The sequence below is a fragment of the Mesoplodon bidens genome (genome assembly GCF_964165515.1).
Source record: "Mesoplodon bidens genome assembly, chromosome: 14".
Taxonomy (NCBI): domain Eukaryota; kingdom Metazoa; phylum Chordata; class Mammalia; order Artiodactyla; family Ziphiidae; genus Mesoplodon; species Mesoplodon bidens.
In genome coordinates this window covers 31,513,806-31,585,343 of record NC_138170.1, presented here as the reverse complement: position 1 = coordinate 31,585,343, position 71,538 = coordinate 31,513,806, and the positions used below count along the sequence as shown (strand labels likewise).

Below are 71,538 nucleotides of genomic sequence, written 5' to 3'. Positions count from 1 at the left end.
ACTTCAGAATCTCATTTTAGTGACTGCAAAACTGGGACCTGCCACTTTCATTTCAACCAGGATCACATGGATCAAAAAGTCAGAGAGAATCAGGCATTCTTATTCAGGATATACACCTGAAAATAAATTTTAAAACTAAAGCTAGGGAATATACTGATAGAAAAAAGTTCCCATGACAAAATAATTTTTTTAAAAAATATTTATTTATTTGGCTGCACCAAGTCTTAGTTGTGGCGTGTGGGATCTAGTTCCCTGATTAGGGATCGAAGCTGGGCCCCCTGAACTGGCAGGCAGATTCTTAACCACTGAACCACCAGGGAAGTCCCCTGGAGCTTTTTTAAAGAAGAAAGTCTACTAGTAGATTAGACTCTAATGTTCCAACAGAATCTTTGGCGTAGAAATAATTTACAATGCCCATACTACTAGAAGAGTAGGTGATAAATGGGAGAGAAAACAGTTTGAAAACCTTTATAAATAAAGGTCTCCTAAAATAACACACACAAAAGGAGAATTAGTTAAAATTTCATGAAATCACTTAAGGTATTTAAGGGCTCTGTTGTCTTCCTTCACTTAAGCCTGCATAAATTTCTAGATTTTTAAAAACTCAAAATACTTAATTTATTCTGTATTTATTTTATCTGTATTAAATTATTACGCAATGAAAATGTTTCCTGAAGATTCCATCAGCGACACAGTGTGTGCATGGCACACATGCCATGGTATAAATTGTTCTTAATCTATGCTATCAAAAATAAATCGAATCCACAACCTAAGAACCAATCTGGAATCTAACTTCTCTATGGTGGAATTAGGTGTGTTTTAATTCCAGGTAATTGATTAGGTCTAATTACCAAAATAGAAAACTTCTAATTTGCCAGCAGTCAGTGTTATAACTGGGGTACACCACTGGAAGGTAGCACTGGAATTAAAGCATAGACCTGAATGTTAATTCACCCACGTTCTGCCTACTAGCCCCATTCTCCTCCTGAACTACACCCCCATGTACCTTTTGCATGCAGAGCTCTCTTTGAAGCTGTAAGAGCTTCATGCATGGGAAATCAGGGGAGTCAAAGCTGCCTTATACAAAAGCATATGCTTTGGAGTCCAGGGGATGCTGAAAATTACTACATATTAGTAGTCTCCTTCTGGGGAGCTTATCTGAGTATGAGACCCTCACATTTTGCATTCCTTGCGCCTAGGATGTTTAAATTGGTGGCCTCAATCCTATAGCGCCAGGGTCTGTTTTCACACTTACTTAGTTCCCCTGGATTTTTTTTTTTTAACCTACTTTGACAAAAAAAAAAAAAAAAGGAGCAAAATAGGAAAAGAAGGCAGGGGCGGGGAAGGAATAAATCACTACACAGCTCTCAACCTCCACAGGGAAACAGCAGTACAAACCCACAGATCCAGAATTGTCAAGCAATGGGGCTGTTTGTTTACAAGTCTTAGAATCAGTTATGTAACTAGATGAGTTAAGGAAATCAAGTGAGTGTTGGAAGGGGAGGGAAGACCAGTACTTTCTGAATTAGTCAAAAGACTTGTCTCTGAAATAGATTCATAAAGACTTTCTGTTTACTTATTTTTAGTTTCTTTATGACTTTCACTTTTGAGTTAATTGTACCAAAAATACAGTGTTTCTATACAGATAATGACCCCTCATTCTTGATCATTGATTTTGGATACTTGAAAGCACTTTCCCACCACGGGATTTGTTAAAGTGATAGCAAGCATTTATAAGGGAAATTGGAATAGCTTTTTATCCACTGACCTGGAATTCCTCTGTCTGATTTAGCAGGAGGACGTATTATATGACCAATGGATTAATTCTAATTCCTCTCCAACCCTCACCCCGTAACTTCTTTTTTAAATTGGTTATTTGTTTTATTTTTTAAGTTCTGCGACCATATAATGTTTACAAAATGAAGACCTTTAAACCTATTTCTTTTTCTTTTATTTATTTATTTTTGGCTGCATTGGGTCTTCGTTGCTGCGCGCGGGCTTTCTCTAGTTGCTGTGACCGGGGGCTACTCTTTGTTGCTTTGTTGCGGTGCAAGGGCTTCTCCTTGCGGTGGTTTCTCTCTTGTTGCGGAACACGGGCTTTAGGCGCGCGGGCTTCAGTAGTTGTGGTGCGTGGGCTCAGTAGTTGTGGCTCGCAGGCTCTAGAGCACAGGCTCAGTAATTGTGGCGCGCCGGCTTAGTTGCTCCGCGGCATGGGATCTTCCCAGACCAGGGCTCGAACCCGTGTCCCCTGAGTTGGCAGGCGGATTCTTAACAACTGCACCACCAGGGAAGTCCCAAACCTATTTCTATATAAATAAATTTGGAGGGGGGGAACTGAAACAGTGTAAAAATTTCAACTCTAAAGAGAAGTTAGAAAATCAAATGATTTAAATAAGTCAATATATTGGACTATAAATTTCATAAATAAGTTACTCTCAACAAAGCTCTTAAATAAAAAAGTTTTTATGATCTTTTAAATACCTGCATTTATATTTAATACTCTTTAAAAATATGATTTTTCCCCTGAAATCTTACAGCCAGGATTTAGTGCTATGAGTATAATTAATCAACTTCTAATAGCAGGTTAAATGTGAACTACTGAGGTTTCAGTCAGTAAGTTTATAGAACATTGTTTTCTTTCTCATCTAGCTAACTTGTCCTTCAAATTGAGTTGGTTTAGTGTTATATGTTACTCCCTGGGGAAAACCCTAAGGGAATTGTTGGAGAAGAATTATGTTTTTCACCAGGCAGACAAAAGCTGAATTCAGGCCCTCCTCAGAGGATCTTCTCGGGGTGTTTTCTGCTAATGGTGCCAGAGCCCCATGACCAGAAGGGAGCTGCACAGCTGAGACGTGGTACCCAGAGGGCCGCTTAGCTGTTGTACCTGCCACAACAGACACTGAGAATAGGGATTAAGTCCAAGCCAATCTTTCAAGGTAGTATATGGGGAATGGCTACTTTGTTTTCATTTAATTTGAGACTCTTGGCATAGGGCAGGATATTTGGTGGCCTATGTCCTTCTACCTAAGTTAAAGGTAGGGTTGAGTTGATTCATTATCTAGAGAAAAGAGAAGTGCAACCAACTACAATAAAAGACCTCTGCTCATGGGTAATATTTCAATAAATATGTGTTCCCAGCCCAGGAACATCACTGAGTCTCCATAATTGGGTGTCTGATATTTACCAGCTTAGAACAGTGATGTGAGTTTGATAAAAGCTCTCCACCCATTTAATTGTGAGTGAATATTAAACAGGAATATGAGTCAAAATGAAAGGACGAAGATGAATATCTACTAAAGACTGACTTCTCTCAATTGCTATTCAAATTTTTAGGTACTTCTGGACTTTAAGGCCATATCATTCCAATAATAGGCAATGAAGATGATTTATTCCATTTATGTGGAGGTAAATTTTGTGCATATTTATACATTGTATAGGTTGTTAATCACTGTTTAAAGATAGTGATAGTGTGCCTACAACTGTTTAATTATCTTTATTTTGTCTTGCCTGCTGTCCAAAGACATAAGAAAATATATTATTATCATGTAAGTGATAATCACAATTATAATAATGCTTTACCAATAATGCCGTAATATAAATAATGAGCTTAACCTTTCAAAGCACTCTTAGGTATATGAGCTAATTTATACATTATTAGAGCTCATTATTCCTTATATACATTTTTCTGAGATGTGAAATGGCATCTTGTCTTCACAAGGTGAAGATGGGATGGATTTTAGACATTTCAAAAATTAAGTATACTTCATTTCTATATGTGTATTATACTTCAATACAAAGTTGAAAGACTTTGGTAATATAGCATGCACTTTTATTCGGTATAAGAAATTACTAAGACTGAGTGGACTAAGTCAATTCTCAAGAAAGTATATAGGTAGCTTTTTTTTTCCTTCAATAAAAATGTATAAAAGTGTCTTTTTTAAAGTGATAAACTGTGTATCCTTCAAAATAAGTTTTACCACATGATTTGGAGGTGCTCTTGGGCTCTCTGGGGATGGGATTGAAGTTCTGTTAGAATATATTAGTTTAATTTTTAAGTTCAGAGAGAAGATGGGGACTGACAAGAAACGCATGTCTGTACAGAGCAGGGGAACTTTTGGTATAATTCCTTGGAAGTGGCTGTTTCAGGTGGTGAAAAGAGCATGGACTGTCCAGTTGTGCGGGTTTCAATCTCTGCTCTGTTATTTAAGCTCACCGAGCCTCGGTTTCCTCATGTCTAATACGAGAATGTGGCTTTGCAGAGTAGGTGCTCAATACCATTACTGCAGGCAGGAGACATCAACCAAATGACCCCTTGGATGTCCTTTAAATGCTAGACTTAAATCACTGTAAAATAGATGAACCAATTCCCTTTCAATAGTAAGTAGTTGAAAACATCCCCAAAGATGGCAGAATAAGCTATTAAAATGGGTTTTATAAAAAAAAAAAAAAAACAACCTTCTTCCTTTGGCTTTTATCAACTATAAATGAAAGCTACTCTATTCAAAGTCTAAAGCTGAGGAAATAAGGTTTTGTAACATGCTAATATTTTCACCTCAGGAAAATAATTGTTCCTAGGAAAGACAAATGTTCCTACACTTAATCCTACTGTTTGAAGTATAAAGATTTATTATATTTTTTGCCTGAATCGAAAAACCAAGGATGGTTTTAAAAACTTTAAGCAGTGATCAAGTGCCATATAATTCTGAGTTATGAATTACCTGAGGACATTAATGGAGCACATTATAAATATTAATTAATTTTTACCAACACCCTGTGGTAACAGCTTTATTACCCCTCCTCCCCTTTTAACAGGCAGGGAAACGAAGATTCCATGAGGCCAAGCGACTTACCCTGGGGATATGTGGAAGAAGTTGCCCAGCCAGAAAAGGGAATCAGAGAAGGTTGGAATCAGAACCCTATGTGTTTACAACTTAAGAAGAGACTCATTCTTTATATATAAAAACATTTCTGCTTCTCTTCAGATTGATATAGTTGAGGGAAAGTGGTTTATGTGTCCTCCTGAGACTCTCAAAAATGTTAGCTATTTGTTTCCAGGACCTGCAATCACAAATCTTGTGTTGGTAGTACTAACACTTCCAACTTTGAGATCTAAATTTACTTAGTAAATTTCAAATTGTTCCTATAAATGGATTAAAATGGAATTTAATAAAAACAATAAAAATCAAAAGCAACAAAGAAAATAAAAGATTTTCTCCCTAAGCAGATAAGTGATTTACATGTTTATTGTGGTTTTACTTTTACATTTTTGTCTCAACATTGTAACTTGTAAGGTAACCCACAGATTATTTTACAATCTCCTCTTCTGAGTGTTTAAAGGGCACTCAATAAAGACTTACTGGTTGAAACACAGATACCCCTCCCAGTTATAGATCGACCAGTGACTAGTATAGAAAGTTTTAAAATTGATAACACAGTGTATACACAGCTACTTATCCAAACATTCAGTTAATAAAGCACATTTACTGGTTTAACCAAGTAAGTTGTGATTAGAAGAATGAGCCAGAATTAGCCATTATGACTTCAACTCAGTGAACTTTCATAAATAAACACCTCGTGCAATTTCTTCTTCAAAAGCTAAAACTTTGACAACAGGAGTCTGATTTATGACTTTTAAAAAACAGAAAGAGATTGAATGTGTCAAGAGTCAGAAAAACATACATTGTCCAAATTTTGTTTTCCAAAAAATCACTTATCCTAGCCAAGAGTAAATAACAGAGGGTACTTGATCATCAGTATTGGGTAGTATGAAAGATGGAAATCACCATCACTGGGTAGGTTTTTTTCCATAATAAACTGCAATATTGGTTTATGTAGCATCCATATAACTCTTTTCTGTTATACTTTTGGAGTTGCCATGTTCAAAATAACACCTGGAAATTGTTGACTATAATACAGAAAAATAGAATTGAATTTGGTCTTTTTTTTTTCTCCTCATTTATTGAATTTGGTCTTATGAGCTAGGATTCAGCATCGAGGTACCGCAGCATACTTCTGAAAATAAGCCTTGCAAATGTTTTCCACTAGAATATTTATGGATATAGTAATTTAGGCAGTCATTCCCTAGAGTAGATTATGACATGCCGGTAGCTGAAAGATGAGAATAAAACCTAAAGTGTCCAGTTGCAACTAGAGAGAGCCATAAAAAACCCACATTAAAAATATTTTTAAAAAGCACCTTTTTTTTTTTTTTAGATTGGTACTAAGTTAAAAAGATCCACACATTTGGGAAATTGTCTTTATGACTTTTTCTCACAGACCGCTTTCCTTCCTGTTTGTGGGTTAAAATAAATAACTCCTGAGATTTTAATTTTAGTTTCTCAAACAAGACAAAACCAGTTAAACTGCTTTATGTTGTCTCCTGAGCCAGGAATTGAGGTCAACCGTCATGAAAAAATAACCACAAGTTGACTTTTTGTGTTTTGTAGGTTAATACCAGCAAAGAAGGGGGTGAGTTGTTTATATCCTTAAAAATAATTTCAGAAGAAATGAAAGTCTTCAGCTCACTATTAATCGTATTATTTCCCACTTTTTTTTTCCGGTGAAGAGTTTATAAATGCCAGTAAAGGCCTTCCTTTGTAGAAGTTACTGAGTTTAAATACATGTGAAATGCCATTGCTTCGACAGATAGCTTCATAGACAACGAGCTCAAAGCTGTTAACATACATTTTAAGAGCCCTGGCCGATTGACGTTCTTATAACCGTCATATTTTAGAGACCTTTCTAAACCATGAGTTACATGAAATAGAGTAAAGAACCTAAGAAAAAATTAGGCAAGATTGTTTCATCGAGCTGTCCCTTTCCCCTCTGGGGCCTATTAACTACTACACAAACAAGGCCGCCTCTTATTTCGTCTTATTTGGCGTTGGTACACACCTCTAAGTGAGTGGAGCCCGTCCTCTAGAACTGGCTGTCTCCTCTTGAACAGTTTGTTATTCATATTTCAGTCGCTTTTTTTTTTCATGCCTGTTTTTTACTTCATGACGTCAGAGTATCTGATACTGATCAAACCAATGGAGGTAGCCTAGGGTACAAGCATTTCAGAATAGGATGTTAATGCGGTACTGGGTGTATCTCACTCACTGGCACAAGCTTTTCGATGTTGGAGCAGAAAAAAAACCGTTCAGAAATGTCTCCTTGCCTCCCTTGCAGGGTTACAGTGGTTTACCAGGCCAAGAATTAAACAGAGAAGAAAGGAATCCATTTTTAAAGGCACATCCTTTAGATGACAGATGCAGAAGCCACATGTGTTGGCATTTCATTACTTAGAATCTTTTTTGAGTATCAACGTTTATCTGAACACAAAGGAGAACGGAGCCAAAGATTCAAACTGTGTTTAATTTGGCCTCACGTAATTCATGCTTGGGAAAAACAGGGGTATGGAGTTTTCTGCCCATTCACGTGAAACACCCATTACCATTAATAGGGTTAACCATATTTGTTGAAAAGAAAACCTGTCCTTTAGAACTAACTTAGACCTTAGGGACAGAAAGATGTCCCCAGCTAATAGCTGATGGGAATTGTACAGTCTCAAATTTGCTCCCTGCTGACCTGGCATCACTGAATTTGGAAAAGCAGAGCCAGGTTCACCCGGGGGTAGCAGAGAAGAAAACTGTTTTGAAACAAAAACAACAACAAAAAAGAAAGGTGATTATACTTCAGGCTTTTAAATTAAGTCACAGAAGTCCCTGCCTAATTATATCATGAAAACAAGCTCCAGCTCCAAGTTCCTAGGAAAGAGAAGGTAGTGGTAGATTTATTCTTGTTTACTCCTTTCAACCAACCACACTTGAAAAGGTTTTCTTAAAATAATGAAATGAGACTCATCTGATTAGATGAAATATTTCAATTTAGAAACCAAATGACATTTCATTTTCAAGGATTCATGGTAAGGGAAAACAGATGGGAAAAATAATCTTGAGCCACAGAAAATCACAAACCTTGGGTTATATCCCATCACTAACCTTCTTGACCCCAGATGTGAACAAGAGGCCAGCCAGTCACTGAGGCAACACAGTATTAAAAAACTGTTGTGGGTGGAGCATATTGGGAGGTGCTGAGGGGGGACAAGAAGTAACGGAAAAGCATAGTTCTTACCTTTAAAAAGTGTATGACGGGGGGCTTGACGGGGGGCTTCCCGGGGGGCTTCCCTGGTGGCGCAGTGGTTGAGAGTCCGCCTGCCGATGCAGCGGACGCAGGTTCGTGCCCCGGTTCGGGAAGATCCCACATGCCGCGGAGCGGCTGGTCCCGTGAGCCATGGCCGCTGAGCCTGCACGTCCGGAGCCTGTGCTCCGCAACGGGAGAGGCCACAGCAGTGAGAGGCCCACGTACTGAAAAAAAAGAAAAAAAAAAAAGTACATGACGAAGTCTAAATATTAGTACAAAGCATGTGGATGTTTACGTTCACTTTCTCGCCTTGACATTTTCTCTCCCCTTGGAGAGGATAATGAACTACAGGGTCAGGAGGAGGAAGACTCGGGGTTCTCAGTAGTCTCTCAAATGGGGTGTAAACAGATCTCTGAACAATCAGAGCCCTTCATGAGCTTCAGAACAGGATAAGGATTAAGAAGACAAGCTTTGAAAATAGATAAACCTGAACCTGTCACTTGAAAGTTTCCAAGTCTCTGTTCCCATATCTGTAAAATGGAGCAATAATGCTCAACCACAGTGTGGTTGAGGAAATCAAATAAGATGAAATGTATGAAATACTTAGCACAGGGTTTGGCAAATAGCAAGAACTCGAATGAATAGTAGTCTTTACTATTATTAATGATGGATAGTGGCTAATATTCATTTAATATCTAGTGTCCTTTGCATGGAATGTTCCTGACTCTCCCCTCTGGTATTTAACTGTGGCTCAACTGGCCACACAGGGAGTGTCAAGTACAGCTCTGTAACCTTGGTGCCCTTCTTCTTGGGTTTTATCCAGAGACCAACTCAGCACAATGCCCCTGGGGGAAGGATGGGGTGGGAGTTGCGGGTAAAAAGGTGAAAAATCATGCCAGGTACAGTGGGGATTATGACCAGAAGCATGCCTTAGCCAAGCGAGAGCCACTGCAGACACCTCTTGGCATTCCACCCTTTGGGACTGAGTAGCTGCTGTGTGCCAGGCTGGCCTCATTGGTGTCCTGAAGAGAGCACGTGAGTATTTTCACTGCTTCCTGCTTGGCTATGCTATCTTGGGGACTGGGAATCTTAGGCACGTGGTTTTGGAATGAAATATTGCTTTAGAAGAAAGAACAAAACATTAGCTAGTTTAGACCAGTCAGGATAGGAGAGGAGATAAGCCCTGCTGAAGAGCCCTGTTGAAATCACACATGCTGCGTTTTCGTGGGATGGAGAAAGAAGATAAGTGTAACATTTCTGTCTCCTGCCCACATCAGTTGAGGTGATGGAAGATGTGACTGCCCAAGAGAATTAAGGGTAGGTGGATGGAAAGAAAGGGCTGGTCCTGGAATTAGGGAACCTCGGGTGATGAGGTTGCATCACAGAGAAGAGTTCGATTCTTTTTATGCATCTGAGTAAGATTTGACCTGGGAATATCATTGTAAGGTGGAGATCTTGAGATGAACTGAATGTATGTGAACCAAACTGTGTGCAACTTAGATTGATACGGAAAGAACTTTTTTTTTACTTGAAAATATTTTTATACCAATTAAATAGAAAATCCTCTTCTCACATCTAAAGAGGAATAAGAGGGAAGTCTGGGGCTTGGAGCCCTGAGCTCTAATAGTTGGTGCATTAATTTGTTTCACTCTTTGAAGTTAGGAAGTTAGACCCATATTCAGGTGTCATGGAAGAGCCCAAGAAGCTTCAAGGTCGTCCAGTCTGTCCTGCCGCCGGTACCACCTAGTGGCAGCCAAGAACATGTGTAAGTATCTTTTAAAAAATTGCTGTAAAAAGTTACAAAAAGCATACATCAATAGAACTCATTGTTAAGAACAGTTTAAAAATGTGTGATAATTCAGAGTAAATTGTCAAGGGTCCTTCTGTTCCCTCTCCCAACCCCACTGCTCTGCCTTATTATCCTTATTAATAGTAACCTGCCTTTGCTATGTATTTCCTCAAATCCCGACCTCTCTCTCTGTCTCTCTCTCTCTTTCTCCTTCTCTCTCTCCCAATCTGTCTGTCTCCCTGCACTTAGTTTTTTAAATCAGAAATGGAGGGGCTTCCCTGGTGGGGCAGTGGTTGGGAGTCCACCTGCCGATGCAGGGGACACGGGTTCGTGCCCCGGTCCGGGAAGATCCCACATGCCGCGGAGCGGCTGGGCCCGTGAGCCATGGCCGCTGAGCCTGCGCGTCCGGAGCCTGTGCTCCGCAACAGGAGAGGCCACAACAGTGAGAGGCCCACGTACCGCAAAAAAAACCAGAAATGGAATCAAACTAAATATTATGGGGTGATTTTTTTCCACTTCCCAGATATCTTTTTTAATTGAAGTATAGTTGATTTACAATGTTGTGTTAATTTCTGCTGTACAGCAAAGTGACTCAGTTATACATATATATATATATATATATGCACATTCTTCTTCATATTCTTTTCCATTATGGCTTATCTCAGGATATTGACTATAGTTCCCTGTGCTATACAGTGGGACCTTGTTGTCTGACTTACCAGATATCTTTAAACCTACCCTAGCACAGCAGAAACAATCACCAAAGGGCCCGACATGACAATATGCTCACAAGCTCCAATGTCAGGTTGGCTTTCAGATTCTGAGTTGGAGGAGTTATGTGAGCATTGAAAGTACCTTCCCTTGGATGAGCTTCTAGACTCAGAATGGCCATTATCACGTCCCCTGCTGGATGTGTACCAGCCTCGTTCCCTGTCCTGAGCTCCAGCCCCTCTACCTCTCCATCCTGTGGCCTGAGCTCTCTCTGTATTCTCACAGCACCTTAACTCCTCTGCAGAGACCTCTCTGCCCCCACGTGCAGTTGTCTGGGTTTGGCCTCCTCACCCCTCACCGTGGCAGATGCTTCTCTTCTCCTCTTCCTGCTCCAAACAGGGAGATCACTCTATACCACACGCACCATCTGGTCACTTTGTGCTTCAAATACTCCTCCAGCTTCCATTTTCTATAGGGCAAAGCCAAAGCTGCTCAGCGTCTGTGAAAAGCTCCCCGTGGTCAAGGCTCTGCCTCTTTCCTCCTCCACCATTCCCTGGGCTCCAGAATCCCTTCTTCTGGAGCTGATCATACGCCTTCACCTGCGATACCCTGTCGCACCCCCTCTATGCCCCAGATGTGCTTCCTCTCATCCTCCTGAAGAGAATCATTTGTCAAGATGCAGCTCCAATACCATCTACGAAGCCACCTTCACCTCCTGAAGGCTCCTCCTCTATCCTTTCATGTATTTTGTATCCCCTTCCGGTAGAGCGTTTACCACATTTAATTATACCTATTTGGCGATGAGCCACGGGAATATTTATTGTAGTACCCTCACCATTTCCTGTCCCACAGAGTGGATGGCACATGAATGTTTGTTGAACAAGTAAATGAACACTAAAGAGAAGGACTACAGTCAATAGACCTTAGGGCAGTGGTTTCTAAACTTTACTGCGATAAGGATCATGAAGGTGCTTGTTAAAATGCAGATGCTTTGGGCTTCCCTGGTGGCGCAGTGGTTGAGAGTCCGCCTGCCGATGCAGGGGACACGGGTTCGTGCCCCGGTTCGGGAAGATCCCACATGCTGTGGAGCGGCTGGGCCCGTGAGCCATGGCCGCTGAGCCTGGCGTCCGGAGCCTGTGCTCCACAAGGGGAGAGGCCACAACAGTGAGAGGCCCACATACAGCCAAAAAAAAAAAAAAAATGCAGATGCTTTTTCTTCTTATTGAAGTATAGTTGATTTACAATGTTGGGTTAATTTCTGCTGTACAGCAAAGTGATTCAGTTATATATATATATATATGCATTCTTTTTTAAAATATTCTTTTCCTTTATGGTTTATCATAGGATACTGAATATAGTTCTCTGTGCTAGGACCTTGCTGTTTATCCATTGCATACATAATATCTTACATCTGCTAACGCCAATCTCCTACTCCATCCCTCCCTCGACCCCTCCCCCTTGGTAACCACCCTGCAGATGCTTTGGAATTACTCTCAGAGAGTCCACCTAATTTGTCAGGTGTGAAAATGTAGAGCTCAGGAATGTACATTTTAACAAGCATCTGAGATCACTCCGATGGCCTGTGAGAGGCCCTTTGCAGATTATTAATGCAAAGCAAATAATCTGAAAAAAAGAAAAGAAAAAGCAAAGAACCTTTGTTCCTGGAGATGGCAGACACTGGAGAATGTGCTTATGCCCATAAGGGATGCCTTGATGTGGTAGTTGTTGGTGCTCCTGAGAAAAAATGAATACTAGCCTAAGCTGGAGAAGACCACGGTGCAGTGAACTCCGTGAAGACCCTCCTGAAGCACGAGGCTCTATGTATACAAGGGCTGGACTCTTCCTTTTTCAGATCAATTGTCGTCAACTCCCATCTGTTTGTTTTGTTCCAAGAGTCACTATTTAGCCAGGCCCAAGCTGTTTTCATTAATATATTGCATTTCTGACAAGCCTCTCCTTGGATGTTCTCCAAGCATTTTAGCAGCTTTCAGCCTGTCTTCTCTCATTCCCTGAGGGAGGAACAAGTACAAGTTCACGCCAACGCATTCGAGAGGCATTGCTCAGAGCAGCTCCTGGGGCACCAGATGCAGGAGGGAGGGAAAGAGTGGGATAGCTCCCAGCCCCCTCTCTTCTGTTCCATCTCCTTTCCCCACCCACCCTGCCAAATGCTCCCTGGTGTCTTCAGCAGGTGGCTCCCACCCCTGCCTTCAAGTCTGCTCAGGCAATTTTCCTCCTGAGATAAATGAGCTCCGAAAAGATTCACAGGCTCTAGACAGTGCGGGACTGCCAAGGACCACATGTATTTGGCCAAAGTGAAGGCTCGAAACCACTAACCAAAGGGCTCTTGCAGAGACAGAGGTGGACATGGCTTAGGCTCCTGTGCAGAGGTGGGACTTTCAGGCAGCCAATGTTCACCGGGGGCAGAGCTCCAGTTCTCTGGGGTCCAGGCGCTCCAGCCTCGGCCACGTGGATCTGCCTAGACTTGCCCTGACTTCTCTCATTCCTGTGACTTTCCTTCTGGTAAACGCCTCTCAGCTCTACAGACTCTGATTTCCACAGATCCACTGAGGTTAACCCAGTTGAATTAACCCAGTTTCTGATTTAGGTTCTTCTCTGACCCACATTTGCTAGGTCCTGCCTTCTCAGGCATGGCCTCCTTGGCCTGCCTGGTCTTCAGTCTCATGACTCCAGCCTCGATGAAGACACACAGAGGATCAGCAGACCATCTGTGGAAAACACTGAACTCTTCTCTGATGGTTTATGAGGAACATTTGAATTGTCAGTTTTCCGGAAGGATTTATATAAATGAAGGAAAGAGGAGAGGACTGCACTGGCACCTACCCCTTGGAAGTCTGTTCAGTGGTCTGCCCTCTGGAATTTTATTCCCTGATGCTTTGTGGAGATGGTTTGACCCTGACAGCTTGATTTCTAGTCTCAGGGGCCCTTTTGCATCAGTGTCTTCAGGTTTTAAAAAAGTAAACATACAGTAAAATTAACTCTGTGTGTGTATGTGTGTGTTGCGTCCATTTCTATGAGTTTTAACACCTTTATAGATTCATGCAAATACCACCACTACCAGGATACAGAACAATTCCATCACCTAGGAAACACCCTCATGCTGTCCCTTTGAGTATCCAAGTTTTATTTTAAAGCCTTAAATCTCATAAAGATCACTAGGGAAAGGTTAAGCTCCATAGCAAAGTTAAAGAAGATAACCTGCGTTCAATATTTGAAGGGAATGGTCATTCAGGATTGAATTCCTTCTACAGGACGAGGACAGATTCTCACAATCCCAAGTTCTAAATGGGTTCTTAGGTTGTCTTCCCAAGCAAGTTGGCTCAGCTCTCCCTTCCTACTCAGACAAGCAAGAGCTACTTAGCTCATAGGCCATGTCTCTCTGTGGACAGCCTTTTCAGTGAGAGGGAAATGTCAGCTTCTGGGGCTGTCAGAGATCAAGGGTTCGTAGACGTCTTTTTTTTTTTTTAACATCTTTATTGGGGTGTAATTGCTTTACAATGGTGTGTTAGTTTCTGCTTTATAACAAAGTGAATCAGCTATCCATATACATATATCCCCATATCTCCTTGACTTCTAGTGGAGGATAAATGTATTGGAATCATTTGGGTTTTCATTCTGCCTCTTCCACTCACACTAGCTGTGTGACTTTGAGCAGGCCGCCTAACCTCTCTGAGCTTAATATCCTCATGTTAACAATGAAAATCTTATGTATATTATGGAGGTGGTTTGAAGGATGTCACAAGATCCTATACATAGACTATCTGCCACAAAACAGGCGCACAGTGAATGTGATTTTTTGCGTTTCTTTTCCCCATTTAATCCATCCCCCCAACCCACCTCTAAACAGAACCATATCCAAAGTAGCTCAGTCAGAGTTTATCTTATTTTTAAGCCCATAAGAGAAAAAAGATGGCTTAATCTTTCTCCTAACTCATCCCAGGATTTTTAACTTTCCCTGGCAGGAAATGATTTCTTAGAACTAACTTAAAATAATTAAAACCAACTGAAAACAATTTTTATTTTTGGAGTAGTTCCACTATAGGGTCCTCAGCAGAAAAAGAGAGTAGCTGGCCAGGGCAACTCAGATGCTGTAGAGAAGGAAAGGCTGGATTCTGTTGTGATAATACACAACCCCCAGATCTCAGTAGTGTTTTACAATAGTGTCTCATTCTTTCCCCCTGCAAAAAGAGGGATTGATGTAGCATAGAGGAATGGATGGATGGATAGATAAGTGATAAGGCAATGATAGCAAAATGTTAACTATAAAATCCAGGTCATGGGTTGTGGATTTCTGTTGTACACTTCTTTCAATTTTTCTGCCTATTTCAACATTTTTCACAATAAAAGTTTAGGGAGAAAAGTTTATTTCTCACTTATGCTCTAGGTCCAGTAAAGTTTGGCTAGGGTTCTGCTCCATGTCTTCTCACTCCAGGATGCAGGATGATGGATCATCTTGAAAGCGGACGGTTGCCATGGCAAAGGGAAAGAGAGCTCTGCTGGGTATTGCACAGACGGTTGGCTGTTTCAGCCTGGAAGCAACACTCATCGTTTCTGCTCACAACTCATTGGCCTGAGCTCCTCTCACATGGCCCTACCCCAGTCATGAGAGTGCAGTCCTGTCATGTGCCTAGGCAGGGGAGGGCTGGAAACATTTTGTGGGCAGCACAAAATGACGACCCTGACATAAACAGACTCCTTCAAAGCACTGCACACCTCAACCCCATCATCATTAATAATACTAACATGAAAAGGCATATTCACTTCAAGAAACATCAGAGAGAAAACTCAGATGCTTTTTCTTACTCATCTACCTGCCTTCTTTCAGTCTCCTTTAAAGGGAGCAGAACTAACCCATTAAAGGCTAATATACTCCAAACTCCTTGCTGGCTTTTTTTTTTTTTTTTTTTCCCAGCCAGTCAGCCAGCCAGCTAGCTCTTTCTAGAATCTCATCACTTTTTTTTATTGAGTCAGCTCATTCTCACTGAGTCAGTCAGAAAACGTGGAAGCCATCCAGAGAACTTCAGAGAGGCAGAAGTTAGATGGAAGCTGGTGACGCTTTTCAGAAACGGGGTCATCAAAGAAAATATTTGAATAAACATGATTTCAAAATTATTCTTGACTCGACATTTTAGAGGAGTCAGGAAAGACTTCATAGCTGAGGGGACATTTAAGTCGGCACTTGAAGGCATCTGCTAGGAAGAAAATGGAGCAGGGCATTCCAAGCAGAGGGTACAGGCTGTGCAGTGTCAAGGAGACTGTCCCAGCTCTGAATACCTGAAGGAGAATCAGAAACCCACCATGGCCAGAGGCTAGAGTGCCTGTCAGGATTACTATTCTAGCATGAGAGTGAGGCCAAAAATATTGTCATATTTTTCATTGGTCAGTAAATGGGGAATAAAATACCATACTTGCTATGAAAAAAAACAGAATCAGTCTTATCTAGTGCTCTAACAGTAGTTCCTATGACTTCAAAGAGTCAAGGTCCTCTCCAAGTAATTTGCTGTGCAGAGAGCTATAGGTTTCTAATTGAATATGGAGTTTCTAGAAATGGAATACTTTTATTTATTGACAATAATTTAGAGTCATCTATAAAGGCTTAATCAATTCACAGTAATTTTGGGGGGGAAAGGCATTGATCTACTAGACTGCAAATAAAGGAAGGCAAAACCACCAGTTAAAAAAACAAACACGGCAGGAGTGTGGGCCCAGGATGAAGTCGTTTTAATTATAATGCGTCAGAAGGAGGGTGATGAGGAGAAGAGAAGGAAGGTGTTTTGCTTGTGACATATTATTTAATCCTAACACACTCTGAAGTGGATAGTATTGTCACCATTTCACAAACGAGAAAACTGAGGATCAAATAAAGTCGTTTCTTGTAAAATCAGCTGTTTAAACTTGAGCCTTATTTTTCAAAATCTGAGACATTTTTCTCCTGTAAAACAGACATATGACATGCGCTGCCTACCTCACAGAGCTGTTGGGAGGATTAAAAGAAATAACAAATAGGGACTTCCCTGGTGGCGCAGTGGTTAAGAATCTGCCTGAACAATGCAGCGAACACGGTTCGATCCCTGGTCCCACAGGCTGCGGAGCAACTAAGCCCATGCGCCACAACTACTGAGCCTGTGCTCTACAGCCTACAAGCCACAGCTACTGAGCCCGCACACCTAGAGCCCGTGCTCCACAAGAGGAATCACCACAACGAGAAGCCCATGCACCACAATGAAGAGTAGCCCCCGCTCGCTGCAACTAGAAGAAGCCGGTGTGCACCAACGAAGACCCAACACAGCCAAAAATAAATAAATTTATTTTTTTAAAAAAAGAAGAAGTAACAAATAGAACTTTTGACATCACTCTTGACATTTATCAGATTTTAAGTTCTCTGATTCTGTCCGGATGTTTGCATATTATTAAGAACTGGGTCTTTGTAAAAGAGACCCTATGGGCTTCCCTGGTGGTGCAGTGGTTGACAGTCCGCCTGCCGATGCAGGGGACGCGGGTTCATACCCCGGTCCGGGAAGATCCCACATGCCGCGGAGCGGCTGGGCCCGTGAGCCATGGCCGCTGAGCCTGCACGTCCGGAGCCTGTGCTCCGCAACGGGAGAGGCCACAACAGTGAGAGGCCCGCGTACCGCAAAAAAAAAAAAAAAAAAAAAAAAGTGAGAGACTCTATGAAGCCTGTTTGTGGAGAAAGTCCTTCCCTAACATACCTTAAAATACATTACTTCGAACTATTTATTTTTAAATAATTAAAAATATTGTCTCTACATACATTCTCCTTCTCCTTCTTCTCCTCCTCTTCCTCCCCCTCCTCTCTTTCCTTCTTCTTTTCCTTCTCTTTCTCCTCCTCCTCTCCTTCCTTCCCCTCCTTCCCCTCATCTTCCTCTTCCTCCTTCTCCTTCATCATCATCTTCTTCTTCTTCATTTTTTGTATAAGACCAGAGCACAAGCTTTGGCCATTATCCATGCATGGAATATTCTTCTAAACGCCTTCAGTTTTCCTCTTTGCATTTTTAATACCTTTGTTTAAAAATGTATTTTGTCCTCTCTGACTTTTTAAACAAAATGTACCAAGTAATAATGTTATGTGCCAGTCACAGTTAATTTTATATACATTAACGCATTTAATCCTCACAACCACTCTTTAAAGTAAATATTTTTATTATCTCCATTTTCCAAATGAAAAACTTTAAACACAGGACTTCCCTGGTGGTGCAGTGGTTAAGAATCCACCCGACAATGCAGGGGACACGGGTTCGATCCCTGGTCTGGGAAGATTCCCACATGCCATGGAGCAACAAAGCCCGTGTGCCATGACTACTGAGCCTGCGCTCTAGAACCCGTGAGCGCCAACTACCGAAGCCCGTGTGCCACAACTACTGAAGCCCGTGTGTCTAGAGCCCGTGCTCCGCAACAAGAGAAGCCACTGCAATGAGAAGCCCGCGCACCGCAGCGAAGAGTAGCCCCCTCTCTCCGCAGCTAGAGAAAGCCCGGGCACAACAACAAAGACCCAACTCAGCCAAAAATAATTAACTAATTTAAAAAAATGTAAGCACAGAGATATTAAGTGACTTGTCTAAGGTCACACAGTTAATAAGGACTTGAATTGAGGCATCTTGGCTCCAGAACCTGAACTCTTAAACACTGGATCATGATGAAACATTTGTGAAAATAATGGATAATCTTCCTAAATAAGTCATGATTATGTATATCAATTTTTATTTGATATCCACAGAAACTATTGTGGTTTAATTCAGGATTATGTCCCTATCTATTATAGTTTTTGACTTATTTTATCTTCTTTCAACATTTTTTCTTGGTCCTCCCTCTGTGAAAAAAATTTATTTTCAGTATATCTGTCTCTACAAATTGCCTTCTTTCCTCTAATTATTCTGCTTCCAATTTCCTAAGAGCCAGAAACTAGATCAACTTATAAGTTAGAACCGTCTTTAAAATATGAGTCATGAGGCTTTGAGAGAAGACCCAAGCCTTTAGTGGATGGACTTGGTGGCATCTGTGACAGAGATCTTTACTTTTTGTCATGTTTTCTGTTCTCAACTGGGATCTGGATGGCTTAGATGGTTGGATAAGTGACTTCTCAATAAGCAAGGTGTCACAAAATAGAAATTCAAGGCATTTCTACTCTCTCACCTGTTCCAAAGTGTTTCAGTCATCATAATAATTAGAAGGATGGCCTAGTTCCTCAAGCTTCTGGGTAGCCACCCGATGCTTAGAAGTAGAGAGACATGGCTACAACTTGTATAAAAATAGCCTTCCAGATGGCTGAGGGGCAAAGTTACAACTCAGCAGCTTGATATAGCTGAGCACTTGAATCTGCAAGGAGGAGAGCTATGCTGAGAAGTAGCCAGAGAGACTGGGCTTGAGTCCAGTCATAAGTAGAACAGTAGATGCCAGGAGAGATCACTTAAGGTGGCAGATTAGCTGTTAAGATTTCCTGTTTACTTCATCTCCATCCCCTCCCCACCTCCCTTGATTCAACCTTACCTCTTAGCCTCAAGGGAAACATACACACATGCGTGCACACATGCATTTAAACAAAATAAGGAGAATAAAGTAGAGGTACAAACCATAAATCTTAATGTGCTTTAGAAGTCTACTAGCCGAACTCATCTTAGCCACAAGCAGAATGATGGTGAGCACTTGAACTCACCCAGTGTGTCTTTGGGACTTCTATGCTCCAGCTTCTGGGCTGGGGCTCTTTGGTGGGAAGGTGCGTCCAGTGACATGGGCCATGTTTCCCCCAGCCTTGCCTTAAGTCATTCCCAACTCAAAAATGGAAATGGGCAAAAGCCGCAATATTGCTTCCACCCCTCAAAGCAAATACTAAGGCTCTGATGGATGAGTCACTAGCTTGAGAGTTCTTGTTTCCCAAATGAAAATATTTACTCATCAAATGTTTCAATAGGCTAAGATATGTAGTTTTCACATTTTCCCACCTTCTAATAACTGCATTTCCACTGGACATTCTGGAATAAAACTTAAGCCTCTGTCTGTGGTAAACCCATTGCTTTAAATATCTCAGCGTTTGAAGAGTGTTGGCTTTTAAAATACAGTAATTAGGAATGGATTAGTGCTTATATTTAGCAGCAGTTAATAGACACCATCATTTTTGAAAAACAAGCGAATTGAGAAGCATACTCCTCTCTTTTAACACCGCTCGTGATTAGCCCAAATCCAAGGCATTACTGTGCCCTGCTGGCAGCACAGCCTCATTGCAGGTAAGTAACACAGGTGCAGAGGGTTTGGGGCCAGCCTTCCAAATTCATTTGCACAAGAAATTGATGCTTTGCAATAGTCCCATCAACCTTGCATATTCTTACATGGAATGTTCACAGGCAGCAAAAAAACAAATCCCCAACTTTTTCCAACCCAATAGGATTTGTGCTTCCCAAGTGTACATTACAATATTGTTACCTTTCAAGAGAATGTTTCTTTGCTTCGTAGGGAATTCATCCTCAATCTACATGGAGTACAGGCTTTGTGCCAGGTACCTTGCAGTGCCTGGGAGCAGGCAAGGAGGTCTCCATCCGGATGCACATGCACTGTTACAGCACCACATCCTAAAGCTGCTCAGCTACACAGCTGGCTGACAGGGGTGTGGTCACCCTGGAAGGAGGAATGGAGAGAGGATAGGGACAAGCGTTTTTTGATTGTCCACCAAGAGCCCAAGCCTGTGCTAGCTTTGTAGCAGCCAGTAGAGTATTCCCTGTTTAATGGTCAGAATTGATCTATGAGTTAAGTGTGCTAATTCTACTCTGGGTATATCCCCCTCACCCTGCAACATAGATGGTGGTCTTGTAACAGAGAAGAACAAACCTGACCCCATATTGGATCTATTCCTTTAGCTCTAATCCTTGTGCTCTCTTGCCTGTGCTTTGTCATGCTGGTTCTGCACCTTTGGTAAAAGAATGTTGCCTATAGTCTGAAATATACAGGATAGCCATTCTCAAGGTTCTGACCTTTAAAAGTGGAACACTTTCCCAATCATAGAGGGATTAAAAAGTTGCAGAAGACAAAAAAACATTTGTTTTGTTGGAGGTTTACAGGAACATCGTGATCTGACCTACACGGACAGCTACAGGAACAAAGGATTCCAGCACCAAGAAGTTTGCAACAAACAGCCACACCGCCTCCCCTTTTAATATAAAAGATGCCTGAATTCTAATCTTTGGGACAGTAGTCCACCATCTTCCTGGTATGCTGGCTTTCTGAATAAAGTTGTTATTCTGTGCCCCTCCACCTCATCTCTTGATTTACTGGCCTGTCGTGTGGTGAGCAGTACCAGCCTGGATTCAGTAGCAATCTTAGTAGAGCTGGTCTGGAGGAGAGGTCCACCTGCTAGACAGATATTGCCCAAATTAAGAAGGCAAGTCAGGGATGATTTTCAATGCCTTTATTAAGAAATATCAAAAGTTGATTATAGTTCCATACACAGTTTTACAAAGTTCAAGTGAAGGGGAATGTAGGGAGGCCATCAGCATGCCTGTTTGGACACCACAGTCACTTGCCAAAGAGTTAACCCTGTCCCTTTGGTCACCTTGTGTAACAGTGGTCCACACAAGGCTCTTTCCCACTTCCACTAGGCCACAGTACAATACCTTACATTATTTGAGTTGTACTACGTTATAAACACTTCTTAAATATTTGTCCTTTTCTTTCGTCATTATTCTTCCCTGCAATAGCCGAGCTGTTTATAGAAAGCACAACACTGGAGTCCCATTGACTGCTGTTTGCATCACATTTTCACAAAGCCTACTTTGACACAGCTGGAAAACATCCCAAGTTACATGTTACCCTTGCACACTTGGGATGGAACCCAAGCACATTGTTATTTTTTATTTAACATTTAACAAAAAAGAAGGAAGCACTCAACTTGGAAACAAAACAGCACAGTCGTTCGGTGGAAAAGTTAAGTGTGGGACACAGCCTGCGGATTCCACGGAGCTCCTCCAAGTGGCCACCAGCATGACCAAGAACTGGAGGTAGGAACACCAACACAGAATACAGAAAGGGAGTCTCTCGGGCAGGGTACATCATGATCTTTTATGTCAGGGACATTGCATCAGAGGGGAATTACACTTTTCAGAATAATCAGGGCTTGTAGATAATTGGCACCCAATGGGAGACAGCAACGGAGTAGTGTGCCTTGGTGAAGGCTTGTGCTGGGTTATCTAAAAGTGGATCTCTGAAGAGACTGTCCAACAGCATCAGAAAGCGCCATCTTCAGAGGAAGGACTCCTTGTTCACCCACATGAGACTGCGGGTCTCATTGGGCTTGCATTCGTACTCGATGACGGAGAAGGGGCTTCCCCACTGGCAGTGATCTCGCTTGTGGTAATTGTAAAACTTGACCTGCCATACCGTCTCGAAGGTCCCAATGTCAGTGAACTGAGGGAAGAGAAACACGCGCCATCAAAACCTCATTCTGCCATGAGCAAACACAAGAGTTGATGTTCATGAAAGAGATATAACAGGGAAGAACAAATCTGACTCCATATTAGATCTGTTTCTTTTACTTCAACCTTTGTATTCTATTGCTTTGGCTTCCAGTTAAGAATGTTGCCTATAGCCTGCAATATACAGGACAGCCCATTCTCAAGCCTCTGACCTTTAAGAGTACAACACTTTCCCATTCATATAAAAATAAAAAGTTGTAGAACAGAGAATAACATTTGTCTTGTTGGAAGTTTACAGGAATATCGTGACCTGACCTCCGTGGACAGCGGCAAGAACAAAGGATTCCTGCACCAAGAAGTTTATACCAACCAACTCCCCCCTTTACCCCTGCCCCTCACCTTTTAGTATAAACGAAGCCTGGATTCTGACTGGGGTAAGATGTTTCTCTAGGACATTAGTCGGCCACCTTCTCAGTCTGCTGGCTTTCCAAATAAAGTTCCCCCAATAACTTGTCTCCCGACTTACTGCCTGTCATGCAGTGAGCAGAATGACTTTAGACTTAGTAACAGATGTACCATGTAATGAGGTGTAATCTGTGTAATCACTCCAGGCTCTTGTGGTCTGAAAGCTTAGGCCCTTACTCTAATGAACTATCTTCCTTTATTATGAGAGAGACCTTCCTGAAAAGCTGTCTGTAAACCATTTATTTCTCTATAAAATCTTATTCCCATCCCACTCATGGCATTTGTTATCATATTGCCTTTAATACAAATAACTCCCCAAATGTATCTGTTTCCCATATTTAGGTTCTGGAAACTTCTCTTAGAATCTCAGAATTTCAGAGGTTGCCACAGAAGGCAGATTGGGAAGAGAAGAGAGGGAATGGTGTTTAATGATTGTCTTTGGTTTCTTTTTTGAAAAATAGCTGTACAAAATAACATGTGCACAACAACATGAAACAAAAGCTACAACTGCCCTCCCATCGCTAATTTCAATTCCAGGGAAAACTATGTTATCGGAAGCATTTGTTTGTTAAAGACCCTACTTTAACCTTCAAATACTATTGAGTGTTTATAAGCCATGCCCATGTCTCAGGTTCTGATTTTACATTACCCAAAACCCTATGTGAGTACCTACTGTGTGCCTCGTACATAGAAAAATTTGTATAAGGCGTGATCCTTTGCTCTCGAGAAGTTTGCATTCTACTTCCAGAAGGTAGGCCCTGCAAACACTGCATGGAATTCTACGGAGTCATGAGCACACAATTCTCATGTAGCTGAGAAGAGGGCACAGAATACCCTAGAGGCCATTGGGCAGGGGCTCAAGTGGCCTGTAGGGTAGCCTGACCCTGCCACTGCCTCCTGGAGCTATTTAGGGGAAGTGGCAGTAAACAGCATGATGCCTGTCGTTATTTTCTCCTCTGACCCACCCCCCCGTCATGGGAGGAGGCCAGGCCTGACTTAGCAGGGTTCTTAGACTTGTCAGGAGCCAGAAGACATTGTGGGGGAGGGCTGTGAGCAACAGGAGCCTTTTGCTTGCGGTTGCTACAGGAGGAGGGTGATCAGGTGCTCCCCAGATAGCCTTCCAAGATGCTCTCAAAATCATATCCTGCCCCATTGCCTCATCCTGCTAATCGGACCCTAAGACAAGGTATGGCTTGCCTTTGAGAAATCTGCTTGACCTGAAACAGTAGGTGATATACCTAGAGTCCACAAATCTTCTCCCAGGTAAGAAAATGAAGGATTTCTTTTTCAGAGTCATAGCTTAAAGACCTGTGCATACATATGCAGCTTTATTCACAAAAGCCCCAGCGTGGAATCAACCCAAATGTTTCATCCTTCACCTGGTGATAGATACATTTTGGTATATCAGTAAAATGGCTTTTTACTCAATAATAGAACATACTGATTCAGGCAGCAACAGTGATGGATCTCAAAGACATGCTGAGCAAAAGAATCTAGACCCCAAAGAATACATGTACTATATGATTCCATATATATATATATATATATATATATATATCCATATAATTTATAGTGATAGAATATAATCTATGCTGACAGGAAACATCTGTGGTTACCCAAGTTACCTGGGGTAGGAGGAGGGAATTGACGATTGATGAAAATGTGCAAGAGGGAACTTTTTGGGGTAATGGAAACATTTTACATCTTGATTGGGGTGGTGGTTACAAGAGTATATGTATGTGTTTGTTAAAACTCATTGATCAGTATACTTAAAATGGGTACATTTATTATATGAAAACTATACAACAAAGTTGATTAAAAATTAGAACTATGGATTTTTAGTGAGCAACAAGGAAACAGGTATTCTGAATACTGCCAATGAGAACTGAATTACATAGACTTTCAGAAGGGTAATTTGTATCAAGTAAAGGTGTGAACATACTTGGGTCCAGTAATTTCACTTATAATTTATCTTAAGAATACCACAGGGTTTCGAGTAGTGAAAAATTGAACACTAAATTTCCATCCTTAATTAATTATGGCATATGTGTATAGTGGAATACTATGTAACAATTCTAAATGTAAATATTTAATAAAATTTTTCTAGTATTCTATATTGTCACCTGAACTAAGCAGAGTACCAACAAGACTGTCTAGTGTTAATTCCATTAAAATTACACATGTTAATGCTGATGGAATAAGTTTTATTTTCTTCTATGTACTTATTTGTACTTAAAAAATTTAATGATTGAATTTTACTTTTATAATCAGAAAAAATGTTAAGCCAAATTGTAAGTATTTACAAGTATTACCAAGTAGCTAATATCCTTAATATAAAATATTATATGAATTAACTAGTAAGAACTACTAAGAACATTTGGATAAAACTGGACAGTTCATTAAAAAATTGGCTAACATCTGAAAAATATTCAAATGTAATATTATTAGTAATTAAAGAAATACATACTTTACAGAGATATTATTCACCTATCAACTTAGCAAACATTTCCAAATACTGGAAGCAATTTAAGCATCCAACTTTAGGAAATTATTATGAAAATGGTGAAATATCTGTACTATGAATTTATACAATCACTAAACAGGAATTTAGTTTTAATGATGAGAGAAAATGATTACAATGTTAACAGAAAAAAAATTAAAACACTTTATATACATTATGAATTCAAATACACAAAATAAGATGTATAGAGAAAAGAAAATGAAAAAATATTAACAATAGCTCTCTAAGAAATTGTTTTTATATCTTTTCTACTTAGATTTTCTGCAATAAATAGTTACTTTTATAATCAGAAAGAATATTTTAAGTGGTGAAATGGATCTATCACCCCTGAAAAATTAACATATATATCCCTTGAACCCTAGGGATTTAATAAATTCTATTAAGGATACATATATGCTAATGAAAATATTACAACTTTGTTTACAATACGGTAATGGTGGTAATAATAAACTGATATCTCATTTTACAAATCACCAAGATGACTTATTATTATTTTTGACCAGCATAGGACACTGTACATTTTAAGTGCAACTGAATTAAGTTATAAAAATATTTTACAAACACCAGCTAAACTTTTGAGGGAGCAGCTTGATATCAGGCTAGGTAAGTGGAAAAGACAATACCTTTTCTGAAACAGATATAAATAAAAGTCGGTCACAAGAACAAACAAAGATGATCACGACCACAGGCAAAAAACAAAACCAAAAAGCCTTAAGGCACTACACTTAAACCTGAATGACCTTAAAATTAATAAAGTCTCAATCTAAGAGTTCTCAGTAACACAGGAGACCAAAATAGAAGTCTGTTGACAGCAAGTCACAGCTAAAGATATGGGATGCTTAGGTGCTTCTACTTTGTTTCTCTGTTATTAATGTTGGACCCAAGGTCTTATTCAAGTAAACTTAACCGCTGCTAAATAGGCATATGTCTTCCTCTCTCCCACACCTTAGTTGTTTTAACTTCCCATTAGCCTTCTTCCTATTCTTCCTTCTAGAGTTCTATTTCCTGGGCATCTCTCTACCTAACTCAGGATTTCTTCTCTTCTGGCTAAGAACAGATGTGCTATCCAAAGCTGATATTCCTCTTGAAGAACAGAGGAAGCAACTACAAGCTCTCCATTCCCTCCCAACCCATCTGTGCCTTCCAAGGAAAATTTACCCAGGCAGGCTCCCAGGTAATGCAATTATACATGGTGTAATTCTGTGCATTTAATAGCTCTTGTTTAAAATACAATTACTTTCACATATGTCATTCCACATTGGTGTTGTGACTGGTTTTAACATCTCATTCTAAGGATGAAAGAACTAATATTCAGAGAGGTTAAATGAGTTGGCCTAGGTCTACATTGTGCAGCCAGCTAATGCTAGAAGCAGGTCAAGAAGCTAGGTTTCCTAATTCCTATCTAGAAACTATAATCAATGGACCAAATTATTTATATAAGCAAATGAGCTAAAAGGTACTGAACGGTTTTTCTTTTTTCTCCCTGAGTGAGAAGAACATCTATGAACTGTCGTGTGTAGAGCGCTTTAGGACACTACTATGGACTGAATGTTTGTAGCTCCCCAAAATTCATATGTTGAAGCCTAAATCCCCAATGTGATGGTATCTGGAAGTGGGGGCTTCCAGAAGTAATTAGGGTGTGAAGATGGAGCCCTCATGAATCGGATTAGTGTCCCTATAAAAATAGACACAAGAGGGATGATCTCTCTCTTTCTCTGCTTTCCTTCATGTGAGAACACAGCAAGAAAGCAGCTGTCTGTGAATCAGAAAGATTGTTCTCACCAGATACCAGGTCTGCTGATGCCTTGATCTTGGACTTCCAGCCTCCAGAACTGTGAAAAATAAATATTTGCTGTTTAAGCCACCCAGTCTATTTATTCTGAAACTGACACTCTACTACATACCTGGACATTTTATTTGCCTTAGTGTTCTTACAAGTTGCAAGGTTTGGTACACTTTTATTTCACAACCAATGTGAAAGAGAACCCATCAGCTTCCAAAGAGAGGAGACTCGTTTGTAGCGCTCAGTAACAAATGAGGAATCTGAAGAACTTGTTTTAAACAATTTCCATGGTGGTCTTACAACCAGATGCCCTAGAATCCCCAGAGTACTTCTCTCTACTCACCATTCCACCGAAATCCACTGGAGACATGTGAAATTCACCAAGAATAGAGTCACTTAGAAATCCACTGACTTGGGAGCACAGAATGAGATTACATTGATAGAGACATGATGTTATTTCCTTAGTAAATAAAATCGTATAAATAAGCATCTTGGGGCTTCCCTGGTGGCGCAGTGGTTGAGAGTCTGCCTGCTAATGCAGGGGACGCGGGTTTGAGCCCTGGTCTGGGAGGATCCCACATACCGCGGAGAAACCAGGCCTGTGAGCCACAACTACTGAGCCTGCGCGTCTGGAGCCTGTGCTCCGCAACAAGAGAGGCCGCGATAGTGAGAGGCCCGCGCACCGCGATGAAGAGTGGCCCCCGCTTGCCACAACTAGAGAAAGCCCTCGCACACAGAAATGAAGACGCAACACAGCAAAAATAAGTAAATAAATTAATAAACTCCTAAAAAAAAAAAGCATCTATGACTTTTACTGTGATGTGACCTACCAATTCCTACTGGATTCCAAGCCTCTTTATTCCTGTACTGTTTGAAGTTTTAGTAGTAAATACATATTTTCCACTTCTCTTAGCTGAATAGATAGGACTAAAAGTTCTGGGTCTTATAAGTATGCTTAACTTTATAAGAAACTGTCAAACTTTTCTAAAGTGATTGAGCCGTTTTATATCCCTACCGGTAATATGAGAGTTTCAGTTGTTTTACAGACTCTGCAAAAGTTGACATTGCCGGTCCTTTTAACTGTAGCCCATCTATTGGTAAGAAAAAGAAAGGCAATAAACAGCAGAAACCCATGAAACAGAAAAAGGAAAACCAGTAGCGGAAAACTGATGAAACTAAAATCTGTTTGTTTGGTTTTTTTTGAAAATGTCTTCAAAATTGATAAACCCCCGCAAAACTGAGCAGGAAAAAGAAAGCAAGTTACCAATATTAGGAATGAAAGAGATGCTATCACAATTGATCCTATATTAGGAACAATGTGGGATCCTTAGATTAGGAACAAACTTATACTAATACATTGTTTAAAATGTACAAATTCTTTGAAAGACACAAGCTATCACTAAATCTCTAACTACTTAAGAAATTGAATTTGTAGTTTAAAATCTTCCCAGAAAGAAAATTTCAGGTCCAAATGCCTTCATTGATAAATTCATACATTTAAGGGAAAAATACCAGTTCTACGTAACAGAGGAAGGAACACTTCTCAATTCATTCTGTGAAGCCACTGTTACCCTGATACCACAACCTCACAAAGATATTATTACGAGTAAAGGAAAACTGCAGACAAAAATTCCTCATGGTTTTATGCATAAAATTTGCTTATAATTTTTATTTTTTGAAACATTAGTAAATAAAATCCAGCAAACATAATAAGGATATTACACTGGGACCAAGAGAGATGTATCCTTAGAACTCAAGGATGGTTCAATATTTGAAAATCTATGTAATTCACCATATTAACAAAATAAAGGAGAAACACCATGTAATCATATTAATAGATGCAGAAAGAGCATTTGGCAATTCAACATCCATTCATAATAAAAACTCGCAGCAAACTAGGAACAGAAGGAAAGTTCTTCAATCTGATTAAGGGGCACCAATAAAAAACCTATAGCTAACATCACCCTCAATGGTAAGAGACCGAGTCCTTCCTCTATAAGATGCAAATAAGGTACCAAGAGCAGTTCTTACTATTCCTGTACAGCACTGTGTTAGCAGTCTTAAGCTAGTACCTTAAGGCTAGACGGAAGGAAAAAAAAAGGGGAAGTAATACTTTCTATTCACAGATAAACAACTGTTTGCAGAAAATACTATGCAATTAATAAGTGAATTCAGCAAGCTTGCAGGATCCAAAAATCAATTTAGAAAAAATATTATATTTCAGAAATACACTAGCACTGAACAATTAGTATTACTTTTAAATATTTGACTAATTTTGTAGGTGAAAACTGGCATTGCAATATTTGTATTTTTTTTTTTACCAATAGTGAAATTAAACTATTTTAATGTATTTACTGATCATCTGTATCTCTTCTGTGAATTGCCTCTTCATGTTTTTTGCTTATTTTTCAATTTTCCATGTCCTATGGTTCTTTTCCTTACTGGTTTCTAAGAATTCTTTATATATTAAGCTACAGATTTTGCCAAAATACTAGAAAGAGCTGACATGAGGAACAGCTTTTACTCTTGGGAATGCATGTGTAAGGCCACCTTACTGCACAAACACAGCCTCACAACAAGCTCATGTACCTCCCTGCCTTATTCCTCTAAACTCCCCCCAGTCGCCTACTAAAGAGACTATCATGAAGACTACCATGATGCAGACAGAATCTCCACTTGGGCTCTCTCCTTGGAGGGACTGAGTGGAGAATTAGACACATTAAAATACAAGTCAGCACTGCTCTTTGAAGTGTGGGTGGAGAGCTTTTAGAGCTGGGTATCCTTAACTCCCTGTACCAGGGCCTCTGGAATCATGTGAATAGAGAGATCACTGCCACTAATCTAAGTCAGATTAGGCACTTGACTACTTCTTGAGTTCAGCTTCAGGGCTGCAGCACTGTCTGCATGGGCAGTGGCAAATCGAGGCAACACAGCTTAACCATCCATGTTACAAATAAGTTTTTCACCAACCATCGTTTGCCTTTTAATTTAAATTGCCTTTTAAGGAAAATTTAACTTTGTTTACAATGTTTAACAGGAATTTTACATTTATGTAATCAAAGTTTTCCATTTTCACCTTTGGATTTCTTCCACTTCTTTAAGGTTTAGATTAATTCTTTTCATTTTGATTTTTTACAAAGTTGACTTTTTACAGATAACCCTGGGATCCATCTGAAATATCTTTTTGAAGTATGGCATCCAGAAAGAACAGCAGTGATGTTTCCCCCAAATAGCCAATTATCCTAGCATCACTTAGTCAATGATTTATAAAAATCTGACAAACTACTCTGAGGTAATCTTAGACTCATAAGAAGTTGCTTTGGTGTACCTTTAATTCAGCTTCCCTTGCTGGATTCACCTACTTGATTAACTGCATTTACTTGGGGATCTCAAGACTTCCTTATTACCTGTGAAAGTGGTTGTGTCTGTAATTTACAATACTTAAGCCTGACAAAGGTCATAAAATAGTGTTAAAGCATATGTAAGGCTTTCATCACTAGAATGAAATTTTCAATTAACATTATAGCTGCTGACTTGATCAGGAAACCTTCTCTAATTTCAATTAATAATAATTCTAGGACTTCCCTGGTGGCGCAGTGGTTAAGAATCCGCCTGCCAATGCAGGGGACACGGGTTTGAGCCCCGGTCTGGGAAGATCCCACATGCTGCAGAGCAACTAAGCCCATGCGCCACAACTACTGAGCCTGTACTCTAGAGCCTGTGAGCCACAACTACTGAGCCCGCACACCACAACTATTGAAGCCCATGCACCTGGAGCCCGTGCTCCACAACAAGAGAAGCCACCGCAATCAGAAGCCCGCGCACCACAACAAAGACCCAATGCAGCCAAAAAATGAATAAAAATTAAAAAAAAATTCTAATTTCAATTGTAATAGAATCACGTATTACAGATAAAATACAAATGCATGGCCAATGCTCAAACCAAAAGCTGTGCGATCACTGTTGGAACAATCATTCACCTGATTCTTCTAGAGTGGAAATTATATTTAAGAACCTAGGCTTTACTGCTGGGACTCATAAAATGTTAAATACCAGCTTAAATCTTTTGGAAAGTGATGTACAGTATAAACATATAAATCAAGTTTGAATATGAGGAAAGTTAAATCTCATAAAATCCAAAACTATGGGAAAACCAAAAGAGACTGTCAACTCTATGGAAAAAATAACCGTCTTCATTTTAAAAGAAGAAATCATAACAGAAAATGAAAAAGTTTAATGTAATTATATTTCTACACAATGGAAAATAAAAATAAAGCGATAGTGAGAGAAATATGACAGATACAACAGATTGTTTATCTTTATTAGGAGTCTGTGATTTAAAAAAAAATAATTTCCAACAGAACTATTGACGAAACATGAAAGAATAATATACACAAGAAGAAACAAAATTAAATTAACATGTAGAAATGTTCATTCTTGTGATAGTGAAAAGTAAATTAGAAAATCTATTTTTTTAAAGTAATTCTCAATGATGTCATAATTTTAACAAAGCCAGTAGACTTTATTGCTAGTAACATTGTAAAATAGTATGTACAACTTAAAAAAAAAACCAAAAAAATACCCAAAAAGGCCATATGTGGGAAAAGCCATAAAGATTCAGTTCTTCTTTTTTTTTTTTTTTTGCGATATGCGGGCCTCTCACTTTGTGGCCTCTCCCGTTGCGGAGCACAGGCTCCGGATGCACAGGCTCAGCGGCCATGGCTCATGGGCCCAGCTGCTCTGCGGTATGTGGGATCCTCCCGGACCGGGGCACGAACCCGCGTCCCCTGCATCGGCAGGCAGACTCTCAACCACTGCGCCACCAGGGAAGCCCAGATTCAGTTCTTTTGACCAAGTATTTTTACTCAGATTGAGGTAACTGTATGCACAAAACTTTACATTATAGCACTTTTTATGATGGGACAATCAATATATCTAACATCTGGGTAAGAGTGTAATCATTATGATATATTGTGATAGAGTCTTATGTTACCCTTAAAATTATAAAAATGAATATGTAGAAAGTTGTACAAAATATGTATTAAAAACTATTGCAACTACAGGATGTATATATGTGGAAGGTAATCTGAAAATGAGCCAAATCAATGTAGGGATTCCTGGTGCTTTAAAAGTTTATGCACATTTCTGAACCTTGTCATGATATTTTACAATATTTTAAGAAAATCATGCAAAGCCCTTGAAATGCTGGGATGCATCTCCACACTTCTCTGTGTGCCTGTGCCCAACCAGAAAGGAATCCTACATAAATTTGTGGGACTTCAGTCCTATTTGGTGTGATCCTAAATGACAGTATTTGAGAATCTGACTTTCTTCAGCAAATAATTAGTACCACACCCCTAAAGGTAAGTTTGTAATTTTCACACCATGTTAGGGCTGACAGTGGTCTTACTGATCAGATAGTGGAATTCACCTATTTGCATTGAGGAAACAGGCCCATTGAATTAAGGTTTGCCTGGGATCACAGTTAATTACAGAAGTAGATGGCATCCCAATACCTTCATAACTTCCAGTTCTAATTCTGACATTCTAGACGTTTCCTCAGGCACCCATACCACTGATGTTTCCCTTGGTGAAGAATGTAAATTTAATAATCCACGAACTTGCTACTTAATTGATATTGGATATTTCAATGTTTTGGTGTTGTCTGTGAGAGTGTGGTATGTTCATACTTTTTAAAACTTAAGTTTGAAATATTGGTAACTTAAAAACATCGTAGGATAATGATGAAGGCTAGCTGAAAGCTTCACCACTAGAATGAACATTTGAATTTAACATAAGAGCTGCTGACATGATCAGGAAACCTGTAATTTCAATTGTTTTCCTTAGAATCAGCCTATTACAAATAAGATACAAATGCATGGCCAATGCTCAAACCAAATGCTGTGTGATCATTGTTGGAACATTGTTGATCAACTATCAATCACCTGCTTCTTCTAGAGCGGAAATTATATGGAAGAATCTAGGCTTTACTGTTGGGACTCAGGATTCATTAGTTACAGCGTAGAGACCCTTGTCACTACAACATCCTCCCAAAGCATCTAAAGGCTCTCCAACCTTTTAGCAGGTGCTGGACAGGCAATCCAGACTTATGGTGAGTAAGAAAATCATTCGTTTCATGACTCAGTCTAAATCATTCTCACATTAAAAAAATACCTTTGTTTCATTCTCATTCAAAATAATGTAGAAGTTCTCACTTTAGAGATCTAATTAATAAGTGTTTAATTGAGTTCTTTCTAAAATAAGTTAATCTTCCTCCCTAGGGTTCTGTTTACACCTATAGCAAAAGAAGTATGACTCCACCCTTCTAAAACCAGAGGAACTTATACCTCTGGTCCCCTCAGCCCATACTGGCTCCAGGGAGAAGGTGGGGAGGTCTGCTCTCCTGATCTGTGACCACCTGGAAGATGGGGTACAGTCTCATCTATGGTGACCACCTCTGCACTTGACCCAGTGCTCAGTACCAGTTCAGTGAAAGAATTAACAACTTAAAGTTAGCTCATTGGCCCTTGGGCTCTCATTAAAATTCTGACAGATGGCCAATAGGCAAATGAAAAGATGCTCAACATAACTAACTATTAGAGAAACGCAAATCAAAACTACAATGAGGACCACTTCATACAGTCAGAATAGCCATCATTAAAAAGTCTACAAATAACAAATGCTGGAGAGGGTGTGGAGAAAAGGGAACCTCTGTACAGTTGTGAGAATGTAAATTGGTGCAGCCACTATGGAAAACGGTATGGAGGTTCCTCAAAAAACTGAAAAGAGAACTACCATATGATCCAGCAAACCCACTCCTGGGCATATACCCAGACAAAACTATAATTTGAAAAGATACATGCACCTCTATGTTCATAGCAACACTATTTACAATAGCCAAGACATGGAAACAACCTAAATGTCCATTGACAGATGAATGGATAAAGAAGATGTGATATATATATATATATATATATATATATATATATATATATATACATACATACATACATACACACAATGGAATATTACTCAGCCATCAAAAAGATTGAAATAATGCCATTTGCAGCAACATGGATGGACCTAGAAATTATCATACTAAGTGAAATAAGTCAGAAAGAGAAAGACAAATACCATACGATGTCACTTATATGTGGAGTCTAAAATACTATACAAATCAACATATCTTTGAAACTGCAGACTCACAGATATAGAGAACAGACTTGTGGTTGCCAAGCGGGAGGGAGAGTAGGGGAGGAAAAGAATGGGGGTTTGGGATTAGCAGAGGCAAACTATTATATATAGGATGGAAAAACAACAAGGTCATACTGTATAGCATGGGGAACTATATTCAATATTTTGTGACAAACCATAATGGAAAAGAATATGAAAAAGAATATATATATCTATATATATGTATAACTGAGTCACTTAGCTGTACAGAAGAAATCAACACAACATTGTAAATCAACTATACTTCAACAAAATTTTAAAAAATAAACAAAAATAAAATTCTAATAACTTTATTTTTTTATTAATTAATTAATTTATTTTTGCTGTGTTGGGTCTTCGTTTCTGTGGGAGGGCTTTCTCTAGTTGTGGCAAGCGGGGGCCACTCTTCATCACGGTGCGCGGGCCTCTCACTATCGCGGCCTCTCTTGTTGCGGAGCACAGGCTCCAGACGCGCAGGCTCAGTAGTTGTGGCTCACAGGCCTAGTTGCTCCGCGGCATGTGGGATCCTCCCAGACCAGGGCTCGAACCCGTGTCCCCTGCATTGGCAGGCAGATTCTCAACCACTGCGCCAACAGGGAAGCCCTCTAATAACTTTAGTATTTGCAGTTCTGCTTCGAGTTAATAATTCCTTTCAACTCTAATTACATATGCTATTCTCGATACACTACAGTAGAAGGATACTTACTTGATTTAAAAGAGATTTATTTTGATCCACCAGCCCTTTGCTGAATGTGTGATCTTCAAATATTTTCCTAGAAGTCTAAAAATACCTTTTAAAATGTGTTTCTGTAGAAATGGATGATTTCCTCAGAAAAACAACTAAAATTGACTCAATAAAATCTTCAAAGCCCCCCAAAGGCAAACATTATGGACTAATTGAAAGTTAGGGATATTCCTTCCAAATACCATTATTTTGGATCCTGACTTTTTTTTTTTTTTTTTTTTTTTTTTTTCTTTTTGTGGTATGCGGGCCTCTCACTGTTGTGGCCTCTCCCGTTGCGGAGCACAGGCTCCGGACGTGCAGGCCCAGCGGCCATGGCTCACGGGCCCAGCCGCTCCGCGGCATATGGGATCCTCCCAGACCGGGGCACGAACCCGTATCCCCTGCATCGGCAGGCGGACTCTCAACCACTGCGCCACCAGGGAGGCCCAGGATCCTGACTTTTATGGGGAAATTCTGTCAGACTTTCAAGTAACAGCTAAATCCTATGCTATGTAAATTGTTTCAGAGCACAAACTATGAAAATGCGCCCAATTCATTTTATTAAGTTATTAATCCTAACACCACATCTTAAACGGTGAAGAACCTTCTAATTGTCCTTTGCCTATCTCCCCTTCCAATCTACATATTGCTACTAGACCAATTTTAACAACATGCAAATCTTGTCACATTACCAGGAACTGGAAGTCCTACATTGAAATGTTTTTAAAAATGGGGAATTGCTGGGTGAAACTTACATAGAGAATTATAAAATCTGACAAAATATAAACAAAAACTATTTGAAGGCTTTAAAAAGCAACTAAAATCAGGACAGAAACCAGAGTTACCCTTGAAAGATCTCAACTATAACAGTTAAGAATTGTCCGTGTGGCTTTTTTGCTTGAGGGTACTCCCCAATACCCCGGCAGTTCTGGCCCAAGTAAATGGCAGCTTTATCTGCGAGAAGTGGCAGAAGACAGTGTTCAGGGCTGGCAGAGCAGCTGGAAATTTAGGGAGAAAATCCTGGAAACAAGAGAGCTACGGAAGAGGTGAGACCCAAAATCTGACTATAACTCTGCCATAACTCTTCCCTAACTGCTTGTATGGGCTGGTGGGAGGGGGCTTTTTCTGCTTGACTCTTTTTTTTTTCTTTCTTTTCCAAACAACAGAAGTTTATTGTCTCACAGTTTGAGAGGTTAGATGTCCCAGATCAAGGTGTCAGCAGGGTTGGTTTCGTCTAAGAGAAGACTTTATTCTTGAAAGAGAAAATTATGCTGAATAAGATTTGTAAGTTCACTGTTTTTTTTTGTGTGTGTGGTTTTTTGTTTTGTTTTTTTAATTGAATGCATTCCCAAACCTGAGAAGTTGGAGCCTTACTGGTTTGAAAGTGTCAAAGCAAAGGGCTCAGGACTGGCAGAGCAGCTGGAAATTTAGAGGAACCTCAGGGTGGATGGATCCCAAAATCTTAGTATAAACTGTTCAATTCCTTGGCTGACTGCTAAACTCCACTGGAACAAGGGAACCAGGCTAGAAAAGCAGCAACTGGAAGTTGAAAAAAATTAAGCAGAGATATCAGCTGCTACCCTGCTGAGAAGACAGAATTTGTAGTTTGAGTCCAGCAGTGTTACTGCGTGCTAGAATTTAAAAAGAGACTAATCCTCAGAAGAATAAAAGAAACTAGAATCAATAATATATTATCTACAATGTTTAGTTTCTAATCAAGTATTATCAAACATGTAACAAAACAGGAAAGCATGACCCACATTCAGGAAAAAAAGTCATTCCTACTCTAAATGGGGCCAAATACTGGATCTACCAAACAAGTATTTCAAACCAGCAATTATAAATATGCTGAAAGGAGTAAAGGGGCACATGGTCTCAATGAGCAAACACAGGGAATCTTGAGCGATGGAAACTATAGAAAATACAAATAAAAAACTCTAGAGCTGAAAAATACAATGACAGAAAAAATTTCAGAAAATAAGCACAAGAGTAGCCTGGGAATGGCAGAAGAAAAAAATCACTGAGCTTGAGTATACATCAATAGAAATTATCTAATTTGAAGAACCAATTTTCTTTTCTTTTAGAAAATTGGACAGGACTGTAAAGGTCTGTGGGATAATACCAAGCTGTCCAATGTGTAACTGAGGAACTACAAGAAAAGAATAAAGTTGAAAAGAAATTTGAAACAAAATAACAGTTAAAAAGACCCAAATTTGGAAGAACACTAACTTACAGATTCAAGAAATTCAGTGAGCCCCAAGAAGAAAAGATTCAAAGAAATGCACACTTAGGTGCATATAGTCCAACTATGGAAAACCAAACTGTACAATATACAAAGAGATCATTTTACTCTGTGTGTATATGTGTGTGTGTGTATAGCCTCAATTAAAATACCTTAATGCAAACAAAAGAAGGAAATAAATAATTAAGATAGGATCAGGGGACTTCCCTGATGGTCCAGTGGTTAAGACTCCAGGTTCCCAATGCAGGGGAGCTGGGTTCGATCCCTGGTCGGGGAACTAAGATCCCACATACCACAACTAAGCCCATGCTTTGCAACAAAGACAAAGCACAGCCATAAATAAACAAACAAACAAACATACAAATAAAAACTAACTTTAAAAAAAGGATAGGATCAGAAATCAATGAAACAGAAAAATGGGCCAGTGGAGCATATGAAAACAAAGCTGGGTTTTTGAAAAAGCCAACAAAATTGATAAATCTCTAGCTAGACTGGTTGGTGGGGGAGAAATGGCAAATTATTAATATCAAGAATGAAAGAGTGGACATCATTAGAGATCCTAAGACATTAAAGAATGGTGGAGGATTATTACCAACAACTTTGTGCCAACAAATTTGACAATTTAATTGAAATAAATGAATGATATTAAAGACCAATTACAAAAATTAACTCAAGGGACTTCCCTGGTGGCACAGTGGTTAAGAATCCGCCTGCCAATGCAGGGGACACGGGTTCGAGCCCTGGTCCAGGAAGATCCCATATGCCACAGAGCAACTAAGCCCGTGCGCCACAACTACTGAGCCTGCACTCTAGAGCCCACGAGCCACAACTACTGAGCCTGCGTGCCACAACTACTGAAGCCCGCACGCCTAGAGTCCATGCTCCGCAACAAGAGAAGCCACTGCTATGAGAAGGCTGTGCACCGCAACAAAGAGTAGCCCCCGCTCGCTGCAACTGAGAAAGCCCGCATGCAGCAACGAAGACCCAATGCAACCCAAAATAAATAAATTTATTAAAAAAGTTAACTTAAGAAATAAAACCTGAATAGCCCAATATCAATTAAGGAAATTGAATTTGTAACTAAAAACCTTTAGACAAAGTGAAATGCATGCTTTTATTGGTGAATTCTATCCAACATTAAATAAGAATAATATTAATTCTATACAAACTCTTCCAGAAAACGGTAGAGTGAACAACTTTCCAAATAATTTTATGCAGCTAGTATTATTACTCTGATACCAAAAACCAGATAATGACAAGAAAAGAAAACCATAGACCAATATTCCTCAGGAACACAGATATAAAATCCTCAATAAAATGTTAATGAGGGACTTCCCTGGTGGTCCAGTGGTTAAGAATCTGCTTTCCAATGCAGGGGATGCAGGTTTGATCTCTGGTCGGGGAACTAAGATCTCACATGCCATGGGGCAACTAAGTCCGTGCGCCACAACTACAGAGCCCAGCCGCAACAAAGAGCCCATGTGCCACAACTAAGACCCGATGAAGCCAAAAATAAATAAATAAATATTTTTTAAAAAAAGAAAAAAAAATGTATCATACATAGAAAAGCTTAGGGATGCTACAAAAAAAGACCCCGAACAACTATTAGGACTAATAAGTGAAATTAGCAAGGCCTCAGGATTCTAGATGAATATAGAAAAAATCAATTTTACTTCTATATACTAATAACCACCATTTATAGTAGCATTTAAATATGAAATACTTAATGATAAATTTAACAAAGTATGTATAAAATCTGTACAGGGAACACTGTAATACATTATAGAGAGAAATTAAAGAAAACCTAAATAGGCAGATATATTCATGTATCAGAAGGCTCAATAGTAATGTGTCAAATCTTTCCAAACTGGCATATAGATTTAATGCAAACCCAATTAATACCCCAATTTTTGGAGAAATTGACAAGCCCATTCTAAAATCTATATAACAATGCAAAGGGCCTAGAATAGTCAAAATAACTTTGAGTAAACAAAGAAGGAAGATTTAGGCTATCTGATTTAAAGACTACATTATAGACCATGAAACAAAATTGTTTTGGCTCTTCTAGGTCTTTTGCATTTCCAAATTTAAAAGACTGATATATAATTAAGTATGTAAAGTAACTGGAATTCTCATGCATTGCTGGTTGAAATATGAAATGGTACAGCAGTCTGGATATTTCTTATATGGTTAAACATGTACTTACCATGTGACTCATCAAATCTCCTCTTAGGTATTTACTCAACAGAAGTGAAAACATCCTCACTCTAAAACTCATACTCAAATATTCATAGCAACTTTATTCATAACCTCAAAAGCTGAAAACACCCCAGCTGTTCATTTATTGGTGAAGGGACAAATAAACTGTACTATATCCTTCCCATGGAATACTACTCAGTGATAAAAGGAACCAACTATTTATACGACAACATTATGCTACAACATTATACATTATACAAGAACATTATGCTAAGTGAAAGAAGTCAGGCACATTGCTACGATTCTATTTACATGAAATTCTAGAACTGTTAAAACTAAGTTATTGAGACAAAAAGGTCAGAGAGGGCTAAGCCTGGGGGCATCGATTACAGATGGGCATGGAGGAATTTTTGGGGATGACAGAAATGTTCTATATTTTTGTTGGGGTGGAGATTATACAGTAGTTAAAATCTATGTAACTGAATACTTTAAATTGGTGTATTAATGTATTTACATACAATTTATATGTAAATTGCTTATCAAAGTTGACTTACAAACCTTCAATGAGTTCCCACAGGCATTAAGATAAATTCAATAAGGAAAGAAGGTCCTGTAACATCTAAACTCTACTTTCCTCTCCGGCTTAATCTTTATTTTTTTTAATTTTAAAAATTTTTATTGGAGTATAGTTGATTTACAATGTTGTGTTAACTCCATCTTAATCTTGAGTCAGTCTCTGCCTCACTGTCTGCTCCAGCTATATAGGGCTTCTACTCATTCATTGAAACACATTCTGCTCTCCCCCAGCTCTTGATCATTGTACCTCCTTTTTCCTCAAGTGCTCCCTATTCCCTCAACTTTTACATATTTTTAGTTCTTTCTCAAGAAAGCCATCCCCTAAATCTTGAGCTAGACTAAGACCCCTGGTATATATCCCAAGGGTACCACTATTGTTTCAGTACATTTTGTATAATAACAATTATCTACTTTATTATTGATAATCATGTATAAAGTATGTTTTCCTCCTCTAGATAAGAAGCCCATGAAGCCAGGGATATCTATTTTGTTCACCACTCTTCTTCCAGTGCCTGATATATATAGGAAATCCTTATATATTTGCTGATAAATCAACCAAACAAAATTTAAAAACCCTAAATGAAATACTAGCATATTGAATGTAGTAATATATTACAAATAATAAATGACATTAAGTAGGGTTTATTTTAAGAAATAAAGGGAAGTTTAGTATTTCAAAGTATATTTTATATTTATTCCATTAATTTATCAAAGGAGAAAAACTATCTCCATAGATGGGAAAAGGAATTAGAAGAAATTCAACACACCTCCCAATTAAAAAAAATACCTCTTAGTGAACTAGAAACAGGATGCTTTAACATAATAAATATTTGAAACTAACATTGTGTCTAACAGTGAAACCCTGGAGACAAGGATTACCACTATTAGTAGGCAACATTATTCTAGAAACATTAGCCAATGCAGGAAGGCCAGAAAAAAAAAATCAAAAAATGACACAATTATATGTAGATTATGACTGTCTACCTAAAAAACCCAAGATCGTCGAATGAAGAATTTTAGTAAGCAAATTCAGTAAGGTGACCAATTACAAAATACAAAAACACATACTGTAAAAGCAATGTCTTTAAAACAATGCAGCTTTGGCGTAAGTGTAGACAGAGCAATGGAACAGATTACAAAAATGTAGGGAGAGACTTAAATTTTTGCCACATAAGAAATTACTATGAAACTGATCACTGGAGAAGCATGGATCATTTAATTAATTGTACTTGGACATTATGAACAAATATATTCGAATATGAAACCATGAATTGAAATAATGTTTCATATTTTCTTTTCCATGGTTTCCACTTGCCCTGGCACCACACTCCAACAATCCCAAGTAGGCCTTACCGGCATGGTGATCTGGATGGGCTGCCGTTCTCCACTCTTGGTTGGGGCCACACCTTCTGTGTCATATGTTCCTGTATATACGATTCTGTCCCCATCAGGCTCTTTAGACTTCAGTTCCAGCGGGACAAGCACACCACCAATGGAAATGTTCCTGCAATGGACTTGAGTTGACCACATATGGTAGGAATTAGCGTAGGCACCCTGTCCTGGTCTGAACCACAACTCCAGGCAGAAACCCCATAGGGTGTGGCTAACGGAGACACTGTGGTGTGGCAGAAAGTTCTGAGAGTTTAGGGGGCTTGACTTCCCCAGCTAACCAGTCATGTGACGCCAGGTCAACTACTTAATCTCTCTGGATTGACATCAGTATTCTCATCCAAAGTACTTGCACAAGGCTGAGTTAGACTCTGTCAGTGGTCTTCCTCTTTAGTTTCTCATCTATGGAACTATTAAAAACCTACCTATACCCACCCCATCTCAAACTGCAGAGAATAGGATTCAATTGGTCTGGGGTGTGGTTTGGGCACTAGAAAATTTATTTTAAGGTTGCATAGGTGATTCTAATGCACAGGTAGGATTGAGAACCACTGAACTAATTCTCTAATGGTTTTTTCTTCTGTTCCAACAGTCAGGGGTCCCATAATTTGGGGTACTCTTCCTCAAGCCAGCCACACACCAAAAATTCTCACTGGCATCATTTCTTCATGTTAGGGTAATGGTTCTCAAAGTGTCATCCCTGGACTAGCAGTATCAGTATCACCTGCCAACTATTAGAAAGCAAATTCTTAAGCTCCGCTCTAGATGTAGTAAACTAGAGTTTACTACATCTAGGATGGGGCTCAGCCATATGTGTTTCATTGAGCCCTCCAGGTGATTCCAATGTAGACTCAAGTTTGAGAATCACTGGGTTAGGGCACTGAAAAACTTTGATAAAATTAAAGTGTAACAAAAAAAAAAGTTTTATCATTAACACAAATTTGTTTTTAGATTAACTTGAAAAATAGAGAACTATCCTGAAGGAAACAGAACAGATAACTTGGTAGAAGGGGTTGCCAGGAAAGAGGGAAAGAAAAAGTCTGGATTATAACCAGATGCACAGAACACTGGGGAATGTGAGGATAATGGGTGCTTGGAGCTGTCAGTGATGAGGACAAGTAAATGGACCAAGAGCATTAGACACAACTCAGGTTTGACTCTAGGTCGTTCAGTTGGAGCCTGGCACCTAGAAGGCCAATACAAGTTTGTTGAATTAACAACTACTGGAGGACACGTAAGCTATAAAAGGTGTCAGGTGGATTCAAAGCCCTCTCCACCCCACCTCCCAAGCTCAGCAAATGGTAGATACAGTATAGGATGGTTTATTTCCTCTTTCCACACTAGACTTCACACCATGCTTACGTGGAAGCTGAGAGGTAAAGGATTCCAGCCCTGGATACTTCCCCATAAGCTACTGCACCCTCCTACACTGACTTTCCAGCCAGAGCCTACGGGATGCATCAACCTCTGGTAGCAGAGAAGAGATAAACCCTGCCACGAATAAATAAGTATAAAAAAAACATCCTTTTGTTGTCAGGATGTTGCTAATCACCGGCTGAACAGACAATTCGGGAGAAAAAGAAAAACACCAGGCAAGGAAAACCGGGAAACTAGGCCTAAGCAGAGGAGGCTGCCTTCCGTCTTGCTCTTCCAGCCCCGGGGTCCCAGGCTCATAAGGGTTGATGGAGGAGTGGGGAGCATCCCTCAGGGAGCCCCAATAATCACCCGCCCCCGACTTTCCGCCTCATTCCTCAGCCTTTCTCCTTCCTTCAGCCTCATAGAACGGGGCAGAGGAGGACCGGGACTGCGGTAAGTGAACCCCGCGGCGAGCTTCTCCCCTCTGCCCCACCCCGGCCGCCTGCGGGTTCGCGCCGATGGCTGCACAGGAGGGATGAAAATTTTACAAGGAAAGAAAAAGCCCCCAAACCCCTGGCTTCCTGTCGCTGTTTTAAACATCCCACCCCGCGAGGCGTGGAGGGAAGCGAGAACAGCAGAGAGAGTAGTGTAAGGCAGGGGACGGGACCTAGGGTGCAGGGAGCTGACCTTATACACCCCCCTCCCCCCCGCCAACCTCCTGGGACCGCTGGGCGCGGTGCGAGGCAAGAGGTGCCCAGGAGAGGCTCCGGCTGTCCCGGGGGCCTTGGTCCACCCCGCGTACCCCAAGTGGGGCCGGTCAGCCGCTGCGCGCGCCCGCACTCACTCGACCTGCAGCGTGGTGGGCTTAATCTTCACCTCCACCTTGTAGGAGGAGCCCGTGAGCAGTTTGATGGTGCGGTTCTGGCCGAAGCGCTGCCCGTCCACCTTGTAGAAGACCGGGCCGTCGTTAGGCTGGATGCGCAGCGCGATGGAGAGGCGCACGAGGCCCGGCAGGTCCCCCATAGCTGGGCGCGGGCGGGCGAGCGGGCGCGGCGGCTCCGCGGGGCGGAGGACTGCGCTGGCTGCGACCCGGCGGCTAGAGCGCGGTGGGCGGAGAGGAAGCGCGCGGAGGGAGAGGGAGGTGGTGGAGAGAGGCTGCGGCTAGGAGCCCGAGCTGTCGCGGCCGTCAGCCCCGGCTTCCGAGGAGCAGCTCCCGAGGCTGTGACCCCCTGCCCGCCTTGGCGAGGAAGAGCGCCCCAGGGACAGCTCCGATGTCCCGAGCTCCACCATCCCCCGCTTCCCGTGCCTCGCCCTCCGCGCACCAGGGGGCTCGCTCCGGCCCGCAGGCCGCGGGCTGCTCAGCGCAGCTGGGTGGGAGAGAGTTAATCCTGTTTACGCACTACAATCCCCTCCAGATGGGGAAGAGGACATTTTGACTCCTCCTAGAGCGGCGCGGGGCGGGGGGAGGAGAGGATTGGGAGGGAGGGGGTAGGTCCTGGGTTTAAGTGACACTACACCAAAGGGCGAGACCTCGGAATCTGGACACCCCCTCGGTCAGCGAAGGACTGCGGATACCATTGCTCGCAGATCGAGCTCCAACCAGGCAGGAGGAGGCTGAGAGGAGAAAGGGAGACGGGAAGCGGGGCAGGAAACCGTTAGCCAGTGATTTTAATCTCAGGAAACATGTCTTTCCAAAGCTTAGGGGACATGGCTGAGGGAAGGCGCAATTCCATCTAATGTGGACTGCACGCCATGCTGAACTAGGAATGTGTGCAAGAAAAAGAAAATAACTAATATATATTCAAGGGGCTACATCTTCTCATGGGTGTTTATTTCCATTATGCATATCCTTGTCTCAAGAATGACACCGTGTAATGAATCACATATATTTACACAGATCTTGTAGGATGAGCTATTAACCCTGTCACAGGTAACTGGCATGGCTCTAAGGCATACATAGGTGGTGACAGTGGCCAAGGGGAGGGATCGGTCAAAAGATTAATGGCAGGGCACCCGGTGCGACACCCGCAGAGTTTAGGTTTGCATATTAAGCATGAAGTCAGTTGACAGCTCGCGATTTTGGAGACAAGGGGAAACCAAGGGTGTTATGGCTCCACTGGGAATGACTTCAGATAGTGGAGCGTGATCACCTGCTTCAGCACCACCTGGTGGATAGTACCAGGGCCGGTGAGCTCACCTGGGGAATGGAGAAACGGGTTAGTGAGGACGAATGGGTAGGGATGCGTCTATGTGATGGTTTTTGTTTACTCAAGGTAGTACTACTTTTCCTTAGAAATAGCATCATCTCGAAGGTGTGATTTGTCTCTTGGAAATGTTTTTCTCATCTGTAAAATGGAGGGGGGGAAGCAGATGCTATCTTTTTTGGTAGGGTTGTGAGAATCAAATGAGAGAATACACATTCCAGTGCCTGACTCTAATATTTGCAATTATTAATAGGTGGAAATGCAAATGGTCGATAAGCATATGTAAGGATGCTCACCATCGCTAGCAGAAGAGCCAGAGGAATGCAAATTGAATCAGTAATATCAAACTATTTGGCCTATCAGCTTGGCAAAATTTTAAAAGACTTAAAATTCAATGTTGGTAAAGATGTAGGGAAATCAGCCCTCTTACAAGTAATCTGATGAACTTATTAAAATTAAATTAAACCATATATATGTGTATATATCTATATCTGTCTATCTATATATCTTGAGTCAGAAATCCTACTTTAAAAAACCTGCCCTTCTGGGCTTCCCTGGTGGCGCAGTGGTTGAGAGTCCGCCTGCCGATGCAGGGCACACGGGTTCGTGCCCCGGTCCTGGAGGATCCCACATGCCGTGGAGCGGCTGGGCCCGTGAGCCATGACCGCTGAGCCTGCGCGTCCGGAGCCTGTGCTCCGCAACGGGAGAGGCCACAGGAGTGAGAGGCCCGCATACCACATACACACACAAAAAAACAAAAAACCTGCCCTTCAAAAGAAATAAAGGCATCATTACATTGTATATAATTGGGTATATGTAATTGTAATATGGGTGTTTATTGCAGCATTGATTGTGAAAATCAAAACCAAGCATAAACTGAACGCTAACCAATGAATAAATGGCTGGAAAAGTTCTCATATACCCATACTATAGGATTTATGCCACTGTTAAAAATAAATTGTATGTTCTATTGGCAAACATGTATATTTAAAGCTATTAATGATAAAATTGGGGCAGCTACACAGTGGCAAACTGTGGAAGCCTGAGGGCAGGCATTTTTGCCTGTGTCATTCATTGCTGTATCCCTAGAATACACAGAATAGTGCCTGGCACATAGTAGGTGCTCTAAATATTTGTTGAATTGAATTTCTGTCCTTGTTTTAAACATGTCCTTATGTGTTTTTTTCCCTATCTTGAAAAGTAATTATGTCCATATGATTTATCTGGAATAATGTAAAGAGAAAAAAATCTAATTGCAAATAATATCTGTAGTATGATGGTATTTTAAAACACTAAAAAATTCAAACCATATAAATTTGTATATGTTTTCTTAACACTTTAAAAAGAATTAGAGGGTATACAGCAAACTTAACCTTAATTACTCTGGTGGTTGGGGATGAGAAAGAGGATGATACCCTTTTGGAATTGTTTTAAAGTCTTTTTGAAATTTCACTTTTTTATTAACTTTTTGTTCAACAATCCCACAGTCTCTGGTCAGCTTCCACCTGTGTATTGAAGAGAGTGTTGAACATGGAGTAAGAGGACTTCAGTTTGAATCCTGGCTCAGCCACTAATTGGTTTCTTTATGCAAGGCACTGGAATTTTTACATTTCGATTTTTATTTTTTAAAACACTTCCTTCCCAATGTTGTGAGACTTAAATGAGAAAATGGAAAGCATTTGAAAAAATAAGTTACTTTTCAAATATGAGGTGTTACAAATGCTGGGCAACTTGCATTAGGAATAACATTTTCAGAAGATAAAATGCAACTTAAAATGGAATTAATAAATGTCAAATTAACAGGAAAATTTCTCATCATTGATACAAATGTGCAAAGAATATGGGTATGGAGTCTAATGGATGTGTTTGTATTCCAGTTCTGCTAATTACAAGCTGGCTGACCTTGAACAAACGGAGGTACTTAGCCTCTCAGAGCTCTGGTTTTTTTTTTCTGTTTGTTTTGTTTTTTTTATTCAATGATAGAATCAAATGAGATTATATAAAACACAGAAGAGTATCCGTCACATATAGACACGATAAATTATAGCTATTTTTGTTTATCTGAAAATATATTACTATAGTTTTAAGGTGTCTGGCTTTACTACCTCAAATTGATGACCTTAAACATTGTCTATCAACAAGGCAACCATTATTACCATTCTTCTGGAAACTGGTGAATAAAGCCCAAGTAGATGGTGGGCTTGGCAGAGGAATTGGGCTAACAACATTTCATGTTTACTGTCCCAGTATCTGTGCTGAATTCATATTATAGACTTCAAAAGCAATCAGCATTACAACAGTGGACATAGTTCTGTGTGTGTGTGTGTGTGTGTGTGTGTGTGTGTACATACACATAAATATAAAATTCAGTCCCAGCACACTTAACTACTGTCTTTTTCATGCCATCTATCTTAAGGTACAGTTTAACATCTGCTGGAGCTATTCCTTTCTTTCTTTTATTTAAAAATCAGTTTTAATGTGCCAGATTCCTTCCCTTCTCCTGCCTTAGGATGCCTCAGCGTCAGAGATCTCAAGCAGATCACTGTACATTTATACTAAGACTTCCTCTCCTAGCTTCATCTGTTAGACTTGAAGACAAAGCCATCCTCCGGGACCAATTCTGAAGAATCCAGGTCCTGCCTTAGGCCCAGGAGATTTTGTAGCCTTGGTGATGAGCAATAAGACTCCTGTTTGTCTGCTAGACTCTTGGGGGAATATGGTTATGTACTCACATAGTCACAGGGCAGACTCCAGTGGTGGTGATCGTAATCCCGATTCTTGCTTGCATTTGTTCTGGACCAATTTAGCATAGAAATTTACATCCAAGTAAAACTCTCACGCTTTCCTGCCATAGATGTTATCTGTGAACAATCGGGATAACAGTACTCACTTTTTCTCCACAAATGTAAATAAATATTCCATTACAACTAGATTTCTTCGAGATGGCTTTCTACTTTTTCTGATAATTTTGTTAAATAAAATCTTTCTAAAAAATTGTGACTAAAATATGCATAACCTAAAACTGACCATTTAACCTTTTTTATTTTTATTTTTTTTGCGGTACGCAGGCCTCTCTCACTGTTGTGGCCTCTTCCATTGCGGAGCACAGGCTCCGGACGCGCAGGCTCAGCAGCCATGGCTCACGGGCCCAGCTGCTCTGCGGCATGTGGGATCTTGCCAGGCCGGGGCACGAACCCGTGTCCCCTGCATCGGCAGGCGGACTCTCAACCACTGCGCCACCAGGGAAACCCCATTTAACCATTTTAAAGTGTACAGTTCTGTGGCATTAAGCACATTCATTGTTGTGCAACCATCACAGAACAGTGGCAGAATGTTTGGCTGTAACACAGTATTATAGGTTGTATCTGATTGGTGAGGTGTTTAATACTAGGCACATGATAATAACTAACAGATGCTTTCTAACATGCAGGTGTTACAGCAATTTTAATAATTTTTTTCACAAATGCAATACTGTTTTTTAAATGCACTTTAGCTGAAAACCACATAATGCACCACCAGATAATTGATTACTATAATACTTATATTTGCATACTCTCTTACATAATTCTGTACTTTTTTTCTTTTTAGTATGCCTTATGTTTCCTCTTCTTTTACTTATACCACAATACAACACCTGAATTAGATGGGATTCATTTGCAAGTGGTTGCAAGTAAAGTAACTCAATTCTAACCAGTTTAGGGAAAGACTGAGTATATTATGTAACAAAAGGCAGAGTGGATGAAGCAATATATAGCAGAGAGAAAGGGTCAACTGGACCTCAGGAATAACTGGAACTAGAATTTTTAGAACCAAATGTTTGGAAAGAGAGAATCATTTCCCAAAATAAGGGGTGCTGTTTCCCAAAGAAGGCCCAGTGAAGGTGCTGGGCAAGCAAAAGAAAAAAAATACAAGAACAAAAATAAATGACAGAGGAGTATTTGAGCTGAGAGGGTCTAAGTCTGGTGCCTGAACTCTGAGCCTAGTGCCTGGCAACCCTGTCATCATGGATAGCCCTTGTCAAGTTAGTCAGATTCAGCTCCCTTGATCCTGCCTAACTTTGTAGAAAATATGACTATGGAGTTCAAAGACCAAATGGGAATTTTTGATGATCTCTTGGAGTTTATTCTGCATTTAGAGTTCTCTGATTAATTAAGAAACAAATTGAATAAGGGAAGTTAGAACAACTGGGTATTTCCCGCTTCCCACCCCTCATCTCTCTTCTCCTCCTGCACACATGTGCCCACATGCTCAGGTGACTGAAACTCCTTCACACTGAAACAGAATGCACAGTCCCAGTCACTTTCTAAATGTATAGGACGTGTTTGTGGACATAAAGAAGTTCCAGTGGCCTGAAACCACAGAATACAATGCGATGATTTCCTGTTAATGACTGGCCTGGCTCCAAGCTTCTGTTAGGATCATGTGATTGACTTGGCAGAGTGATGATTATTTTTTTGCTTTTCCTGCCTTATGTTTTTCAAAATGTCATCTTGAACAATCACAGGACCTTTAATACTGACAAGTAAGAAGCAATAAACAGTGGGATAGATTGTGCATTGTCACTTAAAGCACCATATACTGTCTGCAAAGATACTGAAAAGGGTGATTGAGGAGAGCTGGAGAGTTATACAGCAGGTTAAGAAGCAGTGAATAAACTTTTTTTTCTTGAGAGGGAAAGATGCTTTAAACCACAAAATTCAGAAAATATGACCAGTGTTTTATGGAAAATAATGTGCAAGAAAAAATTCCCCCTCTTCTTTTACTAGTTCCATATGTGACACACAGACATTCCAAAGGCTGGAGTTAAGTCTTGGTTTCAGGGAGTGTCTTAGTACCGCAGGATTCGTAGGCTGGGCACCCAGACAAGGGGTTGGGTTTTGAGTCAGAGCAGAGGGGTCTTGAGAGCAGCAATATGTGAAGGGTTAGTGTTAGGAGCCCAACAGATCTTGGTCTAACATAGGTGCTGTATTAATTAATATGCATGCATAAAAAATTACCCCCAAACTTAGCAGCTAAAAACAATACATACTGATTATTTTACAATTTCTGTGGGGTTAGGATTCTAGGGTGATTTTATTGCAGAGTCTCCTCTCCCATAAGGTTGTATGCGAGCTGTTAGCTGAGGCTGCAGTCATCTGAAGGCTCGACTGGAAGAGGAAAATCTGCTTCCAAGCTCACTCACATGGGTGTTGTCAGGAGGCCTCAGTTCCTCTCTGATGTTGGCTGGAGGCTTCAGTTCCTTCCCATATGGGCCTCACCACACAACATGGCAGAGATCTGAGAGAGAGAGCATGCATCCGAGACAGAAATTTATAGTCTTTATAAACTCATCTTAGAAATGACATAACATCACTTCTCCCACATGCTATTGTGATATGGGAAGGGACTACATGTGGCCCATGAACTAAGAATGATTTTACATTTTCAAATGGTTGGGAAAAAAATTAAAAGAATAATTATATTTAATGACACGTGAAAAGGACATGATTCAAATTTTAGTGTCCGTAAATACACTTTCCTGGAACACAGCTATACTCACTTGTTTAGGTATTGTCTACGGCTGCTCTCACTCTGAAATAGCAGAGTTGAGTAATTGCAACCAAGACTGTATGGCCTGCAAATTCTAAAAGATTTACCATCTGGCTCTTTACATAAAAAGTTTGCCAATCCCTGATTTAAAAGAACATTTAAAATAATGTCCTTGTTACTCATATTGGCAAAAGAATATGAAGAACTTTTAAAATTGATAGTAGAGTATATCTTAGGGATTAATATTTGTGTAATGACATAGGAATAGTATACTAACTCTTATAGACCCTCTGATATTTCTACGTTCATTCGGCATATATCCAATTCAGATATTTAATGGACAATGTGCTATACTTCAATAGATAATGGGAGGCATTATTAAACACTTCTGATGTTTGATGAGAACAAATTCTCCTCATCTGTTGTATTTAACATCTATTTAATCTTTATTTTTTTAAAAATAATCTTTAAATTGTCATCTATTTTGTATAAGTTGTTGACTTTTTAAATATATGTATTACAGAAAAATCAGAGTATAATATCAAAATCAGAATATAATGAAAAGCAAAACAAAGAAAAAATGTCTACAGTTTCACTTACTCTGTGGAATATAATCACTGTATATGTTAGTGTATATATTTATATATTAGAGAGACAGGACAGAAATTGTAACATTTCCTCGAGCCTTTAGTTTGATACAGTACATTTTGCATATCCAAAAATATAATATAGTATGCAGTGTTTCCCAAATGTAGTTTGACTGCCAAAACTCTTTCCTTAAAATTAATATTAATATCACCGAGTGCACTAGGGTTCTATAAATGAGTGTTCCCATAAGTATTGAGAAGTACTGTGTTAGATACACATCTGGGGATGTTCCCTTTTAAGTGTCATTTGTTGAGGGTCTAGAATAGACTCACATCATCTACTAGGAAGGTTTTTTTTTTTTTTTTTTTTTTTTTAAGCAGTACGCGGGTCCCTCACTGTTGTGGCCTCTCCCACTGCGGAGCACAGGCTCTGGACGCGCAGGCTCAGCGGCCATGGCTCATGGGCCCAGCCACTCCACGGCATGTGGGATCTTCCTGGACTGGGGCACGAACCTGTGTCCCCTGCATCGGCAGGCGGATTCTCAACCACTGCGCCACCAGGGAAGCCCTACTAGTAAGTTTTAAAATAAATAGAATCAACCTCTATTTTGCTTTAATTATGTGTAATGTACTTAGGGGGACTGTGGCCTCCTGTCCAGTGTGGACTCCCTCTTCTCTCCTCTGGGTCACCCAGCTATCTTTGGTGGGATGAGAGGCAGGAAGGGCATGGAGGCAGCAGAAGACCACAGTCCTCAGCCACTGATGCCCAATCAGGAAATGCACCAGAATGAGAGTCAGCCCAGGGTTTCTTTCTCACAGCCGTGGCGATAGGTGTGGGGCAACATAAATTCATGAACATTTGGCTGTGACCACACAAAGGAGGACAAACAGGTGGCCCAGTGGTTTGAAACACTCCTTTTTATCTGCTTTGCTTTGACTGTAACAGAACCACCGCATATTCATTTGCATGGGCTCTCAGGCCCTGCCTGATTCCCTGCAGTCTTAGTGGGATTGCCAAATACAGTGCTCCGTGCTGGCCGACATGCAGGGAAGAAAAGCAGTTTGGAGATGAGTCCTAGGGAGATTGTGATTTTCACTGCTGTGGGCTGAGGGCCACCAAGGTTCCCGTGCATTCTGAGGCCTGAGCTTTCTACTTGAACTATGGGAACTTACTAGTGTCCTCCTAATAAATACTTTTTATTATTTAAATGACTGAAGAGTAGCAGGATTTGCCGCCCCCAAATACGGCACTTTGGCATAACGATTAACTTGAGCCGAAGGCATCTGAGAAGAACTGATACAAGAAAAGCTCTCTGCTCTCCCCTATTTGCCTAAAAGTAGGACATAAGTTTATAAAGATATACCCCACTTCTCTCTCTATCAGGAAGGTCAGAAGTTAACCACCGAGACTATTCTAGACCCTTATCAACCCAGAGGAGGCACCAGAAGAATCTACATAACGAACCTAGCTGAAATTAGCCCTTATCCACTATTGACTTCCCCATATGTTTGCCTTCCCATAATCTGCTGCCTGCCCCTAGAAACTCAAAGTCTTTTTCTTTAATCTTGTCACTTCACCAGAAAATTATTGTTCTTTGCTAAGATGCTATATAAGCTCTCTGTGTATTCCCAGGTACAAGTGTGATACGCCTGTCAATAAGCCTCTGTTTGTTTTTCCCCTGCTAACCTATCTTTGTCTGTCTAATTTGCAGGGTCCCAGTCTATGAACCTAAGATGGGTAGAAGAAAAAGAAAATTTCCTCCCCTGCATAGGTCATAGTCAGTTTTTCTTACTGGCAACCAAATAATAATAATAAAGTTGGGATGGGTGTGGGAATGGTGTAACCAGGGAATGTACACTAATGTTTCAAAAGTAACAGTTGCTATTTTTCTTCATTTTTTGTGTCTATATTTCCCACAATGAATAATGAATATGTATTGCTTTTATGATACAATATGAAAAGATAATCAAACTACTTTTACAATTGGGATCAGAGACAGAGATGGGGCCGGGCACCTGGGATGCACTGGTTACCACAAGTGATTTTAGTTTAGATCTGACCTTTTTGGGAGTTAAGGAAAGAAGTTGAGACAGGAAACACATGGGTTATTTAGTCTGATAAAAAGAAGGACACATATTTTTCTAAGAAGACAAGGTTTTTCCTGGCACTGAACTTGAGGATGAATTTTGTATGTGTGGGTTCTTGTTTAAGGTACACTGAGTAATCTAATAGATATCTTAAGATGTGTTTTTGCAAAAGACAGAATGTTCTTCAGATGAATTTTTTATATTAGCATGCTGTAAAAACTATGAGACTTAACATTATATCTTAATATGGTGGAAACATTTCTGCTAGAGACCAAAATAATAAGACTGAAGTAAGTTTCATCCTCCAGATATTACCCAATGCAAGTAATAGGCCCTGGCTCCCACTCTCACTTACCTCAGAGCCAAATTCAGAATTTCATTGCTTCTTCCAAAGTAGATCCAAATTCACATTATTATAAAAAATGGACATATTTGTGGTTGGTTTGTGATTCACATCCCTCACCAAACAGCAAAAACTTAATCAAACTCATCCAGTAGAGTTTGTTCCTCTTTCCAGTTACTCCATTTTGTCCTTTCTCTTCCCCAAATTACTACAAATACTCTCTGTGTTCCAGGTTTAGCTTTTGTCCTCAGTTGAAGACAATCCAGCTCTTGTCTGTCTTGTTCAATAAAACAAAAGCCTAGTTTGGTTAGTGGAATAATTTCCATTTATTGTTCCCAAGCAAGACTCTAATGCCTTACCAACCTTCCAAGAAATGAGATCTGAAAGTCTTCTGCTTTTGGCATGATGGTGGACCAGATATCTCCTCTTACAAAAAAACCAGAACTTACATAAAGCACAATTTTTATTATATTGCTTCTATCACAGCAAACAGAGAACTTTCCAAAGGAAAAAACAAAACCTCAGTGAATCTCATGCCTCTGAGAAGACAGAGTTGAACAGGAGGGAAATGAAATTACAATATCAGCCCTGCAATCCAGAAACTAAGCTGTTAGGTCAATGGCAAGATGGAGGAGGGAGAGGAAGGGAGGGATGAGCCCAGGACTCCTGATGCTCCAAATATGGGTTAAAAGTGGTTACAGATTCACAGCAATCCCAAGCTCCTGGAAGATGTGAATAAAAATCATATCTGGAGGAAGCATCCTCAACTTGGGCCACAGATTTTAAACAGATGAATATCAACCAAATGTCAGCTTACAATCAAAGATCACCAAGGCCATATAGATAAAAGAAAAGACTGAGATTCCATACAAACAATAAACAACAAATTTAGGCTACCAAGGACTCCAGATATTAGAATATCAGACAGCAACTATAAAATATCTATGGATGAAATGTCTAAAGAAACAAAAGATGGAATCATGATGATGTTGTAGGTCAAAAGAGACTATAAAATAGACTCAGGTGGCTATGAAAAAGAAGTTTAAAGTCAATGAGACCAAGTAGCAACAATCCCTTTCCAAAAAAATATTTGGAGATAGAATCAAATATTCACCAGCAGTAGAATGGATAGATTTTGGACAATAGAATACCATACTTCAATAAAAACTAGAGCTATATGCAATAATATAAATGCATCTCTCAATGCCAAACAAAAGAAACAAGATCCTCAAGAATACAAATAATAGGATTCCATATAGTTCTAAAACAAGCAAAATTAAGCTACAGTAATCAAAACCATGTGGTACTGGCATAAAGACAGACATATAGATGATGGAATAGAATAGAGAGCCCAGAAATAAACCCTTGCATATATGCTCAAATGATTTTCAGTGGGACAAAGTATAGTCTTTTCAACAAACGGTGTTGGGAAAACTGAATATCCACGTGCAATAGAATGAAGTTGAACTCTTAACTAACGCCATAAAAAATTAACTAAAAATGAATCAAAGCCTTAAATGTAAGACCTAAAACTGTAGAACTCTTAGAACAAAACATAGGGGGAAATCTCTGTGACATTGGATTTGGCAATGATTTCTTGAATATAATACCAACAGCTCAGGAAATAAAAGTAAAAATAGATTAATTTGACTACATCAAAATTAAAAACTTCTCAGTGTCAAAGGACACAATCAACAAAGTGAAAAGGCAACCCATAGAATTGGAGTAAATATTTGTAAATCATATATCTGATAAAGGTTAATATTTCAGAATATATAAAGAATTTCTACAACTCAACAACAAAAACTCAAATAACTATTTAAAAATGGGCAAATGACGTGAATAGACATTTCTTTAAAGAAGATATAAAAATGGCTAATAAGGTGCAGCCACTGTGGAAAACAGTATGCAAGTTCCTCAGAAAACTGAAAATAGAACCACCATATGATCCAGCGATCCCACTCTTGGGCATAAACACGGACAAAACTATAATTAAAAAAGATACATGCACTCTTATGTTCATAGCAGCACTATTCACAGTAGCCAAGCCATGGAAACAACCTAAATGTCCATCAACAGATAAATGGATAAAGAAGATGTGGTACATATATACAATGGAATACTACTCAGCCATAAAAAGGAACGAAATAATGCCATTTGCAGCAACATGGATGCAACTAGAGATTATCATATTAAGTGAAGAAAGTCAGAAGAGAAAGACAAATACCATATGATATCACTTATATGTGAAATCTAAAATATGACACAAATAAACCTATCTAGGAAACAGAAACAGAATCACAGACATAGAGAACAGACTGGTGGTTATCAAGGGGGAGGGGGTTGGGGGAGGGATGGAGTGGGAGGTTGAGGTTAGAAGACGTAAGCTTTTATATATAGAATGAATAAACAAGGTCCTACTGTATAGCCCAGAGAACTATATCCAATATCCTAAGATAAACCATAATGGAAAAGAATATATATGTAAAAATGAGTATATATATATGTGTGTGTATAACTGAATCACTTTGCTGTACAGCAGTAATTAACACAACATTGTAAATCAACTATACTTCAATAAAAAATAATTAAAAAAAACTTCTCAATAAGATTAAATTGAGTCATATCCTGAGACTGCAAGGCAAAGTGACTTTTTAAGTCTATTGGCACATGTACTAACTTTTTAATGTGAATGTTAGTGCTATCAGTCCTTGTATAAGCAAAATAAAGAATTCAACTCATACTGAAATTGAAAAAAAATGACCAACAAGCATATGAAAAGATGCTCAACATCACTAACCATTAGGGAAATGCAAATCAAAAACACAACATCACCTCACACCCAATATGAGGGCTGCTAGAAAAAAACAAAAAGAAAAAGAAAAAAACAAAAAAAATAACAAGTTTTGACAAGGATGTGGAGAAATTGGAACCCTGTGCACTGTTTGTGGGAATATACAATGGTGCAGCTGCTATGGAAAACAGTATGGTGTTTCCTCAAAAACTTAAAATGGAATTACCATATAGCCCCGTAATACCACTTATGGGTATATATCCAAAGGAATTGAAAGCAGGATATTGAAGAGATGATTGTACAACTATGTTCACTGTAGCATTACTCACGATAACCAAAGGCAAAAGCAACCCAAATACCCTGTTGATAGATAATTAGATAAACAAATGTGATATATATGTACAATGGAATGGAGGGGAATGGGAGCTGTAGTTTAACAGGTATAAAGTTTCAGTTTTGCAAGATGAAAAATTCAGGAGCTCTTTGCACAACAGTATACACTTAGAAGTGGTTAAGATGGAAAATTTTATGTTACATATATTTTACCACAATTAAAAATTTTAGAAGACAAGCAAAATTACTATAGTGGTTAGAGATACACTTCTATGTGTGCATTTACATGTGCATATAAATTACAAAGGAAAACACAATTATTATCAAACAGTCAAGATAATGGTGATCTCCAGGAAGAGGGAGAAGTATATGCTATGGAAGTGCGTATGTGGTTTCTAGGCTGCTGAGAATATCCTATTTCTTGACTTGGGTGATGGTTACACACACATTCACTTCGTGATTTTTCTTTAAATTGTTCCTATGTTTTATTCATATATATAAAAGTTTTAATGTTTTTCTTTAAGAAGTGTGTATACATATATATGTGTATATATCACGGTAGTGAATAAAACATAGAAACAGTTTAAAGAAAAATTACAAAGTGAATGTGTGTGTATATATGTATATGCATGTATATATGTATATGCATGTACCTATGTATATGCATATGTATATATACATATCTATGTATACATATGAGTTTATTTCTTTTTCCTTCTGTAACAAATTACAACGAAGTTAGTGGCTTAAAACAACATAAATTTATCTTACAGTTTGGAGCTCAAAATGTCTCTTCTGATGGCTCTGAGTGATCCCTTTGCCTGCCTTTTCTAGCTTCTAGAGGCCACTTGCACTCTTGGCTCATGGCTCCATCATCTATCTTCCAAACCAGCAGCGTAGCATCTTCCAATGTCTCTCTCTGCTTCTGTCATCACATCACCTTTTCCTGATTCTGACCCTCATGCCTCCCTCTTACAAGGACCCTTGTGGTTACACTGGGCCCAACTGAATAATCAGGATAATCTCCCTTTCAAGATCCTTAATTTAATCACACTTGCAGGGGTTCTCTTGCCATGTAAGGTAATAGTATCATATTCACAAATTCCAGGGATTAGGATGTGGACATCTTTGGGAAGCCATTGTTCAGCTTACTGCAAAGTGTTTAATTTTTGTTGGTCAATTTTTGTATTTTTTATTAAGTTTTGAGATTTCTTCATCTGTTTTAGTCTTAATACAGAAGTGATCTGCAAATGTTTTCTCCCAATATATGCCTTGTCTTTTCATTTTCTTAGTGGTGCCTTTTGAGGACCACAGTTGTTAATTTTGAAGAATTCCAATTTGTTTTTCTTCTGGATCATAATTTCCTGTCATATCTAAGAAATCTTTGCCTAATCTAAGATCTCAACAAAATTTTTTCCTATTTTTATTCTACAAGTTTTTTTTTTAATTAATTAATTTATTTCTTTTTGGCTGCCTTGGGTCTTAGTTGCTGTGCACGGCTTTCTCTAGTTGCGGCGAGCAGGAGTTACTCTTCATTGCGGTGCGCAGGCTTCTCATTGTGGTGGCTTCTCTTGTAGAGCACGGGCTCTAGGCACACGGGCTTCAGTAGTTGTGGCTCGCGGGCTCTAGAGTGCAGGCTCAGTAGTTGTGGCACACGGGCTTAGTTGCTCCGTGGCATGTGGGATCTTCCTGGACCAGGGCTTGAACCTGTGTCCCCTGCATTGGCAGGCAGATTCTTAACCACTGTGCCACCAAGGAAGCCCAGCAAGTTTTTTAGTTTTAAGCTTTACATTTAGAGCTATTATCTGTTTTAAGTTAATTTTTATATAAGGTGTGAGGCATAGGTCTTAAAAATTTTAAGGTTTAACCATATGATATCATTTATATGTGGAATCTAAAATATGACACATATCACCTTATCTACGAAACAGAAACAGACTCACAGACATAGAGAACAGACTTGTGGTTGCCAAGGGGAAAGGTAGGGGTGGGGGAGGGATGGATTGGGAGCTTGGGGTTAGCAGATGCAAACTATTATATATAGAATGCATAAACAACAAGGTCCTACTGTATAGCACAGGGAACCATATTCAATATCCTGTGCTAAGTCATAATGGAAAAGAATATGAAAAAGAATATATATGTATAACTGAATCACTTTGCTGTACAGCAGTAAGTAATGCAACATTGTAAATCAACAATACTTCAATAAAATACATTTTTTTTTTTTTCTTTTTGCGGTATGTGGGCCTCTCACTGCTGTGGCCTCTCCCGTTGCGGAGCACAGGCTCCGGACGCGCAGGCCCAGCGGCCATGGCTCACGGGCCCAGCCGCTCCGCGGCATATGGGATCCTCCCAGACCGGGGCACGAACCCGTATCCCCTGCATCGGCAGGCGGACTCTCAACCACTGCGCCACCAGGGAGGCCCAATAAAATACATTTTTAAAATAAAAATTTTCAGGATTTAAATCTTGAATGAATGATGCAAAGAATAAAATATAATGAGAATTTATCAGCTTCAGGGGTGGTTAGTATTGGATGTTCTATACTAGCAGCCTCTTGGCCATAGTATTCCTTCCAGAACACCTAGGTTTCTGTCTTCAAGTATGACAACTATACTGAAGATAAAAATTATATTTGTGTTCAACAAAACATAAAAAATCCCTAAACAATGTCCCAAAATAACAACAAAAACACCTTCCTTAGAAACCAGTTTGTGATGATAAATATTCTTTTCTCTACCACATTTTAAAATGTTTAAATAAAGGATTTATTACAGACACTGAACAAGAATAAGACTAACTTACATTGTACTCTTTGTTTGAGGAGTTATCTAAGGAGACCTGAACTGAACAGTATAATTTTTTTTATCCCAGTGATATTTAAATTGATGTCTTAGAATATTGCTTGTTTGGCTGATCCCTTAATGCATCTCTTTGTTTATGTGTCTCTTCTCATGTTTCCATGATGGAAAGAAATTTCCCCCTTATTCTAATATTCTAATATTTTGTTCTTATTTGGTTGAAATTTGGGAGAGAAGGGAAATGAAATATGAGTTCTCAAAACACTCTGGACCTTTAAATGCTTACAAATTATTTTTATGTCTATGTCTGCCTTTTTGATGTTGTCCACTGTGTTAGTATAAAGCAAATACAGATAATTTCTAAATGAGCACTCTCAAATGCTAAATGCTACAGGATCAGAGATGGGAGAACATGGGTCCTGGCACTAGGTAGGGCTTCAATCCCAGCTTATCAGACTTTAGAGAGTTTCTTAGTCTTGCTGAGCCTCAGATTTCCCTTCTGCAAAATGGAGATAATTATACCTTCCTTGGATGCACAGACTAGGTGCTTTATAAATCTAGTTATTTGGAGGAGGCCATGGGGCTTGAGAGGAGGCAGAATTCGGGGCTGGATCTTGAGGGATGGATGGGATGCTTTCTCTGACTTTTGCTTTTCACCAGCTTCTTTGTCTCTGTGACAAAGTAGCATCCCTCCTCCACTGCCTGCCTTTGCTGTTACCATGGTGATCCAGGTTCTGTTTAGCCAGAGTTTGTGACAGGACAGATTGGTTTTGCGATTTGTGAAATCTCACTCTCTAAAATAAGGACCAGGCAGTCACGGCAGCAGTAACAACATGGTGTTGGGTAGAGCTTCTGCAACCTCTCAGTCACACAGTAAGTGGAGAAGCTATTGTCAGCCTGGGTTGGTGCTGTCTTCTTTTTTTTTTAATATATATTTTTTAATTTTTTTGGCTGCGTTGGGTCTTTGTTGCTGCGCGTGGGATTTTCTCTAGCTGCAGCGAGCGGGGGCTACTCTTCGTTGTGGTGCATGGGCTTCTCATGCGGTGGCTTCTCTTGTTGTGGAGCACAGGCTCTAGGTGCACAGGCTTCAGTAGTTGTGGTGCTCTGGCTTAGTTGCTCCGCGGCATGTGGGACCTTCCCGTACCAGGGCTCGAACCCGTGTCCCCTGCATTGGCAGGCGGATTCTTATCCACTGTGCCACCAGGGAAGTCCCAGTGCTGTCTTCTTATTTTTTTTTAAATTTTTATTGGAGTATAGTTGATGTACAATGTTGTGTTAGTTTCAGGTGTACAGCAAAGTGAATCAGTTATACATTTACATATATCCACTCTTTTTTAGATTCTTTTCCCATATAGGCCATTACAGAGTATTGAGTAGAGTTCCCTGTGCTATACAGTAGGTCTTTATTAGTTATCTACTTTATATGTAGTAGTGTGTATACGTCAATCCCAATCTCCCAATTTATCCCTCCCCCACCCTTATCCCCTGGTAACCATAAGTTTGTTTTCTACGTCTATAACTCTATTTCTGTTTTGTAGATAAGTTCATTTGTACCCTTTTTAGGAGGGGCTGTCTTCTGAACTGATAAGATATAGCAGTTGAAGATTGCCGTTAGCTTTTGTTTCGCTTTCCTTCAGTTTCTTTTTTACATCACATGCCTTTGTGTTCCGCCTTTTCTACTATCAAAGACCTGCTCTTAGCTCATTCGTTCTTACTCAGCTGACATAGTAGAAGTCATGTAGTGGGCCTTAAACTTAGAGGTTTCTTAGAATTGGTTTCAGAAAACTTTTTATTATGGAAAATTTCAAACATTAAAAAGTAGACATTACTCATCACCCAACCTCAGTAATTATCAATTCTTGGCCAATGTTTACCTCTTTGCAATTTCACCCTCACCCATATTTTTGAAGCAAATCCCAGAAATTGTATCACTTAGTCCATAAATAATTCAATAGAATCCCTAAAAGATAAGAATCGGGGTGTGTGTGTGTGTGTGTGTGTGTGTGTGTGTGTGTCTGTAAAACAGGACCACAATACCATTTACAATGACATTGGAGATACCCTTCATCACTCTTGGAGAAATTATGAAGAATAAAATTATTGACTTGTGTTTCTGCTCATGAAGGTTTAACTGCAACAAGAATTTCTTTCATGTAATAAAAAGCTAGAAAATTAAACAAAGTATATGTGACAACTATTGCTAGACAGTGAATGGCAGGAAGCATAGGACTGTGAAATACACAAGGGGAGCCCTATGGTCGTCCCACTTGCCGTCTGCGGCCACTTCCAGGCTGTGGTGCAGGAATGAGAATGGAAACAGAGCCTAGTGGGCACACTGGATTGAGGAGCAGAGATCAGAATTATTGGAGACTGGCTAGAATTTTCAGGGCAGAATATCAGTGAGGGGGGGATTGACAGGGGGACGGGGTGTGGGGAGAGAGAGAGAGAATGAGGATGCTCTGGATATCTGCAGGGCAGTCGTTGAGAATCTTTGGCTAACTGATCGTGTGGAGTGAAATTCCATGAGATGAGGAAAGAACCACCAGAAAGCACTAGGTTGAATAATTCCTGGCACTCACACAAGGCTGGGAATGGTTTGCATTGCTAGCAACCAGAGTGGAAAGACCTTGTAATATTTGCAGCTCCTTTGTTGTACATTACCTTTGATTTGGTGAAAATAACCAGTTAATGGGCCAAAGTCTATAAAAAAAAAACCCTGTGTAGATAAGTATTGTCTGAATTAGAGCCCTGATACAGAGCCCACCCTATGATAACTGGTTAGCAGGAACTGTCTTCTATTAAATCACATGATCATTCTGAGTGATATAAAGATAGGCAATGCTGTAACCCTATCTTTTAAGTTTATTTCTCAATGAATTTTAACAATTTTTGGATCAGCTGTAAGCTTCTCCTCATCTGTCCCATTTGTCGTATAGGAAATAGAAAAAAATGTGTCTTTCTCTGCTTCAATATATGTACTTTTAGCTGTTATCTAACTACGATCAGAAAGCTTAATACAAACACCTTAAAAGCCGTTATTTTTTATCAGCATCCCGCCCCTCAAAATTATTGATTGGTATTCAACAACTTCATAGGGAAGACCAACATGACTAATTACTTTTGGTATATTACTTTTCAATCTTCTGTCTTAGTGGGATCACTCTGATTCTGTGTTGTTTAACATCCGCCTATCTGCCTATCTACTGCATCCCACTCCCAGCTTTGTTCAGGGCCTTTTTTTTCTTAGTGTGGCATGTTCATGTCCCTAAGAGCATCTAGCACACTATACTTCGGGAAGCAGATAATAGAGCTGTCCTAGTAATGTCTGTTTTTGTACTCTTCTAGTTCAAAATCACTATTGCCTATGATATACAACCTTGATTAATCATTCACATATTTATATATATGGCAGAGTGGACCACCAACTGTTTTCCAAGAAGAATCTCTGTCCTGGCATAAAAAAAACCCTGCAACCACCAAATGCAGAAGGGGTATATTCATCTGTAAGGTGTGAATTATGTGTGCATTTGACTGGAGTTAGCCTGTGAAGATGGAAAAAATATTAATCTTTTTACACAAAGGATAATATGCAGTGTCATAGTTGTGTACCCTGCTCTTTTCCACTTAGCAATATACTCATTCATCCGTTCATTTATCACTTAAATATTATTTATAGAGTTCTTAATATGTGCCAGGTCCTGTTCTAGATGCTGGGTATGCAGCCTGCCTTTTGGTGCTTTGTCTTGACACCAAGAGTAGTTCCAGTTTCAGACTGGCAATCCAACTGCCAGGACTCAATGGGACTGAGTCTAGCAGTAAGGTTACTCTGTCGATGGAAACAGGTCATGGAAAGCAGCACACAAACTTCTTTGGGCTCATCAGTGATCCAGCAGGGAGTGCAAACACAGTTTCCCTGAACAAGGTCAGGGTACGTGTGATTCATCTTGAAAAAGAGACTTTTCTGCCCTGGTTCCCCTCCTGTCTCTTTATATGATTCCAGTTATGTCAGCCCAAGGCTTGAGTGCCCATTTGCTGCTCTCTCAGTAAACAAGACAGAAAACAAAAATGTAGTACGTAGTGGTCCACATTTATGCAAGGAAGTAGAGCTGTGAGAAAGCAAACCCAGGATCAGCTCCCCAAGCAAGTCTGCTGCTCACTCTTTACTTACACACATGCACTCGAGGGGGAGACAGACAAAACAAATTAGTATATCGGTAGGTGCTATGATGACCGAGAAGGAGAAAGAAATAGAGGATGATGCAAGGTGCTACTTTATACTTTGAGGAGGGGAGTCCTTGTATACTTGTTATTTGCACACAGGTAAGTATATCCATAGGATTTTTGCTCAAAAGCAGATCTGCTGGGTCAAAGAATGTGAGCTTTTTGGAATTCTGATATAGCCAAATTTCCTTCTGTAGAGTTTGCTCTGCTTTATACTCCTACCAGCCACGTGCCTATTTCCCTACATCTTCATCAACACAGGATGCCATCTGACTTTTGACTCTGAGCCATCTGATATGTAAAGAATTGCATCTCATCTTTTTTTGGGTTCACACATTTTTCATAAGTTTAAGAATCATTTGAACTTCCTTTCCCATGACCTGTTCATGTTCTCTAACCATTTTCTATTGTCTTTACCTTATTTCTTTGTGTGAATTTTTAGTACATCAAGGAAATAAGTCTTTTGCCTGGGATATGTAATAAAATATTTTTTTCGATTTGGCACATTTTTTGCTTTGTACGTGATGCTTTTTTCATACATAGCTTTTTTAAAAACTTTTGTGTTAATTTAATCTATCAACCTCTTATGGCATCACCACTCTGGGATTATAAAAGTAATTTTATCTCATGTTTTCTGATAGGAATTTCCAGATATCATTTTTAGTATTTACATTTTGATCCATCTCTGGAATTTATTTTGACATAAGGTGTGAAATGTAGAATATATATATATATCTGTAGAATATATATATCTCCTTTTTCTATATGTCTATCATCACTCTGATTTATTGAATAACAACTTGATATTATTTCAGAGCACATACATCTGCTCTTAATTGGCCACCTAGAATATACACACTTTAGGCCTTTGCCAAAGATTATAACCTCAAATTTTTACTGCTAAACTTTTATCTTAAGCGCTTTGATGAAAGATGATTTACATGGAAGATTGTTTAAAGGATATTCCTCTGAGATTTTATATAGGTGTGTGTGTTTTCAAGTTTTATTTCTGGATTAAGACAGAGAGTTTTATATATAACTCCTATTGTTTTAACACCTTTTTGAAGGTGAGCATTTATTTCCTTACCTCAGATTTGTTGAGAGATTTTAAGAAATTGCTATACAAAATCCAAGATTGCATTTATCATAGGGATATTTTATTCAGTGACTTTTGTATAAAAAACACAGTAAGCATTTTTTTTTAAATGAAGAGTCAATGAAGCTTTGTTTCTTCTTTTGAAATGGTGACTCTTTTTGGGGTGGGGTTGATGTGAATTTAATGATTGATTTCTCTTGGCTGCCAAGCACCTGAGCTTAAAGGGACGGTATGCCAGGTATTGTGTGGAGCTTGTAGGTTCTGGAATGAGACAAATCTGGATCAAATCCCATCCAATTGTCCTTATGAGCTGAGCTGCCTTGGGCAAGCCATTTATTTATCTGTTTGTTTATTTATTTATTTATTATCCAAGTGTTCTCATTTATTTTTATGAATAATGTTTGTCCTTTAAATAATTTTTAATTGAACTATAGTTGATTCACAATGTTTCAGGTGTACAGCAAAGTGATTCAGTTATACATATATATAGATTTTTTTCCATTATAAGTTATTACTAGATATTGAATATAGTTCCCTGTGCTATACAGTAGGTCCTTGTTATTTATCTATTTTATGTATAATACTGTGTATCTCTTAATCCTGAATTCCTAATTTATAGCTCTTCCTCCTTTCCCCTTTGGTAACTATAAGTTTGTTTTCTGTGTCTGAGTCTGTTTTGTAAATAACTTCATTTGTATCATTTTTTAGATTCCACATTTAAGTGCTATCATATTATATTTGTCTTCCTCTGTCTGACTGACTTCACTTAATATGATAATCTCTAGGTCCTTAGGCAAGTCACGTAACTTCTCTGTGCTCACTGCCTCACCCGCAAGCCAGGTATAATAACAGTTGCCTCGTTAGGTTGGGAGGATTAGATGAGGTTAAAATAAATGAAGGGTGAGCACAACACGTTCAATAAATCTTAGCTTATAATAATAATAATAATTATTATTATTATTTTGCGGTACGCAGGCCTCTCACTGCTGTGGCCTCTCCCGTTGTGGAGCACAGGCTCCGGACGCGCAGGCTCAGTGGCCATGGCTCATGGGCCCAGCTGCTCCGCGGCATGTGGGATCTTCCTAGACCGGGGCACGAACCCGTGTCCCCTGCATCGGCAGGCGGACTCTCAACTACTGCGCCACCAGGGAAGCCCTATTATTATTATTGATTCATGTTGATCAAAGTGTTAAGAAGTATGCCATTTTAAAAATGGTTTATAGCATCCGGAAGATTAACATAAGTCTTAGATGCACTGCCATCTGTCCTTCCCAGGAGGAGCTGAATTATTTCTCTTTCGCTATTGTCCTTAACATCCTAGAAACCAGGGGCTTGAAAAAGATCAAACTGTCAAAAAACAAACAAACAGGGGGCTTCCCTGGTGGCTCAATGGTTGCAAGTCCGCCTGCTGATGCAGGGGACACGGGTTCGTGCTCCGGTCCGGGAAGATCCCACATGCCGCGGAGGGGCTGGGCCCGTGAGCCATGGCCACTGAGCCTGCGCATCCGGAGCCTCTGCTTCGCAGCGGAAGAGGCCACAACAGTGAGAGGCCCGTGTACCGCAAAACAAACAAACAAACAAAGCAAATGTGAGTGAATCCTGTTCATTTCATAGAATCTAGGTGTCAGAAAGGAACTTAGATGTTATTTGCTCCAGGTTCCCTTCCCAGAGTTATTTGCTAAATATTTAAATAAACCCCAATTTTAACTTTTTTCCCCTATAAATGAGACTAAGGTGTCTTTTAAAAGAAATGGGAAGTCAGTTTGAATCGGAACGAAATGTATATTTATTATTTCTAATTTGTCAAGTATTTTCAGAACTAAATCAGGATCTGATATTTCACTTGGTTTAATTCTTTTGGGAAACAATTTCCTCCATCTTTCATGGGAGGTTAGCTGCTAGAGGGCGGGAGATCTCACAGTGCTCCTGGCACCCACTCAGATCTGGTACCCGCTGTGGTCCTGCACAGTCAGGCAGTAATCAGCAACCACTGCCGCTGCTGCAGAGAGGACGTTGTGCTGACCCGGGAATAACAGCTCTGAGTTGATGATGTCAGTAACTTTTAAAATAGCTTATTTAAAAATCTCTTCCGTGACCTCAGCTACATTTAATGCCACTTAGCTCATCTAGACATGGGCAGGAAATGTAAGAAGGATAGGTGACAACTGGAACTCCAAGCAGCTATATCTTCAGAAGCCCGTTTTAGGAAAGAACTTGTCTGAACGAGTTGAAGATTGAAGATACACTTTGTATCAAGTGACCGTGATGTAGATATAGAACTTGTGTATCCCCAGCCCTGCAAGTCTGGGGAAAATCTAGCTATACAACAACAGTTGTACATGGTATTTCTCAAGCTTTGCACATAACTTCTGTGAGGGGAGCTCTGGCTCCCTTCTCTGGTCCCCTGTGTATTTTGGAAATTCTGCAGGAAATGATTCATGCTGACTCATGGACAGCTCTATCAGTTACCGTGTGTTTCCCTCGTTGGCCCTTCTTAGCATTCTCTCCTGCAGCTCCGGCTGCCACCGCAGCAGGCGATGCCTCCCTAGGTCTGCTGCATCCAGGCTGGGGATTCGTAATGCCAAAGATGCTGATGTCTGCACTGAGAGCACGGCCCCCACTTGCACAGCCACTTGCAAAAGGTGCCACTGCCAGTCCCTGAAAAGCTGTGCTTAGTCTTCTGGAGCCTTCAGTGTAGCTGAAGCAACACCAAACCAGAGGGCATTTTGGCCATTTGTTATGCTATTTATCTGTTCATTGGACACCAAAGCTGTACCCCCAAATCTCCAGCAATCTATGCCTGTTAGTATTAAAATTTTTATAGACCATTATTAAACATGCTCTTATTAAAAATTTGACAGTTGATTCCACAGCACCTAGATCATCCCAGAACTCAACAACTTTTCAGCCTAATAAAAATTCCAAGTTGGGGGTTTCCCTGGTGGCTCAGTGGTTAAGAATCCTCTTGCCAATTCAGAGGACACGGGTTCAAGCCCTGGTCCGGGAAGATCCCACATACTGGGGAGCAACTAAGCCCGTGCGCACAACTACTGAGCCCACATGCCTAGAATCCATGCTCTGCAACAAGAGAAGCCACTGCAATGAGAAGTTCACGCACCACAATGAAGAGTAGCGTCCTGCTCGCTGCAACTAAAGAAAGCCCACACAGCAACGAAGACCCAACGCAGACAAAAATAAATAAATAATTAATTAAAAATAAAGTTCCCTTTAAAAAAAATTCCAAGTTTGTTCTGCGAAAATTAGCACATATAGTTTTGAACTGGTTCACGTCCTGTTTTTTTTCCCACTTATTTCTATTGAATGCCTTTATTTCAGTCTATACATGCTTTGTAATTCATTTAACCAACATTTTATTCTTGTACATTTAGATTCCCCCTAACTTCTCATTACAGTGGTCCCTTGGTACCCGTGGGGAATTGGTTCCAGGGACCCCTCTCAGATACCAAAAATTGGCAGACGTTCAAATCCCTTATATAAAATGGCATAGTATTTGCACATAACTTATGCACATCTTCCTCTATACTTATTTTTTTTAAACAAATTTATTTATTTATTTTTGGCTGCGTTAGGTCTTTGTTGCTGTGTGCAGGCTTTCTTTTTAGTTGCAGTGAGCAGGGGCTACTCTTCGTTGCGGTGCGCAGGCCTCTCATTAGGGTGGCTTCTCTTGTTGCAGGGCACGGGCTCTAGGCGCGCGGGTTTCAGTAGTTGTGGCACACGGGCTCAGCAGTTGTGCCTCATGGGCTCTAGAGCGAAGGCTCAGTAGTTGTGGTGCACGGGCTTAGTTGCCCCGCAGCATGTGGGATCTTCCCAGACCAGGCCGCGAACCGGTGTCCCCTGCATTGGCAGGCGGATTCTTAACCACTGCGCCACCAGGGAAGCCCTTCATGTATACTTTAAATTATCTCTAGGTTACTTATAATGCCTAATACAAAGTAAATGTTATGTAAATATTTGCTGGTGCTTAGAAAATTCAAGTTTTACTTTTTGGAACTTTCTGGATTTTTTTTTCCTGAGTATTTTCTATCTGCAGTTGGTTGAATCCTTGGATTTGGAACCTGTGGATATGGAGGGCCATATTATAAACCACACTGCACATAACATCCTCATGGCTATATTTCCCCCTCACAACTATACTTATTTCCTTAAGGGGGAAAATTCCTGGTTGCTGAGTCAAAGGAGTTGTATTTTTTTAAGGCTTTTGCTATACACGATCTAGTTGCCCTCTGCAATGGTGGGACTGATTTACACTCCTACCATGCTCTTGACAACTCTGAGTAAATCATTAAAATAAATGCTTACTTTATTTATATGTAATTACTGCAAGAATACATGCACACTGTAACAAGTTCAAATGATAAGTGATTAAAGTGGAAGGTGAAAGCCTTCTGACTTCCTAAAACATTTGGGATTATGTTAACAGTTTTTGTTTGTTTGTTTGGTTGGTTTTTTAGTTTTTAGTTTTTTGCAGTGAAAGCACAGGGTCCTAACAACTGGACCACCTGGGAATTCCCAAGGTTAACAGTTTTGTGTGTTTCCTTCCACTTTCCTGAGCAGTGCACCTAGAAGAAGGCAGTTCTGAGACTTTGGCATTTACCTGCTCTGATGTGATGAAAACGACCCTGTTCAATTATAAAATCACTGCTTTTAATGGAAAACACTTAAAACATCAATTCACCCTCTTTCATTTCCATATTTATTTCATTCCTTTCTGTACTGTTTAAAATGTTTACTGGTTTGTACTATTTTGATAATCCAAAAAAATCCATGAGTATATTTACAAATATGTTAGAATTGGGATGACCTCTAAGGGATGTCACCTGTTCCCCAAAACCATAAAAAAGAAATTTGTTATATTTATTATAATGTATGCATATTACAGAGTGCTGAGAAAACTGTTAGAAAATTAGTTGAGGGGTTTTCTGTTGCTGTCTAGAGTTAAGGACAAAGGATCATACTGTAGCCTGTTCCCCTAACCTGCAAAAAGCAGGAGTTCCCTCCCTCAGATTAGGAGTGGACAAAATGGCAGGCACATGGGCTAAACTGAGCTTGCCACCTGCTTTTATTTTATTTTATTTTTTTTGTGGTATGCGGGCCTCTCACTCTTGTGGTCTCTCCAGTTGTGGAACACAGGCTCCGGACGCGCAGGCCCAGCGGCCTTGGTCCATGGGCCCAGCCGCTCCGCGGCATGTGGGATCTTCCCAGACCGGGGCACGAACCCGTGTCCCCTGCATCGGCAGGTGGACTCCCAACCACTGCACCACCAGGGAAGCCCCTACCACCTGCTTTTAAATGGCCTGCAAGCTAAGACATTTTTAATAGAAAAATCAAAAGAAGATTAATATTTAGTGATACATGAACATGATCTGAAACTCAATTTCAGAGTTCACACAGAAAATTTTACTGGTACATAGCTACACTCATTCATTCATTCATATATTGTCAGTGGTGACTTTTGTGCATTTAAATTTTGAGAGGTACCAACCACATTGTTCCCCAAAGAGATCTTTACTAATTTATATTTTCACTAACAGTATATGGAAGTGCACTCATGCTCTCACCATTATAAAAAAAAATTTAAGTCTGATGGGCAAAAAATGGCACATCCTAATTGTTTGAAATTCATTTTATTCTTTAATTGAAGTATAGTTCATTTACAGTATTGTGTTAGTTTCAGGTGTACAGCAAAGTGATTCGGTTATACATATATATGTATATATCTATATTCTTCTTTTATTTTTCTGATTCTTTTCAATTATAGTTTCAAAAGATATTGCATATAGTTCCCTGTGTTATACAGTAAAACCTTGCTGTTTCTTGAGTTGCATTTTTAAAATTACTACTGAAGTGGGAATTTTTTCATCTTTATTGGTCATTTATACTTATTTTGTGAAATGGTTTTTCATATCTTTTGACCCTTTTTTTCTCTTGGGTTTTTTTCTACTAGATTGGTAAGAGTCCTTCCTGTATTATGAAGAGTAACTTTTTGTATTTCACACTTATTTCAAATATTTTTCCAGGCTGTCATTTATGCTTTCACTTAAAAAATTAAAAAACCTAGTATTTACTAAGCACTTACTATTCAATACATACCAGATACTCACCTAAGAGCTGTGCATACATTACCTCATTTACTTCCCATAGCAAGTTTAGGAGGTGGAGACTATTATTTTATTTATTTATTTATTTATTTATTAGAAATTTATTTTATTGAAGTATAGTTGATTTACAATGTTGTGTTAATTTCTGCTGTACAGCAAAATGATCCATTTATACATACATATACATTCTTTTTCATATTCTTTTCCATTATAGTTTATCACAGGATATTGACTATAGTTCCCTGTGCTATATAGCAGTACCTTGTTGTTTGTCTCTCTATATATAATAGTTGGCATCTTCTAACTGAGTCAGGGACTATTATTACCCTAGTGTTAAAAACAAGGAAACAGAGTCATAGACCACATGGCTAGGAAATAGTCGAGCTGGGATTAGAACCCAGACAGCTGGATCTGGTGCCAGAATCTTCGCCACTCTTCCATACGGCCTTCTTTGCAGGCATCACCCAACATCTCCTGTCATCTTCACAACAGTCCTAGAGGTGGGTGCCGTTGCTATCTGCATTTTACAGATGAGGAAATGGAGGCTCGGAGAGGTCAGGCCATTTGCCCAAGGTGAGAGGTAGAGCTGGAATTTGAATGTGAATCTGTCTCCAAAGTCTGTGTTCTTACAGTTTCCCAGCATCTCCCACTTTGAGGACCTCTCCCAAATGGAGGAGCTCTCAGCAGGGTTGGCTGAGCTCAGAAGGGCTTGGGAAGACCTTGCTAGGAACTGCCGGAGTCACAGGGCTTTGTGTTCAGGCATCCTGAGCTCCTTTAAGCCCCGCCCAGTTTTCTGACCTTGATTATTTAGAAAACTCCCTTCCTCCGTCCTAAACTTGCCCCTGAATCACAGCGGGATATGGCATTTATGGGCTGGTCAGTCTCTAATGGGAC

General features: G+C 39.8%; 1 protein-coding gene and 1 long non-coding RNA gene across 3 annotated transcripts in view; one reads left to right on the top strand and one right to left on the bottom strand.

Moving 5' to 3' along the window:
- LOC308627395 overlaps nucleotides 1-5,076 on the top strand; it is an 8,876-nt gene extending 3,800 nt beyond the window's left edge. Inside the window, exons 2-3 of the long non-coding RNA XR_014017399.1 lie at nucleotides 3,334-3,405; nucleotides 4,813-5,076. This is a non-coding gene — a long non-coding RNA (uncharacterized lncRNA). The remainder of the gene's footprint in view (nucleotides 1-3,333; nucleotides 3,406-4,812) is intronic.
- Nucleotides 5,077-21,041: 15,965 nt separating this feature from the next.
- Nucleotides 21,042-43,687, bottom strand: CNRIP1 (cannabinoid receptor interacting protein 1). Of its 2 annotated transcripts, XM_081253784.1 has the most exons (4): nucleotides 43,371-43,687; nucleotides 41,135-41,285; nucleotides 26,828-26,877; nucleotides 21,042-22,051 (listed from the first exon to the last, which is right to left on the bottom strand). In XM_081253784.1, the coding sequence occupies exons 1-4, from the start codon at nucleotides 43,547-43,549 to the stop codon at nucleotides 21,907-21,909; spliced, it is 525 nt and encodes a 174-aa protein (XP_081109910.1). In that variant the 5' UTR covers nucleotides 43,550-43,687; the 3' UTR covers nucleotides 21,042-21,906. The 2 variants fall into 2 exon arrangements, with proteins under 2 accessions (XP_081109910.1, XP_081109911.1); XM_081253785.1 differs by lacking the exon at nucleotides 26,828-26,877.
- Nucleotides 43,688-71,538: the final 27,851 nt, after the last annotated feature.

Coding starts and splice junctions, on each gene's coding strand:
- CNRIP1 (XM_081253784.1), bottom strand. CDS start 43,549: ATGGGGGACCTGCCGGGCCTCGTGCGCCTCTCCATCGCGCTGCGCATC. Junction 41,286..43,370: donor CCCACCACGCTGCAGGTCGA/GTGAGTGCGGGC, acceptor AGTCCATTGCAG/GAACATTTCCATTGGTGGTG. Junction 22,052..26,827: donor ATCAGCAGACCTGGTATCTG/GTGAGAACAATC, acceptor CTCTTCCCTCAG/TTCACTGACATTGGGACCTT.